The sequence below is a fragment of the Pinus tabuliformis genome, chromosome 7 (assembly GCF_031772625.1).
Source record: "Pinus tabuliformis cultivar Carrire ecotype Pingquan chromosome 7, CPIR1, whole genome shotgun sequence".
Classification (NCBI taxonomy): domain Eukaryota; kingdom Viridiplantae; phylum Streptophyta; class Pinopsida; order Pinales; family Pinaceae; genus Pinus; species Pinus tabuliformis.
In genome coordinates, this window is record NC_142293.1 from 888,826,011 (window position 1) to 888,898,099 (window position 72,089).

At 40.5% G+C, this 72,089-nt stretch overlaps 2 pseudogenes; both read right to left on the reverse strand.

Annotated features, from left to right (window-relative positions):
• Nucleotides 1–24,853: 24,853 nt before the first annotated feature.
• On the reverse strand, nt 24,854–25,270 carry LOC149250457 (protein DJ-1 homolog D pseudogene; annotated as a pseudogene).
• Nucleotides 25,271–30,374: 5,104 nt separating this feature from the next.
• Nucleotides 30,375–51,124, reverse strand: LOC149250458 (casein kinase 1-like protein HD16 pseudogene; annotated as a pseudogene).
• Nucleotides 51,125–72,089: the final 20,965 nt, after the last annotated feature.

A 72,089-nucleotide genomic window follows, 5' to 3' on the forward strand; every position in this document is an offset into this window, starting at 1 on the left:
TACATGTCTGAAAACGTGCTAGCCTATTAGCAAGCTTCTGAATTAAGCGGAATTTCCAAGACACATCATTACACCATACATCACTAATCCCGTATGAGGGGCGTTGGATCCACTACTTACTCCTCAAAGAAAATATTACATACTCTCAAGGCTATGTGGGAGGAGCTGAGGTGAAAAGTCCTTTGCTTGTACAAATGAGGTGGTATTTATAGCCAAGGGTGAAACTGACTCATTGTTTTAATTTTGTGACTTTTTGTACAACAAGTGTGTCTCTTGGACTTCCATGTTACATTACATTAATTGATAGTATGGCCCACAATAGAGATGTGGATGACATGACTCATGATATGACTCGACATGATAGTGCTGGTACATTCATGCTGCTACTCGTGTGCATGTCAAGCTGCAGTACTGCTGGGTGATGGATATCCTCATGGTGTGTCACAGATTCACTTCCGCATGGAAAAGTGTGTGGAGTCTTCGATGGTCATTGGTTCGATTGATGTTGCATTCACACATTTCTGCTTGCTTGTATGTTAGTAAGCTTGACAGGTTCATCTGTTCGCGAAAGGTGCATGTTCATATGTTCGTGAACACATCTTGCATGTTTTCTTGTCCATCCATCCATGAACATATCTTTGCATGATCATCCATTCGTGAGCATATCTCTTTGCATGCATCGTTTGTTCATCCATTGGTGAACCTGTCCTTCTGCATGTGCTACCTTTGTTCATCCCATCCATCGTTGCAAGATGTTTGTTTGTGTACTTATGTTAGTAGTCACTCATGATGAGATGACATTAAATCCATAAACCTCCTAGTCTACCATGATGCATGATCATTTTGGATGCGGGTGACGGAGAGAGGTGACAAGGTTGCGAGGAGGGATGGAGGCTCTAGGAACTGTTGATGAAAACTGCGCAGGAGTCACTAGGTGATGAAGATGGGCAATCCGGATTGGCAGTGACTATCCGCGGGGTTTGGCTCAGCTGGAGGACAAAACTGTGCAGTTTTTTAGAGGAACAGTCCGAGCTGTGGAAACGTTGGGCAGGAAAAATCTGTGCAATTTCCAAAACAAGTGGGCAGTGGGAGCTTGGCAGCAAAAACTGTGCAATTCTTGAGGGGAAATGGTAGTCAATTGTTGGGTCACTAGCAGCAAAAACTACACAATTCCTGAGGGGAACTAACAGTCAACTATTGGGAGCTTGGCAGCAAAAACTGCGCAATTCCTGGAGGGAACTGGCAGTCAGTTGTTGGAGCTTGGCAGCAAAAACTACGCAATTCCTAGAGGGTACTCTCAGTCGACTACCAGGAGCTATTGGTGGGAAAAACTACGTTGATGCTGGGAGGCTAGCCTGCTGGTCACCTCTGCATAGTTTTTGAGCTGAGCGGACTACTGGGCAGCAGAGGACTTGCTCATGAAAACTGCGTAATTTTCTGGGTGAGAAGCCAGCCGATTGTTGGTAGGGATGGCTGGAAAAATTGCACAATTATCTGAGGGAGACAGGGACGAGAACTGGGTGTCTGTCTGGCCTATCTGCGCAATTTTTTCAATCAATGGAGTAGGCAATGTCTACAGCCTCTGCGCAATTTTTGAGGGGAGTCAGTCTCGGGGTGGCTGTCAGGTCAAACTCTCTAGTTGACCAGCATGAAGGTTGATTGATTTTCTTGTGGACATCACAACTTGAAATGGCTTTCTTGATGCTTCTGCACTATTTTGTGTGACAGTCGATCGAGTCGATGATGAGGTGATTTTCCGGCTGTCAAAGGGGAATCTGGTCATCAGAACTTCAACAAAGTGACTAAGTGTGTGAATGAGTGAAAGATGCATACGTGATCTTGCAAACACACACTTACATGACTTGATGACGAGACGACTCAAACCATCCAGACACACATGCTCAACATGACTGACCGACAGTGTAAGCAACAAACACAACACTTGTGATTGATCGTTGGTCGACCATGATGACGCTTGCACGACATTGAATGTGACTCCATATGTGAGTGCAACAGGTGTTTTCATAGTGAACACAACAAGTATACACGAAGTGAAGACTTTGAGTATAACCAGAACATGGTCTCAAGCATGAATTTGACATCAACATGAAAAAACTTGGGTGAAATGATCAAGCAAGGTGGGTGCAAAGACTCACACAAACTCACAGATTGAGCCCGAGTGTGTGAAGTAATCAAGTGAAACTCTCAAGGGTGGCTCTGTAATTGGGTGCAAGTAAAAATTTTAGAGGGTGGTTGTAGCTGCTGCAACACATCCAAATTTCAAAGCCTAATTTTACTTTCCATACTATTGTCGCAAGTATTAAGAGTCATCAAATGTGGTTTCCTTAAGTATTCTTGTCCCATTTTGAAGAAAATCAAAGTGTCGTCTTTTAGCATAGGCAAGCGTCGCACATCACACATATGTGGTTTTGGTTTGTTTCAAGGGATAATATTTTTGTTAATGAGTTATGATTATCATGTCGACATGTATCACACTCATTTCCAAAGTTTCAAGCACTGTCACACAAGTGTCGTCATTGTCATCGCAAAGTGTATCTTTACTATCACACTTGGGGTTAACCGTCAGAATGTCATCGCATTAAGGAAAGTACATTGTTATGTGTTCTAGGTGATCTATGTTGTGTCGTTAAGTGTTCTAAGTGTGTGATCATACTCAAGCCTTACACCTCTTCACTTTGCCCTCACTGATCCCACACTTAGTCAAATCTAGAAAATTTCCTGACCGAGAAACCTAACACCACTTAGCCTTCAAGGAATGTGAAATGTGTAGTATCAACACTCAAGCCTCACCCTTGCCTCTTGGATTTTTGTAATGCATAGTCCCTACCTCCAAGAACTGCGCATTACATAACCATATTGCTTAGTCCAAACCCTTGAGCTCTAGAACTATGCAATCCATACCTTCAGCCAGTCTCCTCTACACACTACATAGTCTCAAGCATCAAGCCTCAACTTTGAGCTCTTGAAATGTGAAACTACATAATCCCTTGGCCTCAGTCTCTTTAAAATTGTGCAGTGAGAAACCTAAAATGTCAAACCCTTAGCCTAATCTCTTGAGTCCCTTAACTGTGTAATTGAAAATCCATGCCCAACCTAAATTGTGCATTGTGTAATCTCAAGGCTCAGTCTTGGCCCTTGACCTCCTTAGCTACGTAACTGCACAATCCCTTAATCTGTCTTCCAACCTTCCACCCGGTTCCATCTCAGTCAGTGGTTACCATGACGCATGTTCGACTAGGTTTTTATCAGACTTATGTTGTCTTGTCATGAGTGGATTTCAATTTCAGGTATTCTATCATGTTAAGAAAAGATGATGATGAAGGAGATGCAGAGGAAGACCCTACTAGATGACACCTTTGAAGATGCAAAAAAATTGATCAATTAAGAGGGACAAAGGGACATCATATTGTGACATCAGCTAAAGATCAAGTTCACATTAAAGACTCATGATCTTCAAGCCACGTGGAGGATGAAGAAGAAGCTTATGTTCCATCTTTCAAGAAGACACAAATGAAGCAATAAAAAAGAGTGGATTGACATTTCCATGTCATCATGAAGTTCATGTCATCATTTTCATGTCATGAGTCATCACGTGTCACATCATTTTGTGGATTATGTAAACTCAATATTCGAGAAATGTAATGTAAATTAGAAGTCTAAGAGTCATCTATCTAATGTGAAAAGTCATGTAGGAAGTCAAAAGGTCATGAAGAAGTCAAACAATCATGAGGGTAGTCCAAGAGTCATAAGGGAGGTGAATGATTACCCCATTTGTTATATATACACCCTCACTGCTCATGTAAAGTAATTTTGACCTTGGAACCTTAGAATTTTCTCCTAAAGATGATGTGATGAATGGTGGATGATATCCATAAAGTGCCATAAATGAGGTCATTTTTGTTGTGGTATGGAAGGAAGTGTTATACCACCATACTTCCATAGGTAACCACTTGATCCATTGTGTTTGTTTATCAGATACAAAGCAACAAATATATCCTTCCAAACATATGTTCACAATCTCAGTTTTCCTACCAGATTGAGGATGATAAGATGAGCTATGAGCTAATTGAGTACCAAAACAAGAAAATAATTTTGTCCAAAAAATTCAAGTGAAAATGGGATCTCTTTCACTTGCAATAATCTTTGGGCTTCCATGTAGCTTTTTAAATATTTCCATAAATTTAGTATCAATTGCAGTGGCTTTGAATGGATGAAATAGTGCATAAAAGTGTGCATACTTGGTAATTCTATCGATTATGACCATGATGATACTATTTCCTTCAGACTTGTGTAAAACTATGATAAAATCCATTGAGACATCCTCCCAACACTGGCCTGGAATGGCTAAAGTTTGTAACAAACCTAGGGTCTTAATTTTCTCAACTTTATTTTGTTGGAAAACCAAAAATTTTGCCACAAATTTCTGAATATCAGATTTAAGGCCATCCAGAAAAAAAAATTCCTTCTTGACCCCGTGGTAAGTTTTTAAAAATCCCGAGTGCCATCCTAAAGGAGAGGTGCGCAATTCCAAAAGAATATTTTATTTTATTTTGGAATTCTTACATAGATATAAGTGAACTTTGTGCCATAATGAATCATTTTTCCATATAAATGTATTAGATGTACTAGTATCTTGCTGTAACTTTTGAATGAGTGTCCACACCTCTTCGTCATTTTTCCATTCATCCCTTGCTTTAGTTATCCAATTAGGTTGGATAATAGAAATGGCACAGAAAAATGCTTCCACATCCTCATCCATTCTCGAGGGTGCATCTACAACAACATTTTGCTTTCATTTTTTGTTGATGATTTTAAAGTCATAACCCAACATATTTGTGACCCATTTTTGTTGCTCTTCTGAAGATAATATTTGTTCCAAAAATTATTTGAGACTATCATGATCTGTTTTTACCTTGAAGTGTCTTCCCATTAGGTAAGGGCACCATTGCTTCAAGGCATGTAGTATTTCCAACATTTCCTTCTCATAAATGGGTTTTTGTAAATAATTTCCCCTGATTGGACTACTTTCAAAAACAATGAGTCTTCCTTCTTGCATTAAAACAACACCAATTCCATTTCCTGAGGCATCACATTCAACAATAAAGGTTTTTGTGAAGTCTAGTGTAGCTAATGATAGAGCTTGGCACATTACCTATTTAATATGTTCAAAGTCCTTAGTTGCTTCTAGATTCCAAAAAAAATCATCTTTCTTTAGTAATGTTGTTATAGATGTTGCTATTTTCCGCTAATTCTTAACAAAATTGTGATAATACCTTGTCAACTCGAGAAATCCTCAAAGATGATTTAGGGTTGTGGGGATTTTCCATTCCTTAATGGATTTGATTTTGTTAGGGTCTACCTTAACACCCTCATGAGATACAATATGACCCAAATATTCCATCTCGTGGGACCCAAAGAAACATTTGGGGGATTTTGCATATAATTATTTCTCCTCCAATAGTTTGAGCACCCTGTCAACATGTTGAACATGATCCTTCCAAGACTTGTTGTAGATTAGTATATCATAAAAGAAAACTAACACAAATTTTCTAAAAAAGGGTTTGAAAATAGAATTCATCAAACCTTGAAATGTGAAAGGTGCATTAGTAAGGCCAAAAGGAATGACTAGAAATTCATAATGACTTTCATGAGTTCTAAATGTTGTCTTCAGAATGTCTTCAATTTTCATTCCAATTTGATGATATCTTGAGCAAAGATCCAACTTGGTGAAGTATATTTATCCATGTAATTCATCCAACAATTAATCAATGACAATGGGAAATTTATCTTAGTGAACTTTTTGATCTCCCTATAATCCAGACACACGCCATGATCCATCCATCTTGTGTACAAATACTATTGGAGCAAAGAAAGAACTTTGGCTAGGTTGAATTATATCAGTCTATAGCATTTCTGCAGCCATATGTTCAATTTAAATCTTTTGGGCATATAGATATCTATAATGTCTGATGTTTGGAGGAAAAATTCCTAGAATCAAGTGAATAACATTATCATGATCATGAATAGGTGGGAGACCATTGGGAGTCTCAAAAACCTTGGAATGATTGTCAAGGACTCTTTGGAAATCTGGATAAATGGGAGACTTAAATGTTTGAACATCTAGTGAGCATAATTGTGCAATGACACCTTGTTGTTGCTTCTTCAAAAGCTTTGTCGGTCCATTAGACATGATCATCTTCTAGGTTTCCAAAAAATACCCCTCAATTAAATTTCCCTTCCTTCACAGAAAAATTTCAAAAAGAGTTCTTGAAAAATAAAAGCTATCATCCCCAAAGATTGTAACCATTACACTCCTAATACAACATCAGTACCACCCATTGGAATGCCAATCATTGGAATATTCAATACATATTCCCCCATGGTTATATTGATATTATTTCACTTCCCTGAGAAATTTATAGTTCCTCCATCTACAACCATCACTTGACTCTATGGTGTTGCGTATAGAAATAAATTCAAATCCTTGGCTATCTTACAATGAATAAAATTATGGGTACTCTCTGAATAAATCAATATTATTATCATTTTCTTCTTGATATATCCTTTTATCTTGAGATCTTAAGGAGTGGTAATTCCCATCGATGCATTACAATATATTGTCAAATTCATGTCTTCTTCTTTAGTTGTTGGTGTTGGTTCCTAGTGTATATCTTCTTATTTTGATGTTTCATGTTCCTTTTCTTCCTCTTCTTACAAATCTATGTAACATAATTTATTCTCGACACACTTATGACCTTTAGTGTATTTTCTATCAAAATTGTAACAAAGCCATTTTGCTCTTTTTTACTCCTGTTTTTGTGGTGTCAACCTTGTAGGTTGAATGAGGCTAGGAGTGACAACACTTCCATATTTATAGTTGTGAGTGGTAGGCCTCCTTATTGCAATAATTTTTCTTTCAAATTCTATTTCCACCCTAAATTCCTTCTCCAATCAATTAGGTTCCTAAAGTCGAACCTCATGTTGGATGTTATCCTTTAAAGTACCTATGAAGATATCAATCACATGCTCCTTTGAAATATCAATTACCTTGATATTAAATATTTGGAAGTTCTCAATATTCTCTGCCATTGGACCCTTTTGTTTGAGACTTATCAATTGGATAATGAGGGTGTTTCTCTGTGTATCGTCATAATGTGCTATCAATTCCTCTTGTCAAAATTGACCAAGTGACAAGAAATTTAAAAGAAAAATCCATCGATACCATACAAATTGATTAGGTTCTAAATATAAAGATGAAATGCATACCTTTTATTTGTTTTTCACATCGCGTAGACCAAAGAATTTCTCCATCTGTAGTATCCATGTTACCGAATCCTTGCTATCAAACTTCCTCATATAAATCTTAGGAATGTGGTTGGTTTTTAACCCAAAGTTTGAGTCTCTAAAATCATGATTCCCATTCTTTTTTTTTCATTGTAATTTTTATGGACCACCTTGTCACCATTAGGAAGCCTGTATTGTAGAAACTTTTCCAAACCTTCCTTTAAACCTTCCATGTCTGCTTTTAAATCATTCATGTCGCCTTTTATTTCCACTTTTAAACCATCCATGTTGCCTTTTTTTCTTTCTATTAAACCATTCATGTCGCCTTTTAAACCATCCATGTCCTCTTTAAAACATCCATTCCCCTTTTAGTTCATCTTTGGTTGATCTTTGTGAGAGTGAAATTTGTTGCACTTGGTCCTGTAATTTATATATATCATGTTGCAATTCTTCCTCTTCATGCATCATAGTATTTATTTCTAAGGGCTTGATGGGTGTAGAATTATGTTGTTTGGGAAGCATTATAGAACCAATTAATGATATATGTACCAAACTATGCCCTTTGAATAAATTCAAATTATTTTTCAGACAAAATTTATGCAAATTTAATTTAGAGCTTGATTTTGAGCTTGTTGATAGGTTGATCTTGAAACTCTTGTATCTTTTTGATTTTGGACTCCCAAGGTCTGAAATTTCATCCTATGGTATCCCTGTGTGTCCTCTTTCCAACACAACTAGATAAACAAAGGTTGGATTCTTCAAGGTACATTTATGCCAAATCACCCAAGATGACATGCTTATGGATTGGTTCAATAGAGAGAACTTGTATAGAATTCCAAGTGTCACTATGTCAACATTTGGCCCTGAAAATGGTACTCAAGAAATCGTGAAATTTCCTCCACTTTTTACGGAATTTAATTTGGATGCCCCAAATGAAAGTTATGGCGATTTTCCCCAAGACACTTGTTTGAGATAGAATTCTAGAGCATATATTACCATAAATTCCTTGAATCATATATATGAGAATATAGTGAACAAATATCTAATTTTTTTACAAGATTTTCATCAAAATTTCATTTCCATATGGTAGAAATTTCAGCTTTGGAAGCTGTAGTGGTTCCAGCTAGGGTACTAGACTAGACTCTATATTTAATATCGACCAAGGTGCGTAAGCTTAGAGGCGTGGTCTAAAATATATAGACATAAAGAATCTCTGGCCAAGTGATTAGGATGTAGGATACAAGGCTTCTTTACGGAAGACCGGAATATGTAGCCTATCATTCACACACCTAGATTACCCTACTGGTATGCTTGATTACAGTGCTTGTTATGAGATGCATCTATCGCATCAAGCCATGAACCTAAGGACTGTGTATGACTGTAACAACGATTTTAACCTCCTTACAGAGATATCACTCGAAAACCCTTGTTTGGTAAACACACACAGCATGCAGAGATATTTACACTATCAAACTATATAGAGAAAGCATAAATGAACTGTGAAGCAAAACAGAGTTTATGATATAATGTCTTTATGAGTCACACAGGGATCGAGTCCCTTACAAGACTCCCTTCCAGATCCTAGTGCTGACCATTCAACATAACCATAAACCATTCATAAGTGCACACAATATACATGCAATGAAAATCAAAGGCTATTGAAATCAAAAACTATGTAACTGCTATGCAAACCATGAACTGTATAAATCGAAAGCTATGTAATCGTACTGTGATGCAAACCATATGCGATATAAATCAAAAGCTATGTAAATACTGTGATGCAAACCATATGCGATATAAATCAAAAGCTATGTAAATACTGTGCAAACATGTGATAACTAAAATGTAACAAAACAAGTGAACAGTATACCAATCGAAGAACGCAGGGCCCATCCGCGCCTAAGGGTATACTGGTTATAACTGATCAGCTATCAAATCAACGCAAGAAGGATACACACGGTCGTGACTGTGAATAGGTATGTGTATTAACTTAAAACTCTGTTCTGAGAAATACGATTCAACAATTCAACCACTAAACTCTAAACATAACCCTGACTGTATTTACATATGCGTACGCACAGCCATGTCATCAATACAATGAATGTACATTCGGTTGTTGCCGCTTTTATCACATAAGCCTTTTTAAAATGTTTCCATGCCAAGTGTTTCAAAAAGAACAAAAAGACTAAAATGAAAATGGAACGATGTTGTTTCTGCTTTTGTCTGTCAGAGTGCCCTGCTTTGACTTAAGTTGACCGCATACATAGGAGGCTCGATTTGGCTGGGAGATAGGTGTTTGTCCATGCTTGGACATTCTGCTTTTCGCCCATGCCTTTCGTTCTAGCTCATTTGCTGCGCCACATGTCAAACGATAAGCTCATTACAGGATGTAGGTACTTCCTGTAACCAAGTCATCAAAAACTTCCAATTCTTGAACATAAAACCCCTAAATTAATTTCTATGCAATTTAATAACTATAAAACGATTAATAATCAATATTCAAGGATTTTGAGGGATATATGATGAAAATGTATGGATAAATGACATGTTTTTGGGAAGGAAAAAGGGTCTTGGGATGATATCAACATCTCTCCCCGACTTAAGGACTTAGCATGTCCTCATGCTATCCCGGAAGTACTCCCTTTGAATTCTGTCCCTGCATGGATCTCTGCTGCCTTGAGCAAGGTATCTACATTCTTCTGCACCTGGTGATCTTTTTGTCCCTTGAGCTCCTGATTTAACTTTTTATATTTTTCTTTAAGAGCCTTCTTTTGATTGTACCACTTAGTGGCCCAGTTGGAAATCTCAGTTTGCTCAGTCTCCAACTCACTGATTCTTTCCTTTAGCTTTTCATTTGTTTTCTGTGTTTCTTTGCTTTGCGCCCTGAGCATTTCATTTTCCCTTTTAATAACTTTTTCCAACATGTTAGCTTCCATGAGCTCTTCCTTCAATTCTTCAATTTGTTTTTCTAACTTCTTCTGTCTTTTGGTGGGAGGTGGTGAACATTTCTCCTGTTTGTTATGGCTCTCTACCTCCATGTCAACTTCTGGTGCTGGTAGTGAATGGTCACCACTCTCAACATCCACTTGTGCAGGTGCATGAGATTCAAACTGGTCTTCTTGCAGCTGAGTTTTTGGTGTCCTCCTTGTTCTTCATGAGTAGGTGGTAAAAATTTTGTCTTTCTCAGCCCTCCTGGCATCCTCTTTTTGCATGTTCTTGGTCCTTATGCTGCCCACAGGTAGAGGTGCTCTACTGGCTTTGGACACTGGAATTTCCTCATCAATGTCCTTCATAAACCCTGAATCTTCTTGCACTTCCTCTTTTTCCTCCTCATCTCTGATTTGATTGACAGCTAAGAATTCTTTCCATGGCTTCCCTCGCTTCTGCAACTCATGTTCAATGAGGATTTTAATTAGGCCAAAATGGTACAGGCTTTTGTCTTCATTCCCTTTTTGCTTCTGGATAGTTTTGGCCATCTTTGTTAAACTTTGCAGCAGAAAATATGGCACACTGATTACACATTGTTTCTTTAAATGGAGGAGTAGCTTGATGTGGTATAGATAAACAATACTATACCTACCTTCACAGGTTATGAACTTTTGAATAATGTAAACCATTTCATCCCAAGGATGAACTAACCAACTTCTTGGAACACCCTTCTTCCAGTTTACTGAGGAAACTCTAGATCTGGACATGAACTGTGTCCATGATTTCTCCTTAAATTGTTTAGTTTTAAAGTACTTCTCTCCCTCGGGACTGAGTCCAATTGCCTGAGCTATGGTATCCTCTGAGATTCTGAAGGAGAAGGTGCCTATTAGGGCCTTTTCTCCATTAAAGGTGAAGGCAAATTGTTTGGTGATTTCCTCATTACTCCCATGGAATTTTTCCAGAAAAGGTAACCACTGTGCTTCTCTAAGAATCTCAATGCAATCCTTATGGTATTGAGAGCTGTCAAATGTACTGGGTTCGACCTTATTAGTCATGGTGATGGCAGAGGGTGTGCCTCGAACCCTTCTCTGTCTACACTCTTTAAAATTTAAACACAGAAATGCCAAGTTGGTTACCTGGTATATATCGCTTCCTTCAGTCTTCAATATGGTGTTTGGCCGGTCGATATGACTGTGATGGGAGTTAGAAGTAGAATGGTGATGCTGTCCCTTTTCGGCGCTCACTAGTTTCACTGTGTAAACCGACCCCAAACGGTGATATTCTCCTCAGCGCTCCTTGCTTCAGATTTTCACTTTGTAACTCCACAAAATGATAATAATCTCCTCGCGCTCCTTGCTTTTGATTCTCACCAACTCCACCCAAATGATAATAATCTCCTCGCGCTCCTTGGTTTTTGATTCTCACTTTGGAAGTTATGGGAATCGAGGGTGGAAAGGGTGATGAAATGACCCTGTACTCACTTCACCATATAATCATTCATTTAAAAACAGAGTGCTGTACGCTTGCATGCAATGTTATCACAAGAATGCTGAGAGCGTACCCATAGTGCTGGGCTATAATGCTGGGTGGCGAAGTTATGATTCGGCTGTGTGTGTGGAGTCAAATATATATAGGTTGCTTTTTATGATTTGACTGTATGGAGTGTATATATATATATATATATATATATATAGGCCGCTTCCACATCTATCTCATCCTTTCTATTTAAAAATACACAGCTCACCACGTGCCCTCTTCAATTAGCATTCGGTCACATAGAGAATGTTGGTATGCCTGTAGGGTATATGACAAGGTAGATGTGTTGGTAATGGATATGGATAGGTTAATGTAGGGGAATGATGAGAATTGGTGGGATAAGGGTAATGGATTGATGTATATGGGTGTCCTTGAAATCAATTACAACAACTTATAGTCACCAAAGTTACATTAAAAACCAATCTAGGAAATTAAATGCTTAAGAACAGAAATACATTACTCCTTTGTTGATCATTTGACATGCTGAGTTGCTAATTCTTTTTGACTGTTCTTTTTGGCAGGTCCTCTGAGGGAGGTTGAATGCACAGGTCACAGGTCTTTTGAGAAATTTTTTTGAAGATATAACAGGTCCCTTTGAAAGATTTGAATGTACAGGTCCCTTAAGAAAACTGAATGTAACAGGTCCTTTGAGAAAACTGAAGGTGTTCATGCAGCTCTTTGTATTGTTACAGGTTCACTGAGCTTGCCATTTGCTGAAGTGTTGGTGCCCAAATCCTTGTAGAAGCTTGGTGGAAGTCTGTTGAAGTAGCCTTTGGTGTCAAAAAACTTTGTTTTAACAGGTCCCAACTGAATGTTTTAAACAGGTCCCATTACTGCTGATTGGAATGTCTTAACAGGTACCAATTGCTTTAACAGGTCCCTTCTGAAAATCTTAAACAGGTCCCATGACTGCTGGTGTTGGACTACTGGTGTTGGTAGCATAGATGTCTGAACAGAACAGGTCCCCCTGCAAAATATATATAACCAGGTCCCTCTGAAATAAAATCATGACAGAACAGCTTATTTGTTAAAGTCTGGAATTACTGCTGGTAACAAGCTGCTGTTGGAATCTTACAATGAAATATAGAATAAGAAATCTGAAATATTTACAAGGGAGAGATAAAAGTAATAGAACAGGCATGCTGATGCCTCTCTCCCCGACTTAAAGGTTGACTTGTCCTCAAGTCATGATGCAACTGAGAAATGAAACAATGAACAAGAGAAACAGAATTCATACCCGCCAATAAATTGGTTTTCAGGTAGGAATTCGGGGTTAGATTGCGCCAGATACTGGTTTTCACATCTAACCCATTATTATTTTTTAGTTTTTGTTTTATTTATTTATTTATTTTTTATTTGTTTTTTTTTTTTTTTTTTTTTTTTTTTTTTTTTTTTTTTTTATTTTGAAATTGAAAGGAAATGAAACTAAGGCAGTGATACTGCAGCTGATGGCTGCAGTATCTCAACCTCTTCTTGCTGAGATAGTGTATGGAGAAAATCTTGCTTGCTGATGGGCTTGTTGTACAACTTCAGGCGATGACCGTTGATTGTGAAGGAATGACCTTCGCCATCAATAGTTTGGAGTTTTACTGAACCATTGTCATAAGCCTGAACAATTTCATAGGGGCCCATCCAATGGGTGGTGAACTTAGCTTTATGATCCTTGAATTTTGAATCAAAAAACAGAGCCCAGTCACCTTCCTTGAAGTGCTTCTTCTTAATGTGTGAATCATGCCATTGCTTCCTGTGCTGTTGCATGAGGATGGTGGTTTGTTCTGCTTGCTGCCTCATCTCATCCAGCTGGTTCAACTGCTGGATTCTCTCTTTTTGTGCTTGATCCAAATCAATTAGTAAATCTACAGCTAATTTAAAAGTGTGAATTTGGAATTCAATAGGAAGCATGACATCCTTACCATACACCAATTGGTATGGTGTAAATCCGGTGGTATCTTTCCAAGTAATCCGGTAAGCCCAGAGTGCCTCTTTGAGCTTTTCCTCCCAGTTTTTCCGGTTCATTGCAACAGTTTTGGTAATGATCCCCTCCAAGGTCTTGTTGGTTGATTCCACCTGCCCATTGGCCTGTGGATGGTAGGGGGTACTTTTCCTATGCTTTATTTGGTACTTGTCTGTGATGTCCTTCATGAGCTTGGAGGTGAACTGAGTACCTTGATCAGTGACAATTTCTCTTAGCACTCCATACCTCACAAAGATCTCCTCAAAAAGGAAATTGACTACTGTGTGTTCGGTTGCTCTTACCAGTGCTTTTGCTTCTGCCCACTTGGTGACGTAATCAGTACATACTAGGATGTACTGCTTACCATTAGAGGCTGGGTTGATAGGTCCTATGAAGTCCAGAGCCCACTTATCAAAGGGTTCCAAGTGAACTTGGGGCTGAAGGGGCATTTGATCGGTAGTTGTTGGTCTGCCGATTCTTTGGCAGCTGTCACAACTCTTTACATACTTCTTGGCATCCTTGAAAATGGATGGCCAATAGTATCCAAGAGTAAGAACTTTGAAGGCTGTCCGCTTCGCTGCAAAATGCCCACCACAAGGTTCATCATGGCAAGATTTTAAAATGTCAATTACCTCATCATTGCGTACACATCTCCTAATGATCATGTCAAAACCAGTGTAAAAGAGATCGCCATTAAGCCATGAATATCTAGCACTTTGTTTGATTAGTCTTTTCCTCTCCTTTGCAGTGAAATGTGGAGGTGTTCTACCTGGATTTTGCAGTCTAGACAGGAAATCTGCCACCTGGTTTTCTTTGCCTGGTCTATCTAACACTGTGATGTTAAATTCCTCTCTCTGATTCTGTGGAATAGGCAAATCGGCAATAATCTGGATCTTGGCTAGGTCAACCTGGATGCCTTGAAAAGAGATATAATGGCCCAACACTATCCCTTCATTTAACATCATGAAGCACTTTTCGTTGCTGAGGGACAGGTTAGCTTCAATACACCTTTTTAAAACTCTTTCTAGATTTTCTAATGCATGTTCGAAAGAATTGCCATATACTGAAAAATCATCTATATACACTTCAACACAATCATGAATCAAATCAACAAAAATAGCTAACACAGCTCGCTGAAATGTAGCTGGAGCGTTACAAATTCCAAATGGCAAAACATTGTAGGCATAGGTACCCCAAGGATAGGTGAAGGTGGTTTTGTCCTGGTCTTCAGAGGCAATCCGGATTTGGTTGTAGCCACTGAAACCATCAAGAAACGAAAATGATGATTTGCCGGTTAGGGTGTCTAACACTTGATCAATGAATGGCAGTGGGAAGTAGTCTTTGAGCGTTGCTTTATTCAGCTGTCTGTAATCAACACAGATACGCCACTTGCCATTTTTCTTGGGCACAATAACCAATGGGGATACCCACTGACTGTCAGAAATAGGATATATAAAGTTGACTCTCAAAAGTTTTTGCAATTCCTCTCTGACAATGTCTTGGAGCATGGGGTTCATTCTTCGTTGTGGTTGCCTCACCGGTTTAATGGTGCTATCTGTGTAGATGTGGTGAGTGCATGTGTCGGGGTGAATCCCATGCATGTCAGTGTAATCCCAAGCGAAGGCTTTTTGGTACTTCGTCAAGAGTCTAATCAATTTCTCTTGTTGAGATGAGTCTAGGTGGTTGCCTATGTTCAAAGTTTTCCCTGGACTGATCTCTATGACTTGACTCTGTGTATTGGTGATGGATTGAACTGGAAAGATGTCATGAAACGTAGATTGCAAGGAGTGGATAGTGCATGTTTCTTGAAAGTTTTGAGCCAAAAGTACATCTGCAGCATTATATTGTTCATTTCTCAAATTTTCAGATACATCAGGTTGAGAAAGAAATAGTTCTACCAAATCATTATTGTCTTCATGGAAATCATAGATCTGGTCAATGCTAAAAACAGATTGTACTTCCTCTTTGTCATTAAATTTATCATCAAGCCACAAGTTATGTGTTACTGCAGGTGATTGTGCCGATGGATAGAGGGTGAGTTGTTTCCTTTCGGTTCCTCTAGAGATAATCATGTTACCTGATCGGCATCCAATAAATGCATCAGCAGTCGCTAACCATGGTCTACCTAGAATGATAGGATGTCCTCCTAGATTGGATTTAGGTTGAAGGACTAGGAAATCCACTGGATACTCCCAAGAGTCCAGTGAGATAATGATATCTTCCAAAATCCCCTCAGGAATGACTTTGGACCTATCAGCTAGTTCAAGAACAATCGTGGTATGTTGTAAATTCATAAGCTGGAGTGTTCTCATGGTTTCAAGGGTCATGACATTGATTGCGGCTCCTAGATCTATCAAAGTGTTTGGAATCCGTATGTTGTTAATGATGGTGGTCACTTTTGGAATGCCCGGATCAACATACTTCTCCATGGAGATGGTATTGGTCATAAGGCCTGCTAAATTTCCTAAAACATGAATGGTCTGAGGATCAATCCTCTTCCTAGCAGGTTTCTTGAGACACATGTCTTTGATGGCTTTGGTGTAGATAGGAATGTCCTTTATAGCTTGCAGCAAAGGGATTTTTATGTAGACATTTTTAAGTTCGTCCAAGACATCAAATTGTGGTGAAGGCAGTGGTGGTTTTACTTGAACCAAACGGTCCGGAAAAGGTGGTTGCAGTGATTGCATCTGTTTGTCCTTGGTTTCACTGCTTGGTTTTGTTTGAGTTGTCATTTCATTTTCTTTTTCTAAGTTTTCTTCTTGCTGATTTGTTATTGGAGAATCCTTTTGGAGCACCCTACCAGACCTCAGATTAATGTTTTTCAAAGGCAGTGTGGAGTAGGAGGTTCCTTCCTCTACATTATAAGCTGGCCTCTCTTCTCTATTGTTCGGATTTGGGATAGTTTGAGCAGGTATTTGTGTGGGTCTGGGAGGTTGTGGGTTAGTTGGAAATTGAAGTTGTGGTACATTTATTTGTGGAGGAGCAGGCAAGGTCTGTTGAGAGGGTTGGGGCTGATAAACAACTTGCTGAGGGTGCTGCTGATATGGCTGTGCGTGTGATGGATATGGCTGTTGGTACTGCTGATATGACTGTGGGTAAGGTGGGTATGATTGAGGATATGGATGGTAGGATTGGGAATACTGTTGAGACGGTCTCCATTGATTTTGTTGTTGGTTTCCATGCTGCCATGGCATAGGTATATTCCATGAGTTTTGTGCATACATCTGTTCATTCATAGGAAATTGCATATTTTGATTAGGAAACATACCTTGGGGTGCTTGCCTTGGCTGCCATGGTCACTTTGCACCCATGTAGTACACGTTCTCCATCTCTGTGCTGGCTGCCATGTTACAGTTCTGCAAAATTTTAACTTTAGGACAGTTAAACATGTCATGATGCTCAGTACAGAAAGCACATACTTGGTTATTCTCTAGGGGGCAGTCTTTTAATGCATGTTTCTTGCGACACTTGGGGCAGAAAATAGCCATGATATTGTCCTCTTCCTCTTGTTTATTTTTGGCTTTTAAGGTATCAATTTGGTTTCCTAGAGTGCTCAACAAATCTGTTTTGAACTCTTCTAAAAGATTACCAATTTCAGCCCGGGTGACACTAGCAGAGGCAGTTTTTGTGACCCTAGATGACAAGGTTCTCTTTCCCATTTTGGCTTTACTTCTTGGATATTTTTCACACAGTTCAGCTATTTCTTCAAAGGGTAAGGCAGAGATGTCACCTTTTCCCATTAAGTTGAGATCATCCATGTATTCTTCCCGGATACCTTTCAAGAATATTGTGCGGACTAGATCAGGAGGCATTGTTCGGTGTTTAGATTTTTGCAAGTTATAGACAAACCGTTCTAGATATTCTTCTAAGGTTTCATCCTCCTGCTGACTCATTCTAAAGATGTCATCTTTAGAGTCCTTGGATCTGCAATAAGGCTGATATTTCCTCAGAAATATTCTCCTCATGCCATCCCAATCTACTATGGCATGCTCACCTAGCCCCATAAACCATTTCAAGGCTGCTACCTTTAATGTGGCTGGAAACAATCTGAGTCTATGAGCATCATCCGTATAGCCATAAGTTCGACATACAATGTCAAACTCGAATAAGAACGAGTCCGGATCCTCTGAAGCCATACCATAGAAATTGGGTAGCACGGATGGGGGTATATTTTTCATTTTAATCTCCTCATCCTCCTGTGGTTCTTGTATAGGGAATTTAAAAGTTGATTCCTCCTCCTCTTGATGGGGAACTGATCCAGGTCCCTCCTCAGCCATTCTAATTGGTCTCTTGGTGTCTCTTGGTGGAAAAGAGAGAAAGGAAGATTGCTTGGTAATGGTACTACTTTTCCCTTGTGTAGAAGATTTAGGAAAGTGTTGCTGCTATGATTTATATGCAAATAGAGTTTCCCTCTCAGCAAGAGTAATGTGCTGTCCTGAATAGAATCTTTCTGCCAATGTTTGAATGTCCTCCTCAGATGGTGTTGTATTCCCTGGAGAGTCTGCTCCTGATGATGATGGGTTAGTTTTGAGATGGTGGGGGGTTCTTACAAATCTCCCTTGATTGTCCCTAAGTCTAGGCATAAATGAACATGATTTCTAACTGTGTTTTTGTTTGTTTTTGTGTATTTGAGATTTTTTTTCTTTTCTTGTTTGAATCCTTTACGTATGCCTCCCCGGCAACGGCGCCAAAATGTAGTGGTTCCAGCTAGGGTACTAGACTAGACTCTATATTTAATATCGACCGAGGTGCGTAAGCTTAGAGGCGTGGTCTAAAATATATAGACATAAAGAATCTCTGGCCAAGTGATTAGGATGTAGGATACAAGGCTTCTTTACGGAAGACCGGAATATGTAGCCTATCATTCACACACCTAGATTACCCTACTGGTATGCTTGATTACAGTGCTTGTTATGAGATGCATCTATCGCATCAAGCCATGAACCTAAGGACTGTGTATGACTGTAACAACGATTTTAACCTCCTTACAGAGATATCACTCAGAAAACCCTTGTTTGGTAAACACACACAGCATGCAGAGATATTTACACTATCAAACTATATAGAGAAAGCATAAATGAACTGTGAAGCAAAACAGAGTTTATGATATAATGTCTTTATGAGTCACACAGGGATCGAGTCCCTTACAAGACTCCCTTCCAGATCCTAGTGCTGACCATTCAACATAACCATAAACCATTCATAAGCGCACACAATATACATGCAATGAAAATCAAAGGCTATTGAAATCAAAAACTATGTAACTGCTATGCAAACCATGAACTGTATAAATCGAAAGCTATGTAATCGTACTGTGATGCAAACCATATGCGATATAATTCAAAAGCTATGTAAATACTGTGATGCAAACCATATGCGATATAAATCAAAAGCTATGTAAATACTGTGCGAACATGTGATAACTGAAATGTAACAAAACAAGTGAACAGTATACCAATCGAAGAACGCAGGGCCCGTCCGCGCCTAAGGGTATACTGGTTATAACTGATCAGCTATCAAATCAACGCAAGAAGGATACACACGGTCGTGACTGTGAATAGGTCTGTGTATTAACTTAAAACTCTGTTCTGAGAAATACGATTCAACAATTCAACCACTAAACTCTAAACATAACCCTAATTGTATTTACATATGCGTACGCACAGCCATGTCATCAATACAATGAATGTGCATTCGGCTGTTGCCGCTTTGATCACATAAGCCTTTTTAAAATGTTTCCATGCCAAGTGTTTCAAAAAGAACAAAAAGACTAAAATGAAAATGGAACGATGCTGTTTTTGCTTTTGTCTGTCAGAGTGCCCTGCTTTGACTTAAGTTGACCGCATACATAGGAGGCTCGATTTGGATGGGAGATAGGTGTTTGTCCATGCTTGGACATTCTGCTTTTCGCCCATGCCTTTCGTTCTAGCTCATTTGCTGCGCCACATGTCAAATGATAAGCTCATTACAGGATGTAGGTACTTCCTGTAACCAAGTCATCAAAAACTTCCAATTCTTGAACATAAAACCCCTAAATTAATTTCTATGCAATTTAATAACTATAAAACGATTAATAATCAATATTCAAGGATTTTGAGGGATATATGATGAAAATGTATGGATAAATGACATGTTTTTGGGAAGGAAAAAGGGTCTTGGGATGATACCAACAGAAGCCTAGTAGAAAAAAAATTATAGTGAAAATTCCAAGAGGACATGTTTGAAGTGGAAAAACCCTAGGATACAAAGCTCTGATACCAAATATTATGTAACCAGATCACAAAATAGAAGAAGAGATAGATCAACGGCTTGAAAATATGCCTCTTCAAGGGGGAAACCTCATTTTACATCACATAATAGAACAATTCTTGGATGATACAAATGAAAATACCTACTTGGTATATATAGGAGTCTAAAGAGGTACAATATAATCAGGGCCTACATAATAATAATAATTTAATGGAACAAAAATAACAATAGTGGGCTTCTATGGAGCACAATGATAAAAATATGGGGGATACAGTAGCATTATAGGGACCTGACATACTTTCTCCTTTAGAATCGTGCAACTTCTTGTATTGTAGACCATGGATGTGCCCATTATTAGGATCATATCCAAACCCTAGTCTTGGGCCCATGCTTTTATTAACACCTTGCATAGTGACATTCACAACCAACCAATAGTTTTATAGGGTTGTGTTCTTAGATTTTCTACTTTCTCTCGCTAGCCTTTAGATGTAATTTCAAACTCTCGCCTTAATTTGACTTGCCTGCTTTAGAACCAAATCCCACTCTGATCGATCTACACATTCCAATGTGTCATAGAGTAGATTCTTATAAATAATAAATTTGATTACTTACAAAGTACCTTTTATCTCACGTCTAAAATTTCTACGAGTAGAATTAGAGTATCAACAATAGTAATCCTATCAAAGAAGTCATGAAATCATAACCCGCTTTAATACCACTAATTCAGATCTTAAGGGCTAAGATCCACGATCGATGAATGAAAAGAGAGAAGAGAAGAGGGAGCATACAAATCTACCCTGAAACCACTCTTAGAAAAACATTGAACAAAAAATACACTACATTAACAACATATGAAAAGAAACTCATTTTTTTATTAAATGGAGAAATCGTTTCTACTACATTGTGGTGGATGAATTTGTCCTTTTACAAGGTGAGGCCCATTATTTATAATATTTTCAGTTCCTTATTGAGTTAAAATACCATGGGTGATGTCAGTCGATCCAGATCAATTGTTGTCAATTGAATAAAATAATAATTTTCTCAAACTTTGTTATATTGCACTTCTAAGTCTCTTGTAAATAAACCCCAACTATAATAATAAGGATGGGGCTTCCTTTTAATTATCCATTGATGCCATTAGTAGGGTTGTTGATTTTTTAAGTGCAATAGATACAAGCACTAATTTATAAAAAAAATGATAATTACTTCTAATGATGTAGATATTCTTTTAGCACTTTTAGTTTATCATTAAGCAATTACACTTCATATTTTCAACCATAAATGCATAAGGACAATAGATATCATAATTCACAAATACAACACAAGATTTACCCTAGGAAAACCCAAAAACATTAGAGAAATTATTTAGTTCAACAAGAGATACAACTAATTATACTAGTCAATATAATGGTCAAATAGACCAACAATACAATGGTCTAACCTAGTAAAAGTACCCTTTAGTTAAGCCCAAAAACTTTGACCTTGTCTAATCTACCTAAGACGGATTTGGACTCCTAGAATCTTCCTAGAAACTCACCCTTGCTATCCAAAATAAAATACCCATAATTTCAACCTGTTGCCTAGAATATGCCCAGAAAGTCATATGTGAAGTCAAAGAGAGAGATATATTCTTTAGATACTTCTTCATTCTTCATCCTTCTTCATCCTCCTTCTTTGCCTGGATGCCCAAAATATATCTTGTCTTGTGTGAGATCAAATGGTGTCTTGTGGAGGAGGTCAAGTTCCTTATATATGGTATTTCTCCTATCTAAATGGGTGTCTCTTCACTGGGGGTTACTTGACTTGAAGGAGGGTTGACTTGACGAGTTTGAAGCCAAAATATCAAATTTCAGAATTTTGTCTTTTGATACCGACATGAATAACATGTATTATATTAATTATTTTGAGGGATAAATAAAAATGACACGAATAACATGTCTTACAATATCACTATATATTTCAAGGGATAAAATATTAATTATGAGGATTGGCCATAACTATGAAATTCAACACTCCCTCTTAGCTAGGGAGGTATTCATAATGACTATCCAAATGTTCTCTTGTTGACACATTTCTCTAAGAAAAGGTTATAGAAATTCATCAACATCAGTAATTACCATAATCTTGGTCAATGACTTTGACACATGGTAAATAAACAACATCAACACGTTACCATAATTATGGTCAGTACCTCTAACCTATGGTGTATCTTCAACACAATCCTAGTTGGTACTCCTAACACATGGTACATCATTAACATCAACAAGTCACCATGATTTTGGTTTAGCAAATTTTATCCATGGTATACTGACTAGCCTTGGTTCACCATTATTGTGGTCAATCTTGACTCGTGGTGAAACCCTAGGGACACACTCAAACCATTTGAGCATTCTGGTCCCAAATCCAAATGCCTCACTCTAGGCCATGATGTTAAATGAGCTCACTCAACCTATTTAGAGAGTAATATGATCATGATGTTGAAAGGAACCTACTCAACTGAGTGATCTTGGGCCTCTAATATTGTTCTTCCTAATTATGGTCAACATACTTGACACACGACGAATAAATGTACTATGTTGGACAATTCTCCCTAATTTGTTGATATTTGACATAAGGAGAATGTATTTCCTCTGCTGTACCATTCTCCCTAATCTGGTCATATTTGAGACAGAGAGAATGTCTTTCCTCTGCTGGACCATTCTTCCTAATCTGGTCTTATTTGACAAAGGAGAATGTTTATCCCTAATTATATCTCATAAACACTCCCTCTCATTAAGGGAAGCATTCTCAACAAGTCCAAGCGTGTCCCCGAAGTATAAAAACTTCACTATGGATAGAGGCTTTGTAAGGATATCAACTATCTACTCATAAGTAGAGATGTAATGGAGATTCAATGTTCCATTTTTCACCATGTCACCAATGAAGTGGTACTTAATATCAATGTTCTTCGATTGGTCATGAAAAACTAGATTTTCTGTAAGCTACACATAACCTTGATATCACAATATATCATGATTGGTCCCAGCACTTGATCAAATAGTCACGTGAGTAACTTCTGATGCCACACTACTTCACCAATCACTAAACTGGCTACAATATACTCTGCCTCAGCAAAGCTAAGTGCAATAGATTTATGTCTCCTTCTCATCTATGAAATCATAGCGGAGCCCAAACTAAAGCAACCTATGGATGTGCTCTTTATGTCTTTTGCACTCCTTTCCCAATATGAATATGGAAATTTCTATACTTTCATACCACCGTTTGAGACATATCTCAAACCATAATCAATTATTCCATGTAAATACCTCAATACATGTTTTTCTGCAATCCAATGATCATGTCTCAGTTCCACATGGCATTGGCTCAGAGTGTTCACTACAAATAAAATGTTTGGCATGGTATTAACCAAATACATAAAAAAACTAATCATCTTATGATACATCGATGGATCTACCACATCTGACTTAGAGTATCTCAAATTTTTCAGATTATTTACCATGGGAGTTGCCATAGATTTACACTCTGTTAGCGCTTGAAATTTCACCTCAGGCTGAGAAAGGTAAACCTCAAGGAAACATCAAACCACTTTGCCTCGTAGCTAGCCCTATGGGGCAGGAGAGGGCTCTCTTCGGTCTATCTCGGTCAAAATATTCAATGGGCGAGATAACCAATAGGGTAACACTGATTTTAGGCTAGTAAACTGATAAAAAGGGGTTTTTAATAAAATAACGGGGTTTTTCTGGGCTGCATGGGCAAATTAACAGCTTGAGCAGAGAAATGTAATCAAGAATACAGATTATCCCCTGAGGCAAGGTAGGCAAGAAATTTAACATCAAATTGAGATTAAATGGAATGGCAAGACTGGTGAGGAGCTGACAAGGGCATAGAAGATGAATCCTTGTCAAACAGAAGAAAACATTAAATATTGAAAAAACTTAAAGGCAGAGCATACAAATGATGAATTCTACCTTAACACTTCATATGTTCAATTAGAAATGATCATGAGGTGAAATGAAAACATAACAGGTTACATATGAAACAGAAGAAAAACTTATGCTAAATTGTCATACCACAGGAATCTCAGGGGTCAGAGCTGCATTTTTTGATTAAAATCTCTGTCAAAGACTGTACAATAAAAGCTCTCTGTTCTCCACTAGCTCTCAGCACTCAGAATTCTCTCCCCTACTCTCTAACCACTAATTCTTACAAATGATTTTTAATACCACAAACAACTCAGAAGAAAACCGATCCATGAAAAGATGAAACTGTTTCAACTGGCACTATGAAAATTAGTAAAAAGCCACTCATCGGTTCCTGAAGATCAGCGCATACATATCCAGCCATTCATAATTGTCACTATTCATCCGCATAATCGCCTTTGATTGCCTAACCGCTTCAGTGTGAAGACCCAAAATAGACTAACTAATTCGATTTCTGTGCTGGGATAATTATCTGTATTTAAATTTGGATTTTGACTTTTATTCTCCCTCAAAATGTCATGACAAGTGTTTCTGCTGAAGGCACGTTCCCATTTTTAAAATGCAAAGATTTGCATCCAGTCGACATCCCGGGAGAAGAAGATAACTCCTTAAAATGAGGCAATTGGGTACATTAGAAAAGCTTATAGTCTTCAGAAGCTTCTAATGATTTCCAACTTGAGCATGAGAATTTCTGCAGTTCATGCCATACACACAAAGTGGATATCTGATATATGTTATCACAAAATATTTGGAGAAATCTCCCCTCCCAACTTAAGTAAAATGGTTTATACATCAACTATACACTGCAACTGCAACTTATTATATCTAGTGGTCCTCTACAGCATAGTAGTTTTATACACACGAAGTAGAAATTGAGTTTACAGACAATGCGCACAACTCCTCAAAACGACACTTTAATTCCCAATGATGCCATGATCTGAGAGATAAATTGTGGGTGTGCAGGCCAAGTTGCTGCTGTCACTAAATTCCCATCTCTGAAACACGTAGTTATAGGTTCTGGCTCTAACCATTCACCGCCAGAAAGCAATACATTAAGCTTTACAGCTGGATACGCAGTACATGTTTTCTCTTTCAATATACCTGCACCAGCAAGAATCAATTGCCCATGACAGATAGAAGCAATGGGCTTGTTTGAATCAGAAAACTGCTTGACCAATTTAAGAACAGATTCATTTAGAGCTAGGTACTCGGGTGCCCTCCCTCCAGGAACTATCAACCCATCATACATGCTTGCATCAATGTCATCGAAAGATGCTGTCAAAACAAAATAGTGGCCTCGTAGTTCTGAATAAGTCATGTTTGTTTTCTTCAAATTGTTATATTATCAAAACATAAATGAATTTGAAGCAGATTGTCGAGTGAAGCTAGAAATGCGGGCTTGTTGGGCTCTTGCTCTTCACAAAGTTCTTAATGCAAGTACACGGTGCTGAATGGTAAAAGTTTGGACATCTCTCAAGCCACGAAGGCTCAACCTCTTTCTCAAACCTGAAGGAGATGGCATCACAAATATTTTTAAATTCTACCTTATTTAACTTGAAATCATGACTATCATCAAGCTCATAAAATACGCAGTCGTAGTCTTCTTTTGAGATCTTTGGTAGGGTCCGATATTCATTCAACTCTTCAAAGAGTTGAGCACATTGATCTTTGTCTAGAAAGCCACAACCATGTACATCCAGTAGATCAAAAGCTAATTGTAGTGTATCTTCTCGCAAAGTGTCCATCTCAGCCATTTGTTTTGCAAGCTGAGATTAAAACAAGTAGTGTCTGAATGCAGTCCCGTAATTCTATCTCTGCCATTGAAACCCGATCGAGCAATATCTTTATCATTATTCTCATCAAAAGACATCTGATGCACAGAACGCAGTGCACGTAGCATGCTGGCAAGAGCGCCCTCCATCTCTGCTTCATCCCTCATTGCCTGTGTAACTGATTGACCTTGGATATTATATTATCGACAACTTGAGCTAAAGAAATGGTATCTTTCCATCACCATCAGATTTGATCTGTAAAACCTGCATTTCCAGACATGACAACACCCCATCTACCCCCTGCAGAAGCCATAGAAGTAACATAGGATCCCTTTCTCCACTTTTTGTTTATCCATTTAAATGGAAAAGAATCGCTGACCTTGTAAGACTGCTGTGTGTACTGTGTGCCTTTAGACATTACTACCCGGGAACTCCCACTATTGGCACCCGCAATTACACTTATGTAATAGTTTTTCTCCCATTGTTCCATGATCCATACCTTGTGAAAAAATCACTAAGAAAGTTCATAAACTTGTGCAGTGAATCCATTTCCCGCATCCATAATAAGAGCCCACAAATTTGAGCAAGAAGCTAAAAAAAGGCCATCTTCATTTCCTTTCTCAACATGTTGTGTAAGTCTTGTATCAGCCACATTATAGTGGTATCTCTATTTTCATTGGCCGACGAGCATTATAAACACTGATCCATTGTGTAGCAGGCATACCAAGCCAAACCTTCAGATCAAGAGCTGCTTCAGGAATTCCCTACATAATGTAAATCCATGTGCCAAGAAGTCTACAACAGAGGCTAAGCAACAAGGCCGCAAGCATATGCTTGTCAAGAGATTAAAGTATGCCTTTCATTCCAGCGATTCCTTGGCTAAGTAACCAGATCTGAGCAACCAAATGTATGGAGAGCTGTATAACCAAATGACAACTGAAGACAGCTTCTAGACCAGATCAAACAAATGGACATGATTTCTGATGATGTTTTGTTTTCTTTTGTTTGTGCTTTTGCAGAGATAGGAGCTGAGGAAACTACTGCCATTTGAAGAGCGGGAGAATAAATTACATATTCTAAAACAACACATTTAATGATTTCTTCTTCAAAACAGGGTTTTGAAGAAGAATCAATCTCACACTGACATAAGACGGAGTCTAACATCGGCTCCACTTGGGATGGCAGCTGCCGCTTTGTGGAGGTGCCAAGAACCGCAGAACTTTGGGAGAGCAGACAGTGCCTCCATCCATTGGGCAATGGAGTCCATTATTTCAACATATCAACACAACTGAAGACTCAACTTATTAACTGGAAATTGACTGAATTGACTGAAAGACTAATTTGGCAAACTTCAAACTAAACTGTAATGAAACTAGAACAGGATGCTGCCCTTATGGCTGCTTATTTATTTACAAAATCTACTCTAATCTGCTGTACAAACAATAAATCAGGTAATACTAAAATTCCAGATTAACTATTCAAGTAAACCTGAGAATGATGCCGCTTGAGAATGATTCCGCCAAGACATAGATGTGATTGTTGGCAGTCCTTCATGCACGTAATGAGCCTGGTCACGTACAAGACAGCCTGATCTATCAATCAAACTAAAAAATGTGTCCATGTATGTTGCCATTGGATCGCGGAAACCGGACTCTGTTGGCTGCCCCAACTCTGCAATGCATACTTCCAGCTACACACTGTCAATGTAAACATCTGTAGGCAAGTCTGTTATTTCTTGTTTCGATGGAGGAAGGATTTCCAAAAACTTTTTAGGGTCTTGGAAATCATATGACTGGATTTGCTCATCTAATTCTTGAATCTCCTTTTCAATTCTTTCAACAATTAACTCACAAAATTTAGCTTTGAAGAACTTTGAAGATTTCAACCAATGAAGCAAGGTACTGAAAAAAGCTTCATCAAATTCAGAATCTACTAACTCATTTCTTATTCCTTCTACAGCTTCACACAGGGCAGGGTTTGCCACATACTCTACCATTGCATGAATGGATCAGCAAGCGTTGGAATGTCTGGATCGAATTGGAGTCGCCAGGTGAATGGTTCAGCCTGCATATGTATCTGACTGCTGTCCACCATCAACATCAGATCTGCACCTCGATTGCATGTACTGGGACAAGACAATCAACAAGTCGAATGTTCTCCCCAGTGGAGTCGCCAATATGTTAGCGCTTGAAATTTCACCTCAGGCTGAGAAAGGTAAACCTCAAGGCAACATCAAACCACTTTGCCTCGTAGCTAGCCCTACGGGGTAGGAGAGGGCTCTCTCCGGTCTATCTCGGTCAAAATCTTCAATGGGCGAGATAACCAATAGGGTAACACTGATTTTAGGCTAGTAAATTGATAAAAAGGGGTTTTTAATAAAATAACGGGTTTTTTTTGGGCTGCATGGGCAAAGTAACAGCTTGAGCAGAGAAATGTAATCAAGAATACAGATTATCCCCTGAGGCAAGGTAGGCAAGAAATTTAACATCAAATTGAGATTAAATGGAATGGCAAGACTGGTGAGGAGCTGACAAGGGCATAAAAGATGAATCCTTGTCAAACAGAAGAAAACATTAAATATTGAACAAACTTAAAGGCAGAGCATACAAATGATGAATTCTACCTTAACACTTCATTTGTTCAATTAGAAATGATCATGAGGTGAAATGAAAACATAACAGGTTACATATGAAACAGAAGAAAAACTTATGCTAAATTGTCATACCACAGGAATCTCAGGGGTCAGAGCTGCATTTTTTGATTAAAATCTCTGTCAAAGACTGTACAATAAAAGCTCTCTGTTCTCCACCAGCTCTCAGCACTCAGAATTCTCTACCCTACTCTCTAACCACTAATTCTTACAAATGATTTTTAATACCACAAACAGCTCAGAAGAAAACCGATCCATGAAAAGATGAAACTGTTTCAACTGGCACTATGAAAAATAGTAAAAAGCCACTCATCGGTTCCTGAAGATCAGCGCATACATATCCAGCCATTCATAATTGTCACTATTCATCCGCATAATCGCCTTTGATTGCCTAACCGCTTCAGTGTGAAGACCCAAAATAGACTAACTAATTCGATTTCTGTGCTGGGATAATTATCTGTATTTAAATTTGGCTTTTGACTTTTATTCTCCCTCAAAATGTCATGACAAGTGTTTCTGCTGAAGGCACGTTCCCATTTTTAAAATGCAAAGATTTGCATCCAGTCGACATCCCGGGAGAAGAAGATAACTCCTTAAAATGAGGCAATTGGGTACATTAGAAAAGCTTATAGTCTTCAGAAGCTTCTAATGATTTCCAACTTGAGCATGAGAATTTCTGCAGTTCATGCCATACACACAAAGTGGATATATGATATATGTTATCACAAAATATTTGGAGAAATCTCCCCTCCCAACTTAAGTAAAATGGTTTATACATCAACTATACACTGCAACTGCAACTTATTATATCTAGTGGTCCTCTACAGCATAGTAGTTTTATACACACGAAGTAGAAATTGAGTTTATAGACAATGCGCACAACTCCTCAAAACGACACTTTAATTCCCAACGATGCCATGATCTGAGAGATAAATTGTGGGTGTGCAGGCCAAGTTGCTGTTGTCACTAAATTCCCATCTCTAAAACACGTAGTTGTAGGTTCTGGCTCTAACCATTCACCGCCAGAAAGCAATACATTAAGCTTTACAGCTGGATACGCAGCACATGTTTTCTCTTTCAATATACCTGCACCAGCAAGAATCAATTGCCCACGACAGATAGAAGCAATAGGCTTGTTTGAATCAGAAAATTGCTTGACCAATTTAAGAACAGATTCATTTAGAGCTAGGTACTCGGGTGCCCTCCCTCCAGGAACTATCAACCCATCATACATGCTTGCATCAATGTCATCGAAAGATGCTGTCAAAACAAAATAGTGGCCTCGTAGTTCTGAATAAGTCATGTTTGTTTTCTTCAAATTGTTATATTATCAAAACATAAATGAATTTGAAGCAGATTGTCGAGTGAAGCTAGAAATGCGGGCTTGTTGGGCTCTTTCTCTTCACAAAGTTCTTAATGCAAGTACATGGTGCTGAATGGTAAAAGTTTGGACATCTCTCAAGCCACGAAGGCTCAACCTCTTTCTCAAACCTGAAGGAGATGGCATCACAAAGATTTGTAAATTCTACCTTATTTATCTTGAAATCATGACTATCATCAAGCTCATAAAATACGCAGTCGTATTCTTCTTTTGAGATCTTTGGTAGGTTCCGATATTCATTCAACTCTTCAAAGAGTTGAGCACATTGATCTTTGTCTAGAAAGCCACAACCATGTACATCCAGTAGATCAAAAGCTAATTGCAGTGTATCTTCTCGCAAAGTGTCCATCTCAGCCATTTGTTTTGCAAGCTGAGATTAAAACAAGTAGTGTCTGAATGCAGTCCCGTAATTCTATCTCTGCCATTGAAACCCGATCGAGCAATATCTTTATCATTATTCTCATCAAAAAACATCTGATGCACAGAACGCAGTGCACGTATCATGCTGGCAAGAGAGCCCTCCATCTCTGCTTCATCCCTCATTGCCTGTGTAACTGATTGACCTTGGATATTATATTATCGACAACTTGAGCTAAAAAATGGTATCTTTCCATCACCATCAGATTTGATCTATAAAACCTGCATTTCCAGACATGAAAACACCCCATCTACCCCCTGCAGAAGCCATAGAAGTAACATAGGATCCCTTTCTCCACTTTTTGTTTATCCATTTAAATGGAAAAGAATCGCTGACCTTGTAAGACTGTTGCGTGTACTGTGTGCCTTTAGACATTACTACCCGGGAACTCCCACTGTTGGCACCCGCAATTACACTTATGTAATAGTTTTTCTCCCATTGTTCCATGATCCATTCCTTGTGAAAAAAGCACTGAGAAAGCTCATAAACTTGTGCAGTGAATCCATTTCCCGCATCCATAATAAGAGCCCACAAATTTGAGCAAGAAGCTAAAAAAAAGCCATCTTCATTTCCTTTCTCAACATGCTGTGTAAGTCTTGTATCAGCCACATTATAGTGGTATCTCTGTTTTCATTGGCCGACGAGCATTATAAAAACTGATCCATTGTGTAGCAGGCATACCAAGCCGAACCTTCAGATCAAGAGCTGCTTCAGGAATTCCCTACATAATGTAAATCCATGTGCCAAGAAGTCTGCAGTAGAGGCTAAGCAACAAAGCCGCAGGCATATGCTTGTCAAGAGATTAAAGTATGCCTTTCATTCCAGCGATTCCTTGGCTAAGTAACCAGATCTGAGCAACCAAATGTATGGAGAGCTGTATAACCAAATGACAACTGAAGACAGCTTCTAGACCAGATCAAACAAATGGACATGATTGCTGCTGATGTTTTGTTTTCTTTTGTTTGTGCTTTTGCAGAGATAGGAGCTGAGGAAACTGCTGCCATTTGAAGAGCGGGAGAATAAATTACATATTCTAAAACAACACATTTAATGATTTCTTCTTCAAAACAGGGTTTTGAAGAAGAATCAATCTCACACTGACATAAGACGGAGTCTAACACACTCCAACATTACGAAATTCTGTAGGATCTTGGTATATGTTTTCCTTGACCAAGGAGGATTTCACTAGGCTTATACCATAATTATAGCCCTAAATAGTAGTGAATAACCCCAAGATACTTCATATTGAATTCAAAGGAAAAATCCCTCTTACACTAAATAATGAGATGCTCTACACCTATCAGAAATAAGTCATCAACATATAACAATAATTCACAGGTTCATTTTTCTCAACCTCGATATAAGGGTTTGGATTAATGTCACTTTTAGAGAAATTGAGTCTTGTCAGGTAGCCATCAATCTGATAATGCCAGGCTCTAGGTGCCTTCTTGAGCCATACAAGGCTTTCTTCAATATATAAAGGTGAGATTCTTTCCAATGAACCTCAAATCCTTGAGGTTGTTCTATGTACACTTCTTCCTCAATCATACCATTGAGGAAAGTAGTCTTTACATCCATTTGATGTAAATTCCAACCCATATAAGAAGCAAAAGAAATAATATATCTAATAGTAGTGTACTTTGCAACTGGAGAAAAATTCCCATCATAATCCTCTTCCTCTTTCTGGGAGAATCTTCTAGCCACAAATATTTCCTTGTATTTGTCAATACTGCCATCAACTATGATGAGCTGTGAAATGGACCTTTTTTGCTACAAAATAATTCCTCTCATTTTGATTAATTTTCCCTCTTTTCCTTTTTAAAACACTTTTGATCCTATATTTCACGCGGGATGCTAAGGTATAATACATGTCTCATTAGTTTTCTATTTTAGGTTATAGAATAGAACTAGTAATTAGTTAAGAGAGTAATTTTAACATAGTTATATATTTTTTAAATAAATAAGAGGCACTAACCTAGATTGTTCAAGGCCACACATGGATAATTGATCGGACACTTATTATTTAGGAACAACTGGCATATTCATGTTGGATAATGCAATACAGAAACTATTAATTCAAATTCTCCTTAACCTTAATAATTGCTTGTGAAATTTATTTATATTCTTATGTTTATTTATTATATCTTCTCATCAAACAATTATCAAGAACAAAAACAACAAAGACAATGGACACAGGATATAGGCTCCAAGCCAGGGAAAAACCCCTCCAAAGAGAAAACCCAGAAAGAAACTCATCTCTTCTTATAGAATCTACTTCAAATGAGAAAAACCAAGACAAAAACCCTAGAACAAGTCCTCCTCCAAGCACCAAGTTAGCCTTCCAATACCCCCTTCTAATTAGGTTAGAGATAAACCAAATCTACGAGGATAAATTCTGGTTCAACCAGCTTCCAGCTTCAAATTTTGCCCCCAACTTTGACCCGCAACTTTGGTCCTGTAGGAGTTGTAGAAACCCTAATTCTAGCACCTACCAATTCCTCAAGAAGTCTTCCTTCAAGCAATCCAAGGTCTCTAAGGTCATACTAGAAAATTTAGCCATCATGTAACTTGGATCTTTAATTTAGACCTACAATTTTCAGCTTTTGTTGAAGTTTCAAAAACCCTAATCTTCGTACATGTGAGAGAAAAGAGCCCAAAAAAATACTTTCTTTCTTCTTCTTTACTTCTCCTTTCTTCCTTGTCCTTCACTATAACTTCTTCCTTGTTCCAAGCTATATATCGAACTTCTTCTTGAAAGAGATCAAATTGGTGCTAAATTAGGTTGATGCTACTTCTATCTATACACATATGAGGGGTTCAAATACCCTCCTTTAGGCAAACTTGTCACTGCCAGGGCTGACTTGTGCTTGGAGGTTTCTAGGACTTTCTAGACTCAAAATTAATATCTTTTACATGCTACAAATTTCCCACTAGGATCTTATTCAAAACATAATGACTCTCTTGACTCGAGAAAAATATTCTTTGATATGACAAACCCTAGAAACATGAAGAACATGCGATGACCATCAAACTGGAGCATGAAACCCATGCTCAAAAATAATATTTTTCTTTCTTCTTTTCCTTGTAACCAAAAATATACATAATGATTTGAGTACATTGACAATTATGAAAACTGAAACTAGTTACATTTTCCAACACTCCCTCTTAATTAGGGATGTATTCATAATTTTACACATGGTACAAGGTTATTCTCAAATGGGAGAGTTCTCATAAGAAGAGTCAGACTGGTAAGACATTGTTAAGAATCAACATCATAAACAACATTGTCAACATAGTAAGGCCTTAAATTGACAATCTCTTTATTATATAAGAGCATAATGCTTGGAGGCTTTATGTGAGATACCACACTACCTCTACAAGGCACATACCCCATCCCGATGTTCACTAGGTATGTCCTTTCAAGACTATTCTTAGCTTGGATTCCCAAACCTCAAAGAATATCGTCCTCTTCGACCAATCTTGTCTTGGATACCTGTCCAATCCTCAAAGAATGTCATTCCATTTCCTATCCCTGATTTTTCTATCCCCAAGGAAATCACAGGTGCTTATCCAATCCCCCATCCACAATTATCTCTCCATGGCCTTCACTTATATGTATGATTTTTAGTCCTGGTCAAGTTATTAACAAATGAAGAAGAGAATACAAATGTGATGTTCATCATCACTCCATCTCAACCAGAGAGTAGATCCCCCTTCCCTCTTGATTAGGGAATAAATCCTTGCTCATGTTTTTGGAGACTCCTTTACTCCCTCTCAAATATAAACGAGATACCTAACTTCCTTTGAATTGGGAAGTCATAACCACAAGATCTTTAGCTTGTATTCTTAAATGTATCATCTATCAGTGCTTCATGGAGATATCTGTAAGCATCCCTTTTCCCCATTTGTATCTCACCATATTGGGCTTCTTCCTTCTTGGATATTATGGATCCATTTTCTTCCTTTAATATTGTGACAGGGTTCAAGCCATCAACTTTGCACATCAATTTCCTCCAATCATCACAAACTTCAAGCTAGTAATATCTCCCTCATGAAAGTGATCTTTGTTGATGTAGGAATATGAACATTAGGTTATGTTCTTACACTGCTACCTTTCAATCTCAAGGTGATGATGTGAACACCTTGACTACATGACATTCCAAGGATTGCCAAAACCATTTACTTAATTCATATGATCTTTGAATAGAGCTCATCACCACCCATTGAACTTACCTCAATGGTTAGCATGTATCCTTGCAGTATCCTTCCAAGTGGAGAAACAATTATGTTAACCAGATAACCAATATCAAAATATAAATATCAAACTTAACTTGTCATGATGTCCCCTTTTATCAAAATACTTGCATACTTGATTCCTTTAATATCAACATCCTTTCATATAATCATATGGACATTATATAAGAATCCCTCCATGCATTCCTTTTAATCAAAGTGCCCATGGATCAAACTTTATTACCAAGCTACAATATCTTCCTTGGAGTTGTCATAGCTAACTTTCTTTCTTTCTTACAAAGACTATGCTCGATTTTGATCAACACTGTTAGAGTTATACCATTCTACTTTGTGAGAGAGTCTTGATCTCCATCCATTTCAAAGTATGTCAAATTTCTTCTTTCGAGCATCATGCAGCCATATGGAAGATACATTCATAACTAACCATTATCACAAAAAAGTGATCATCTAGACATAATTTACTAGATGGATCGAAGTACACCATGTAGAGCCAATTTTACCATAGTAAAATTTCTTTCACTATGAGAAATTACTTAATAAACCACATTTGTTAAGTCATTTATAATTAAACCCATGAAGAATAATTAAATAAATCACTGTTTATTTGATTATCTCCTAAGGATAATTAATTAATTTTTTTTTAATTAATATTCCTTGTCACACTTGACCTAGTTATGAGAAATAAATAGATAAATAATTAATTATCTTATTTTTCTGTAGGAATAATTAATTAATCACTAATTAGTTATTATTCCTTGTCAAGTTTGACTAAATCCCTTACGAATAATTAAATAAATCATTATTTGTTTATTATTCCTTAACTATATTTCTTGAGATGATAAATAAATCATTTATTTACTTATTATTTCTAAATAAAAGTTTAAATACCTTTTCCCTCCAAACCAAATATAATAAAATATTCCAAATGGTTAATTCTAGAATGGGGTTAATAATATTTTATTATTGCTCATTATTCGAGAATAACCTAATATTTTGTTATAAATAGAAGGGTTTTCCATTCATTCTTCACTTTTGATTATTTTCATTGTTTCACTCACTATTGCAGCTCTAATTATTATCATTGTCGCACACCATCTTCTTTTTCATTTGAGTTCTCATTGAGCTCAAACATTTTGTTTGCTGGGTTTTACACATTATAGAGGAGAGAGACTCTACAAAAGTTGAAGACATTGAGGATAGCCAAGAACCCATCCCATAGAGGGGGACTGGTAACATTATTTGTTCCCTTCACAGGTGTTGTTTAATAAAATATATTCTTTATATATTTGGTTTCCATTGGATTATTGGAGTTATTTGTGCTTATTTTACTATTCCATTTTGTTGTTTAAATATGTCTTCTACATAGATCAGGGCTTTAGCAGGTTTCATTTCTATCATTTGCTGCAGATCTACATTGTTTAACAACCATTTTTATCGTTAGGGTTGTTTGTCATCCACAACCTAAAGTATTTTCTTTTCATACACATTCAAGAAGAATGCTACATAACAAATTGGCGACTGCATTGCATTTTTTATTCTGATCCGAAAACTTGGGTGACCTTCAGTTTTCAGCTTAGGGTTTTTCTTTTCTAGCCTCTTAATGTTGTTTACTAGCATTCAAACCCTAGATCAATCAAATTTCTAACTTCTTCAAGTTTTTTGTTCATTTCCACAAGTCACAGGAACCAGCTGCAATAGAGACGGAAAATTTTTTTGAGACTTGCCAATCGAGTATCAAGGAGAAGAAATCACACTTTTCTTCCCCGATAGTGCAATATGGAGGTCCAGAGTGCACTTTCTAGCCTAAAAAGTGCGATCTCCCCCTAAACAGTTTAGTACTTGCGATTTTTAGGGTTTCTGGGATTTTTTTCTAATCCCTTTCTAGGTTTTGACGAGAGTTGTCTATTGGGTTGGTTGACCACTGTATTACCCTGCTTAGGACTTGATCTACTTAGTTTTGCTTGTCAAAGTGGAATTTATCCCCTTTAGGGCTTCTAGTACGCTTCCACCATTATAGGACGAGTTTAGTTGAGTAAGAAGTTTGAGTTTTTGCAAAGATTTCAACCATATTTTCCAGATCTTTACCTTCATATTTCAGATCTTCACAAATAGGTTGTTTCCATCCTCAAGTTTCATCTTAAACCTTGTTTGGTCATTTGCCTTAGGGTCCCATTGTTTTCCCTAGGTTTCACACCCATCTCCCTATCTTTCTGCAACGATTTTCCTCACTAGTTTTTTGTTGTTGCTGCATCACTTTCCAGCAGCATAGTGTCATTTGATCCCAGTCACACCAATGCTTAGATCTCTTGGCTGTTTTTGTGTGTTTTCAGTTGGTTTCTCCACCAACCAACACAATTTTTGCAAACCCAGTTTGGGTGGGGCTTAGAGAGTTGATTTGTTGTTCATTTTCTATTTTTAATTTTAGTTTATTTCAAGAATCTTTTTCTTTTTTCAAACACGATTTGGGCTTAATTAATAAACACACAAGCACACCTTAAGCGAGGGTTCTTGGTTTACACCACCAAGCCAATACTTAACTTAATTAATTTATCTCCCCACACAGAGACAAAAACATATTGTTGATCTACCTTCACCATTTCTATGTCACTTGTGTCTTACAACCATTACTCCACCAAGGCATTTGTCGCCGAGACTCTTAGGCCTTCATCCCTAATTTATACTTGGGCATATTACTCCTCCCCGCAGGGTTCGATTTCATAGTTCCCCAAGTGCCCATACTGAATCATCTTCTGGTTAATCTGATTCCAAGCCTCCTTCATCACATACCATGCAGGAAACCAACTTGGTTTTGGCTTCGGTTACATTCCTGTAGTCACATCTAGCAAAACTGCTACAAGAACCATTTCGGCAACTCCAATGCTACCTTTCATGGCTGGGTTAAGCCTCCCGGATTTCAGCCAGTTGATTAATGACCCTATACACCACGATGCTGGTTGGCTAGAAATGTCGACTAAGCTTCCCTCCGACATTCCCAAGTTTGAGGGTAATTCTGGAGAGGACCCCACCAATCATGTCTGCTCCTTCCATATGTGGTGTTCATCCAATTCCATCATCGATGGCTCCATTCATCTTCAGTTGTTCCAACGCACGCTCACTAGAGATGCTGCAAAGTGGTATGTCGACCATCCTGCCACCTCTCATTCCACTTTCACGATGCTTTCTAAAGAGTTCCTTTCATATTTTTAGTTACCTCTCCAATACGACATTGGTAGAAAGCTCTTGACCACATTCCGTCATTCCTCTACCACCCGTCTTTCCAATCATGTCCAGGAATGGTGTAAAAGGAGGAGCATGTTCTTTGCTCCGCCCTTCGAAAACCATGTCTACCTTGATTGGTTTCTTAGGACTCTTTTAGCACTATTTCCAAATATGTTGTGTCTCTCTTTCCTTAGACAGAGGAAGAGGCTCTCCAAACCGCTCTGAGATATGAGTTGATTTATGCTCAATCTCATTATGTCTATATCGTTATCCTATACCTCCCCCGTCTTGGTGGTGCCAATGCACTGGTGGCATCTCACGCCGCCGACAATATCATTGGAGCTATTTCACATCCTCCACCATATACTCAATAGAGTTATGGCTATCTACATGGGGCACCAGTTCCTCTAACACTTATGCCCCTCCTACCAACAATGTGTATTCAAGACAAATCACATCCTATGCATTTACCCAACCAAATCAGAAGATGTTAGGGCTAGCTAGTGCTCAACTTGTCTACCAGACCATTACCCCTTCACCATATTATACCTATGCACCGTCGAGCGCTCTAGCCCCTCATGCATCAGTGCCGCAACCTCCCATGCATCCTCAGCCCAAGCAGCCACTGCCCCTCAGGGTCAATTGTTTTCACAACAAAGTGCAACCACTCCCCAAAATTCAAAGAGAAAGAATAAGTGGAAAGGTAACAAGGGTAACTAGTGTAACCAAGGTAATCAACCTAATGAACCCCACGGGAACCAGCTTGACACCAATAACCAACAACAGGGTGACCAACCCAAGAAGAATAAGGTTATTCATACAAACAAGCCTTGTGCATGTTGTGGTGTACATGGCCATTATACTCATGAGTGTCCCCTCTTACCCCAGATGCACGAAATGTGGGAAGCCGAAGCAACTTCTAGAGGTCAACCACCCATGCAACAACTACCTCATAATCCTGTGCCATCTCAACCAACCAGGCTCACAAATCCTTTCCCTCAGAAAGGATTTGTTGCTGCTCAACCTTAGCAAAGTCAAGAAGCCCACCTTCCCAAACCTTTTGGTCCTGGTGACTACCAGATCCTCATGATGAATTCTAATGAGGTCAATACCTCTCATATCAACTTGCAAACTTGGTCGCGTCAATATGACAAGATATCGACTTCATCCGCCACTAAGTCCAAAACTGAAGCAACTATCGAGCCTCTTACAACACAAAATTGTTTTCTACAGATCCCTCAACCTAAAGTTGAGTCAATTCCTAAGATCCCTAAGGGACCATTACGTCCTAACATGACTTCTAACCAAGCTTCCCATACATATAGTATAGTAGATGACTTGGCACAATCACCTCCTGCCATGTCGACACTAGAGGTGCTCCAATCGTGCCCATCTCAAAAGAAAGCTCTACTAACTACTTTGGGTGCAGTAGATCCTTCATTACAATCATTTCTATTGATACGTCAGAACATCCTCCATTACCTCCATCTGTTCCTTTTTAGGTACCAGCTAGAGTCCGTAGTGACATCATCTCCCAATGCATTATTGACAAAGGTGCCTCCACCTATGTGATGTATGATACTATTTGGAAGCAACTCAAGTCACCTAAACTGTCCCTATCCACCATCACTTTGTGTGCTTGGGACGGTCACTCCTCCCAGCTTCTTGGCATGTATCGTAATTGTCCAGTGACTCTTGCAGGCAAGAATGTTCATGTAGACATTGAGGTTGTTGATACCCCTATAGATTACAACATTCTCTTGGGTCGTAGTACACTTATGCCATGTCATCCTTGGCATCTACAGTTTTCCGCAAGATGCGTTCCCCCATGAAGGGAAGATCGTCACTATCGATCAGTTGACATACTAAGAGTCGTCATCCTTAACCTCCCCTGAGTCCATTATCTTGTCGATGTCGGAAAAGTAGTATTCTACCCCTCTCACTGGTGTTTCACCCAGAGTCTACAAAGATTCCTCATTGTTGGGTGCTTTCTCTGGTCCTCCCCCTCCTATCTCTAAGCCTATCTCTTTGAGTGTTTGCATGTTACAAGCATCATGGGCTGCTCAAAAGCAGTCTGGTACATTTGATCAACAACCAGCTCCTCAACACCCCGTTGTTACCATCTCAACTGAGCCATCTAGATCCACCCCCCTAGGACCTCCTCCATTTGTGGGTGCCTCCCCTTTGTTCCCACTAGTAACTATTCCTCCAGGTCTCAACCATACAGGAGTTATTCCGCTCGAACATTACCCTGCAGGACAAATACCTTTCTTATTTCCTCTTCTTGGAATCTTTTCTATCCTTGTCATGGCTTCGTTGAGTCTCCCTAATATGAATTTTGGGATCCCAATGTGGTACATTGATCCCCCAGTGAACACTTTGCTTGGTTAGCTCAGACCATATCATGCTTTGACCCCAGTTCAACCGGTCCCTACGACCCTTGTCACTACTCCAGTTCCACCACAACCTCAAAAGGAACCCACTCTTGTTGCAAAAGAATATGGATAGGGGGGTAAAGTGAAGAAAAAGGAACCTAAGTACAAGGATCCCCAAGCACCTTCTACTCCCAAAGCTCCAAAGCCGACACCTCCATGCATTGTGTGTGAAGTTGTTGGGCATGCGACTAATAATTTTCCTGAAATCCCTTGTCTCAAACATTTGGTTCAGGAAACATTCCTTGAGTCAAGTATCCTTGAGGTCCAAGTTACCTTACCAGGACCATCTAATAAACTCAAAATGTTGCTCACAAATCACCCTTGTGCTTTATGTGATCATTATGGTCATTATTCCCATTGTTGCCCTCGTCTCGACGAATTTCGTGATTGGCTTCAAGAACTTTGCGAATACGAGGCCACTCGTAGTGGATCATCTACTCCTCTACCCATGGATTCTAGTACCATTAGTGTACCAGAACATGGGGGCTCTAGTCCCACCATCGTGATCCCTCCCCCCAATATCGAGATGACGGACTCCATGGTCCATATCCTTTACCTTTCGTCATCCTTGAGTTCCTCACGGGAAAATTTTTTTGAGGTTTTTGCATGCACCTCTATCAAACCTCCTTCGTCGAAAACCCAAGTCTCAACATCGATAGATTTTCCATCTACTAGCTCATCATCTACCTTTCCAGATGATGTGTATGTGAACCTTCTTTCTCATGATGATGCACCAGGTACCACTGCCGCATCATGTAGTCAGTCTTCCTCCTGCCCACCCATATTCCATTTTGATGAGGACATGATGGAAGATATGTCTACCCTAATTACCCTTGCACATAGGCAAGGGGGCATATCTTCTCGAGGATTTTGAAGGCCACCTCCTTCCTGATTCTCCCAATGCACTCTACCTCAAGAAATTTCACTCATAGCATATCCCATTGATTTGTGTGTCTTTATTTCTATCATGAAGTTAGGTAGGTTGCATCATCACATCTATTGTGTTTTGCACCTTTCATATGGTGCCATCATCCACATCGTGTATTGGTTATGCCAACGGAGCGAGTCGCTTCTCTAGGAATCTAGCCTCGGAAACCCAAGCCATTTTTACCCCCTTGCATACGTTAGTCCATTCGAATGATGTGTGCATTGGTGATCCAGGTGGATATTGGTGGCCAATCACCTATTCCACCTAGACCCCCCACCTTAATTGTAGAACAATTTACTATTTTTGGTAGTTTTTCGAGTCTTGAACTTCTGGAGATGTTTTGAGGCCCTAAACGATGTTTCTTTGGCAAAATTTCTTTGGTGATTTCTATGAAAATCGCATCAGAAACCATATTCCTCTGAGAGATATTTCCGGGTATCATATGCATCAAACAAAGATAATATGACCAAGTTAAGACCCCAAGAAGTTGGATGCCCAACTAACCCCAATGGGGCCCATAAAATCTTAGTGTTACATCTCCTCCAGTTAGGGTTTTGGTTGTTTAGGGTTTTCCATTATTGTTCAATAATAAAAATGCCCTTGAGGCTCATTGTAACTTAGTTCAGAGGCATGTAGCTGCCACATCTCTTCTCAGAGATAAGCTACCATTGTCTAAGCTATCTTATTTCCATTATGTTTGTAAGCATAGTTCAATATTTTTATATAAATGGAATGAAGTGTTTTTTTTATGCATATCTGTGTTTATGATTATATCTGTAAGTTGTTGCATTCATGTTTAAGTTCAGATCAGTGGTATGAGAGTGGTCTATTCTTTCTCTATTTTTCTTTGCATGTCCCCAACGATGTCAAGGTATAAGGAGTTAGGGCTTGATCTGGTTCAACCATTGCAGGATCAGCCTCGCAAAACCCAACGACCTCCCATGGAAAAAGAAAAGAAAGATGAGGGGTCAGGAGGTCCTTTCAAAATGTTGCTCGTGGAAGCCCTCGAGCGAGAGAGGGACGCAATGATGGATAACTTTGCCCGGATCCTTCGACGACTACCCACAGGTGATGCATCTTCATCTAGCAGCCACTCTGGAGGTGCCACTCCTTTTAAGGTACAAGTTAACTTCGATATTCCTATATTCGAAGCACTGATAGATGCAGACACCGTAGATAAATGGTTAAATCTATTGGAAGGATATTTTTCAATTCATGACTTTTCCAATTGGGAAAAGATTATGTTTGCACTTCTCAAAGCTACCCCACATGTCAAGTAATGGTGGGAAACCTACTGTGAACAAAAGGATGAGAGTGAACCCTCATTTTTTTTAAACTTGGAATTCTTTCTGAGACGCCATCGAGGAACGATATTACCTTATCTGGAGCTATGAAGATAAATACATAAAATGGACCACGCTACGGCAAGGAAGGGACCAAGATGTGCCAGAGTTCACAAATACTTTCCATACCCTTCGCACAAAACTTGGGTATCAAGGATACTAAGCGGCATTTGGTGCTCATGTACCACAATAGTCTACACAAGTACATCCAGGACGAGATGGAGTTCCTGGAAATTTCCTCGCTCGGCACGACATATCGGTATGCTGTAAAGATTGAGAAGAAGTTTAAACAATTTTGGATTTGCGAATCCAAAGCAAGGAAAAGGTTCCCCCAAACCAAAGAACAAGGGACCAAGCTAAGGCAGGGCTACCCAGGACAACCTGGCGAAGCTGCAAGCAAAGAACAACACCACGAAGACGAAGAAGGACATGGGAAAATGGTGTGAGTTCCATAAGATCTCCACTCATAATACAAGTGAGTGTTGGGCCAAGCAGTCACTGTTGGATGAGTTGAAGGATTCTGAATCAGACGCAAGTTCCAACTCTAAATCAGAACCTGATAAGGGGTTGACAAAGGGAAGTATATCATTGATGCAAAGCCTAGTGCCATCATGACCACCACAAAGATCCATAAACTTGAGCCTGAAGATATAGAGGAGGGGGAATGCCTCTTCCAATCACATATATGGGTGAAGGGTTCTCTACTACAGTTCATTTCCGACAGCAGGAGCCAAAAGAACCTCATTTCAGAAGAAGTCATGAAGTGGTTGGCCCTAAAGACTACAACACATCAAAATCCGTACACCATCGGGTTGCTTCACCATGGACGAGATCTTCACATCAGCAAGAAGTGCCACTTTCCCTACAACATCAAGCCCTTCACAGATGACGTACTCTGTGATGTTGCTCCTCTTGAATTTTTTGATGTATTGTTAGGAAAACCATACTTGTGGAAGCGACATGTTTTATATGAGTCTAGACCTCGCTCTGTGATTATTACTTTGGCTAATAAGTTGTACAGGATACCGAAGGTAACCCCGCCTACCACCATCTCTTTAATCACTACAAAGAAATGCAATAAGATCATTTCCTAGACCAGGAAATTTGTTTTCCTTATGATTCGCCCCCAAGGAAAGAAGAAGGTTGTGGCCATAGCTTCTAGGCAGGGCTCCTCTACACAACAACAACAGATGGACAAAGTTGTGGAGGAATACAAGGACATTTTCACCTCACCCACAGGGGTACCTCTGCAATGTCAGGTCAAGCACTCCATCAATCTGACCTCGGGCACGCCGCTGCCCAATGGACTGATCTATCGGCACTCTGTTTTGGAGAATGGTGAGATCAAGATGTAGATTTTGGAACTACACTAGAAAGAGCACATCAGGCCAAGCTCATCAACCTGTGGGAGCCTAATTTTATTGGTACAGAAGAAGGATGGGACCTGGAGGCTTTTTATTGACTATTGGGCACTGAACAAGATCACTGTCCAGAATAGGTACCCAATGCCATAGATTGATGTCCTTCTAGACCAACTAAAGGGGGCCAAATATTTCAACAAGATTGACTTGAAGTCAGGTTCTCACCAGGTGCCTATTGAACCCTCCGATTTATGGAAAACTACCTTCAAATCCAAGGAGGGCCTTTTTGAATGGTTGGTCATGTCATTCGGATTGACGAACGCCCCTGCAACCTTCATGAGACTAATGGACAACATATTTCTTCCCTTCACCAATGCATTCGTGGTGGTGTATTTAGATGACATTTTGATCTTCAGCTAGAGTTGGGAAGAGCACCTCCACCATATTCGACGTGTCCTTAAAACCTTTCAACAACACAAGCTACGTGCTAACTTGGAGAAATGCACCTTGGCCTGACCCAGGTACAATATCTAGGGTACATCATTGATGAGTAGGGTGTACATGTGGACCCATCCAAGATTCAAGTCATTTGGGATTGGCCAACCCCAACCACTCTAATAGAGCTTCGCAGCTTTTTGGGTCTTGCCAATTTCTACCGTAGGTTCATGTTGGGGTTCTCTCATATCACTTGGCCTTTAAGTCAAGTCACCAAGGGCGGAGCAAAAGAAAATTTATTTTGGTCGGAAAACTAATAGCAAGCATTCTCCGAGTTGAAGAATCGCCTCTGTCCTGCATCAATGCTCACATTACCAGACCTGCAACAACCATTTGAGATTGATACATATGCCTCTAACTATGCTATTTGTGGAGTTCTTACTCAACATGGGCATCCAGTGTCTTACCACAGTGAGACACTTTCAGACACAGCCCAAAAGTACCCCACTTACAACAAAGAAATGTATTCCATTGTCTAGGCCTACTGTCAATGGAAGCATTACATTCTGAGGAAGGAAACAATCATCCACACAGACCACTGGCCTCTACAGTTCATATAGACACAAGGGAAGCTGCAGAACGATTTCCATCAAAAATGGTCCACCTATCTGCAACAGTTCCATTTGAACATTAAGTATAAGAAGGGCAACACCAATAATGTCGCTAATTGCCTCAGCCAACCACCGGTCATGGCGCTAATCACTGTGCTCAACTTTGTGGGCACGAGACATCTGGGTGGCTGCATCTTTACAAGAGTGATCCAAAATTCAACAACATATACCAGACACTCCTGGAAGGGAAGAAAGTTCCAAATTTTTACCTTCAAGATGCATTATTATGCCACTTAGGACAAATATGTGTTCCTTCAAGTGAGCGTTCCAAGATGATTTTAGAGGCACACTACAGTCAGGTCGCTGGACATTTCAAATTAGAGAAAATAATGGTGGTATTGCAGAAGTAGTTTTATTAGCTGAAACTTCGTTAGGATGTTGGGAAGTATATTATATCCTGCACCACCTGCGTCATTGAAAAACCAACCATCAAGAAGCAAGGCTTGTATACTCCTCTACCAACTCCTAGTCGGCCTTGCAAATCTATCTCCTTGGATTATATGTCAGGCCTTCCTTCTACTAAGCACGAAAATGATTGCGTTTTCATGGTCATTGACAGATTCTCTAAGATGGCCATCATGGTAGCCTACACGAATAGTATCACAACAAAGGCCACTACTAAGCTCTTCTTTGAGTGGGTGTGGGTACACTTTAGGATCCCACAGTCCGTTATCATAGATCGGGATAGTAGATTCCTAAGTGCATTTCGGTCAAGTCCTTGGTCGATGTTGGATACAAAACTCACTAAGTCCATGACTTTCCATCCCCAAACTGATGGCCAAACAGAGGTTGTCAACAGGATGATCATACACATTTTACGCATGTACAACTCAAAGCATCCACGCACATCGGATGAAAGTCTCCCCTATGTCCAACACATCTACAACATATCTATCCACAACTCAATAGGCCACAACCCCTTTAAGGTAGGGCTAGGATTTCATCCATTATGCCCCATTGATGTGGCCATACCATTTGCAACCACTCAGGTAGATTCGGCTCACGCGAAGTCCGAAGCTGAAAGGGCTAACAGCTTCATTGAGCACATTCAACACATACTCCAATAATTCCATGATATATTGGACATATCCAATGCTAAGTACAAGAAACGTCATGATAAACATCGAGTGTCGCACAAGTTCCAGGTGGGCGACAAAGTTTGGCTTCATTTGTAGAAATAGCACCTTGCTAGACCTCACTGCAAGCTTCGCCCGCTTCGATATGGGCCATACACCATCACCAAGGCCGTCAATGACAATGCCTTTGAGCTCCACATCCCACCGTTCCTTGGTCTGCACCCAATGTTCAATGTAGATTGCCTTTGGCCATACTTCTCACCATTGTTGGACACATCTGACATTGCAGAACAACTCACACCAATAGAGCTCAACCAGGACTACATGGAACAGGCCACAACTAATCATATCATGGAAAAACATATCAAGAACACTCGGAAACAAATGATACAACTATATTGAGTTGTTGTTGGCTACATGGGGCCTGACCCAGGTTCAGCAGTGAGTTTAGCCAAGCAAATCCCGATACTATTGGCCCTTTCGGTCTCACCTGAGGTAGTATGGGAGGGTTCTAGAACCAAGTTTCCACACCCTAGGAATGTCTTGATGAAGTCTGGGAAGTTCACAAACCTATCCTACGCACTTGCGCTGCTCCGTGCAGTTGTCTGTCCTTCGCGACTTGTGTAACTGCTTCCGTGTAGCTCTGTGAAGGGCACGAAGAGGTGTTGTCTAGATCTTTTATCCTTACTATGCTTTTATTATAGATCTTAACTTCATTAATCATTCAACATTTATTGCTAGTGCGCGCAATCATAAAATGTAAAGAGATGCATAAATATCATAGAAGCAATAAACACATAGTATTCTAGAATCACTTATCTTTTATTAATCCTCTGTTCAAGTAAATCCAACTCTGCCCTGCACACTCAGCTGTAGGGGTCCGCACACATAGTTGTGGACTCTACCAGGCCTCTGCAAACTCAGCTGCAGAGCCTCTTACTACTATTACGACCCAAGACTCAGACTTACAGACTCAGAGCGAATTCCTCATTCAAAAACCCATATTACTTCTCAAAGCTAAGACTAAGACTACTTTTTACCCTTAGAGCCTCGCTCTATTTATACAATTCCATGGTCCGTGAACCATGGGTAGGTCGACACATTCTATATTAAATTACATTATTTTATGGTGGACAACCCTAGACTCTCACGCTCCGCACCGACATTTTACGGGGTATTTACATTACATTGACCAAAACTCGGGCTTTAATCCCCAAAGGCATGCTATGGGGGGATCCGCTGCCCAACAGGCCCCCAACACAATCATCGTGACTCATCTCGAGTCACTTGGATGGTGCGGTGATCTTCACACAGAGTCCATCCAACAACTTCTACACTTCGCTTATGTTTGCAGCACATTATTTCGTTGTCCGTTGTATCAGTTTTGTGAATCCCCGATGCATCATTGTCAGGGGCACCTTCTTGCCTTAACGCATATGTATCCTGCATCTGGACCAGCTTTCCCTTGATCGTGGTGGTAACCATGAATGCTTCCTCGTGCCAAGGCTGGATGTGCATTTTAAGCACTGCTTCTTTTTGGCACGCGGCGTCCACCTATTCCTTTAGGGCCTGGGCCTCCTTCATCTTGGCAAGTCACTGAGTAAGGGCAACCATTTCTACGGTCCCCCTGATATTGTCATATGCCTGCTGTAACTGCCATGCTTCTGTCTCCAGACGTTGTATGGTTGGATCTTCCTGCAGTGAGGTGAGCGTGAAGAGGGATTGATCCAACAATCTCGTGCAGTCCTGTACAGCGTGCTCTATTGCTTCCAACCCTGATTGAATGGCGTGGTGGTGCTGCTCTCTGACTTCCAGGGTGTAGAGAGCTGTGCTTTCAGTCGCAACTCAACGATCTGCAGGTTCAGCTCCAACTGAACCTTCGCGGACTCTTCCTAGGCCTTGCGGGCTCTAGCTGCTAGCTGGTGAATCTTTTCTACTATTGGGAGTACCGCTGGCATGGCCAACTCTGATATGTTGCTACAGGCCTCCTCCACGACCTTTTCCAATCCCTGGGTTTGTATGACCAGGTTGTCGCGCTGCAGGTTGAGCTGTTCTAAATGTAATTTCTGCTCACTCAAGACCTAGAGGGTGTGGCCCTCCCTAGTGCGAAGCTCATCATTTACCCCACCCTGTAGTTGGTATAGGGTTTCTCTGGGAAGGGAGGCCAAATTCAACCCCCAGCCCTTGATTTTACTTGTCGTGGCCCCGTCACCCTCAGTGGCTGCTAAGACTGCGCCTTTTGGTAATACAAAAGTGTTTGTGGTGTGGGCGTGCAACATCGGCTCAGCTTCAAATGTACCTGCCACAACGTGTGGTTCCAACATTCCTAGGGGTTGCACTTGTAATGCTTACAACTACACTCTGAGTGCCCCCAACACAGTTGTTTGCTCCGTCATTAATTCTTCAAAAACATCCTTAGTGACATCACGAATTATTTCACCAATGTCAAGAAGGTCTCCCTCGGAGGTCTTTGTGGCCTTTGTATTTTTCCACGAGGCTAGCTTCTCATGGACGTGCAGCCTCTTGAGTTGGGTTGATTTTGGTACCAGGTCCATGCATTCCTCTACCTCAGCCTCTTCCTGTATGTCCTTCTTGGTGGACATTTCCTGGCCTTCCTCTGTCTCTTTCGTGGTCGAGGTTGCGGTCTTTGCCATCTACGCAGCCACTGCTACCTCAGCCGCCTTCTGTTGCGTAGCCGCTTCTTTTTCCTGGCGCCTTCTCTCCACCAACTATGCAATGCACAACTTGGTATCCTTCTTTTGTTGTTGTGCTGCAATCTTTTCCATTTCTGCCAAGTCCGGGGCACACCACTCCGGGGGCCATGACTCCATTACCGCAAAGATTGCATCATCCATTGCCATGAATAGGAGCTTCGCCCATGTTCGCGCGGGATCTTTACGCACTCGGATATATAGGTTATGCATATCCGCCTTGAACTCTGCCACGCTCTGTAAGCTGTTATGGACTGTGGGGGACAAGCGCAGCCTACGATTGATCCATGTTCATATTCGCACCTCTACAAACACCCAAAACATCTTTATCTCGTGAATCCTTGTCACGCCTTTTGTTGCCCAAAGCAAGGTGTACCTAGCGGCTTCGGTAGGTCACCTTCAAGCGTGGGAAACTGGCTGTCATCTGGTAGCTCCCATGCAACCAACAAGATGGATAAGAGCAACCATGCATAGTCGAAGGTATTACCCTTCTCCTAGTCCTCTCTATAGTTTGTCAGAAACTTGTCATAGAGGAACTGCGCCGAGTTGAACTGGACCCCCTCTGTGCATTGCTCTGCCAACTCAATTATAGACGCTGACACTTTGCCTGTGCGGAATTTCCTCATCAGCTTGCCAGCCAGCAGTTGGCTGGCTATGCACACCCCTTGGTCCTTGATTCTTACAATTACGTACCCTCTCTTCCTATTCTCCAGCTTATATTTAGCCTTCATAGCTTCTGCGAGGGCTAAGTCGCTACTCTTTCCTGCTATGGTTGCAGGGTCGTTTCCTTTGATGGGCAGCTGAGAAATCCGGTGAATCAAATTGGCCATGATGCGAATTGGATCCTCCAGCTAGAGATACCCATCATGTACTAGGCACAGTAGCTGCCTGATGACAAAAATAGTGACGGCCGCGTGGTGGCAGTGGGGTATCCATTGTAGATGGAGTAGCCCAGCCTTCTCTACACTGCGTAGCCATTTCTACTTCAGTAATTTCTCCGCGGCCAACTATGGGAACTTCTTGCTGTCTGTGAGGTCCCAGTCTTCGAACTTCATATTAGGTACCCGTCCCATCAGTGTACCTTCAAACCTTATATCATCTGGAAGGAGCGGGGTCTAGAGTGCACTCTTCGTGGCCTCCAGGTTCTTAGGTATCTTGGCTTTCCCCTTCCATAGGGGGATGTAGGGGGGTAACTTTATCACCGAAGGCACTTGGGAGACATTCTCCACCTCATCATCCTGTTATTCAATTTAGGTTATCAGGGCTTGCAAATCCTCCTCCTCCTCCTTCGTTTCAAGGGTGATGACTTTGCCCTTCTCTGTCATTGACAATTTACTAAACTGTGGGTTCTGTGGTGATACCTAGATTGGCCCCATTGTCTGCTTTTCTTTTTGTGGTCACGGCATGCATGGTGACTTTGGAACCTCTACTATAGTTGCTGCCTCTCGAGGCTCCTCCTGGTTCATATGGGGCACTGGGGTAACTTCCGCGAATCGCACTTCGGTTCTCGCAGCCATCATCGTGTCTACACTGGATCCATTCGGTCGCGTACTCAAGGGTGGCAAGAGTGTTTGGTGCTCAATGCTCTGTACTGGCTCAAATCTTAAACAACCAAGTGTTGCCTCAAGGCTAGCACAAAGGATTTTATAATATCGTTTGAAGTTGAATTTAACTATTCCCTCCACTTTTGAGTCATTAATACCTTCTTAGCAGCAGATTGTCCCGAATCTAGCTCTGAACTCCTATCTTAATTTCCTGCTGCCTACTCCTTTCTGCCTTAAATTAGACCTCTTGTCATGAATAGTGACATCAACGATCACCTTCCAACCTACCCCCGCAGTAGCGCAGCCCCTTATGCATGACCGCGATCCCTGTGACATACTGACCCTGCGCGTAACCTCGTTCCCACGTAGCTCTCCTACAAACTTGTTTATAGTCTCGTGATGTCTTTCAACTGCTTGAAGCGTTGAGACTGTACTTTCTACGGATAGTTAGGTGGACACACCACCTGCACGAAGCTTCCCTACACTTGCCAGCCTAGTCCGCGGGTGCCCCTCAATTACCCTCACGTCATTCAGCATTTTGCGTTCTTCCTTATACAGTGCACTCCCCTGGTTACTTTGTTTAATAAGGTGCGGTTACAGCCATGGTAGCAGAACCAGAACTTTTCGGTGACACTCTTCTACTGTGGTGGTATGGCTACCCATATCTTGTCCTGTCCTTCCATTGACGCGACATGTTTGCATGATTTCAGTTCCATTTTTCCGATATCCACGTCCATTAATATGCTTTTTTGCTTCAGTTGTACCTGATCTTCTTCAAGTTCGCGAAGCTCAATGTTCCCTCGCCGGATGGCTTCTTGAGTCTGCATATGTTTGTCCTCACATGGCTGCATACCTTCTTTTCTATGGTCCTTGCGTGTTGTGCCAGTTATTGCGTGAAGATTCTTTCCCAAAGCTACAACCTTGACTATGCTCGTCATTTCTGGAATCATTCCCGTGCTCAAGTTCTTGTGCATGGCCCCATAGGCCCATCAGACCACTGGGACACGCGGGTCCCAATCAGTTCATTCTGCCTGGTAAACTCTGTTCATGATTCTACATAGCTTTGTGAATGCCCCAATGTGGACTATCTATGGCATGCATCGCTTTTCCTACTGCTGCATCGGGTTCTTATTTTCAATCCTTAGTCTAGGATGTGCTTATATAGTACACGTTTGCACCCATCGACATAGGTGGGCATGCAAGTTGCTTCATCCTAGCTACCTGGCTCTCGTTCAACGTTGGGGACTTCCAAACTATAAGCACATCCATATTCTACATTTGCACTAGTTTCCAATAGTCTTCTAATGTGTACTCCACCATTGTGCAAGTGTTGCGAGCAGCACCCATTCTAGTGCATCATACCGCTGCTGTTCCGGTATTTCCCTTTCAAATTGGTCCAGGAATTCATCCACTGCTGTTACTCCATCATATGTCAGCAGTTCCCTTGCCTCTGTTTTCATGCAACGCAGGGATCTAGCCATCATGTTGCAATTCAACGTTGTCACTTTGTGCAACCGGTTCTGCCAGCGTTCTACTTCTTCATCTGAATTTGAAGTACAGGAACTGTCGCGTTCCCACGAGATTCTCCCATTTGCAGTTGGGTTCACCTGATCCTGGTCTTGTGTTGTTATCTAGTAAATGCAATCTAGCTCAACGTCGCTGTCATCGTCATGCACAGGTTTAGTGTAGTGCGCTCCCTCGGTTGGATCTAGCGGAACTACTACGCGTAGGGATTTTTTTCCAAATATCATATTCTTCTTTTTCAGGTTGATGATGCCATTCATATCAGTGGCCCAGTCTATTCCTAGCAACACGAGATAAGGATTGTTGTCATCGACAATCTTTATTACTTCAAAGTTTGTCTATGTGCTTGCGCCTTCGATATCAACTATTACTCCTTGCAACCTTCCCATGGGCACGATCTTCTGTTGGTTTTCCATTCATAATTGAATAAGGGACCACTGCAACATAGGCCTGCCCATGCGTTCCCAGGTTTTCTTAGGTAACACATTTGTGTTAGATCCCAGGTCCAAGATTACCTTGTCCATTTCGTATTCACCAATCTGCACCGTCAATCTCATCTCCCTTCCAGTGCACAATGTATGCTTTCCCAGTTTTTGGACTACGTGCCGTTCACCCAATCTTGTGTACCTAGTGCTCAACTTCTGTAGTCCCTTGACTACCTTATTGTTGCATAGCAGCTTCATCCATGTCTCTAAAAAGGTAGTAAGCATAGAAGGATCCATTCCTAGCTTTGGTTGATCCTTACTACTTGAAGTAGAGGCCTCCGTGAAGCTCTTCTTAGCTTCCATAAACATCTCCTTTGTGTGTTCTAAGTCAAATTCAAGTTCCTTTGCAGGAGCCTTGCGAACCCATGTATCTTCCTCAAGCTGCTTCCCCTTATCTTCTCCTGTGGTCGTGCCACTTCTGAGCATCATGTTCATGTTGGGGTCTTCGTCACACGGTTCAGACTTCATCATTTGGATATTCTGAGTCGGAGTAGGCTGTAGTACCCCTTTCATGCACATTTATGCCATCAACGTAGGACAATCCACTGGTTCATGATTAAATTGAGCACAATATGAACAAGATATTCTCATTGGGTTGGTACAATCATGGGAGTAGTGTCCTGGTCCTCCGCAATTGTAGCAAATCAACTGTCTGCAGCCCCTTCTTGGCCCCATTCCTCCTCATCCCTGACCTCGACCTTGAAATCCAGTGTGCGCCATCCCCATGGTTGGGTCAAGGTCTTACGTTTCTATCTACATTCTATAGGCTGGGGTCTGCTCCATCATCAACTCATAGATGTGACAAGTACGCTCGTCATAGCCCACCGACCTACAAAAATTACAAAACAACTGTTGCGGAGCCTGTGTATACTTTTGCAACAGATGACAATTGTCCATTATGTGTTTCCCTCCTAACTGACAGATCATGCACCATAGTGTGGGTGCCGCACTTGGACCTGCCTGTGCCTCTGGTCTCAATAGCATTGATCCCCTCCTACCAAGTATTTTACGAATACTGGACAGTGATCCTTGTCATAGCCCTAACCTTTGCACTTTATACACCATACATCATTGCATGCCTCTAGCCGCAGTGCCCTATCTTACTTTAAGCTCTGCATTTCTAGGCAAAGATTCTATAGCTGCGTGTGGATTTGTTGAACTCCTAGCCTTGAATCATGTATCAGTGTTTCATGCAACCTCATCGCCACTTCCAATGCTTCAGCTTGGGTTGAAAGCTTCTATTGTGACAGCATCGTCCTCAGGTGCAGTGTCAAAGATGCCACAAACCACGCACGGTGTTGTACATCCATTAGCGTCATATTATCCTCGCGGATCGTACTTTTCATCCACTGATCCAGATCTCAGGGGGTCTCGCCTAGAAGCATTGTGATCTCCTTAAATCCGATGATTGACTGCGTCTCTGATTTCAGCCGACTAAATCTCTGTTCAGCGTATTCTGGATCTCCACTATTCCTGCATTTGTGTGATCATTGGAATCCTTGATATACCATGTGAACGCGCAATCCTGCAGTGTGCTCACCAATTTCACCTTCTTAATGTTGTCGTCCGTGACCGCTTGTGCTTCCCACACTGCTCTTACCATCAACCATAACTGATTCGGATCCTCATTTCCTACTCCTCTAAATACAGGTAGCTTGATCCTGCTCGCCATGCTGAACTGTGGGGGTGGTGGAGGTGGAGTGGGTGGAGATGGAGGTGAAGGAGGTGAAGTGGGTGGTGGCATAAGTGGAGGTGGAAACTGCGGAATGCGTTGCCTTATCAAACATACCACACTTCTTGGAGAGATCCGAGTGATCTCTTCCTCGCTCTCCTGCAAAGGTGAAATCAAGGGACTGTTTCCTAATTCCCTGCTACCTTTGTAGATCCTTCCACTCTGCGTCGTTCCAAATATTAATGTATCCGGATCACCCATTTTTCACATAATAGCATCTTAATCTAGGTATTCAGGGATTTAATGTACCTACCTCGTAGTCCCTTGAGAAAATGTCACTCTGCTTCACTGTAGCTCACAGTCGTATCTATCGCAAACTCAGTGATAAATACCCCTATTATCCGGTCAAGCCAATGGTCCATAGCTCACGCGATCTTATCCTCTGATATCTCTAGTCTGCACACTAATTCTGGAGTCCACACTATTGGTTGATCGAGCTTATACCTTCCATGGCTGTCGGCTAACCTCGCGATCTGTTGTACCTGTTTCCCATAGGCAGTGCTTGGCTACAAAAACTATGCTAGGAAACCAACTCAACCAGAGGTTCAAGCTGGCCCTTGAACCAGAGGGGGCTCCCTTAGTTGTTACGAGGATTTGTTTAACGCTATTCACCTGTCACTGAACAACAAACTTTGAAGCACAATGGCTAGATTTATGGTTTTAATTGGGGGTGGTTGTGATCAATGACAGTCCCTAATCATGATTAAAGGCCTCTCTCATAGGGTCCCTTTTGAAAGTTTCAGCTTCCAGCCTGACAGACTTAGCTTTTTCAAGAATTATGGTAGAAGAATGTAAGGGGATTCCTAATAATTGAGTAGTCAAACTGACTACTTAACAAATAGCTAAATTTGGATGCATGTAGAAGATTTCTACATCCCAACAAAGCATATTCAAAGTATTCAAGAAGGCCAAACTGAAACCAATTCTAAGAGGAGCTATTTCAGACAAGTAGTCCAATAAGATAATCTATTTTAATGACTATCAAAAGGCATAAAGCAAAAACCAATCAAAGAGGAGTTATCTTGGACAAACAGTCCAATAAGCTAATCTCTTTCTAAAGGTTATGATTTTTCATACCTTCCTATAAACACTTTTAACATGTGTAGAAATAAGATATGAAAAACTGGAAAAACATACTCGAAGCACAAAATTCTGTCAAAACTAGAGCCGTAAGGCTTTCATTAGAAAAACTACAAAAGAAGATTTATTACAGAGTGAAGAGTCTTGGCATCAAAATCCAACCCATATTACTTCAATTGATGAAGTATTTATACAATTTCCTCACAAAATATCTTGATAAAAAATATCAAGAGCTATTACAAATATTTGAAAACTGTATTACAAAAATAGAACACAAATAAATGTAAATAAAAATATTTGAAGAGTTCTTGTACTATCCTTGAGGATTTCTTTTGATAAAGAAGAGAAATTTGAATTTGATTGCAGCTCATATTTGATGAGGTGGCCTCCAAGTCACTAACTGTCTTTGAGCTTTTTCCTCCCAAAATCCTACAAAATAAGGTCCAGTAATGCCTTTGTATATCTCAATCCGAGATAGTTTTGTAAAATGTGAGAGAGGTTATTGTATTCTGGAATCTTATGAACCAAAGCCTCTTCCAGTTTCCAAATATTCATCTTTTTTTAGTCACATTGTCCTCTTCAAAAAGGTGACTAAAACAGGAACTTTATGGAAAACATTCCTTCAAAGATGCATTTGCATCTCCCAATCCATAATAGTTGTTACAAAACTGAGAGAGGTTTTTGTACATGAGGATGTTATAAACAAAAACCTCTTCCATTTTTTGAAAATTCGTTCTCAGAGGTTTGTAAACCATGTTTGGATTTACTTTATTACATCATTTTAATCATGTTTAAATGCATGATTAACTAAATCAACTAGCTAATAAAACTTAAATTTACATTTTGAGGGCACATTTACTCTTGCAAACCCATTTATTATTTATATCAGTAAATTTAAATGATCAAAACTAATCATGTTACAACACGATCCACTCATACAGTTTAGAAGGGAAGGACATGAAGAAGATCTTGTGGATTTACGTATATACGTAGCGATCCAGCCACCTCTCCTCAGATATCTACGGAGTTCTGTTTTCCTGTGTCACGCACTCGTGAATCTTCTGATCCAATCACTATTTAGTTTCCTTCTTCGTGGGATTCTAGTGCTCTGACATCAGACATCCCTTAGGCAGATCCCAGTCCTGACAATGGAACCATTTGTTGGCTACGTGGGGCCTAACCCAGGTTCAACAGTGAGTTTAGCCAAGCAAATCCCAGTACTACCGGTCCTTTCGGCAATATTCCATGGTGCACGGACTGAGGTCTCACCCGAGGTAGTATGGGAGGGTGCTGGAACCAGGTTTCCACACCCTATGGATGTCTTGATGAAGTCTGGGAAGTTCGTGAACCGATCCTACACGCTTGCGCTACTTTGTGCAGTCGTCTGTCCTTCGTGACTTATGTAACTGCTTCCGCGTAGCTCTGTAAATGGCACGAAGAGGTGCTATCTAGATCTTTTATCCTTAATGTGCTTTTATTATAGATCCTAACTTCATTAATCATTCAACATTTATCGCTAGTGCGCGCAACCATAAAATGTAAAGAGATGCATAAATATCATAGAAGCAATAAGCACATAGTATTCCAGAATCACTTATATTTTATTAATCCTCTATTCAAGTATAATCCCAATTCCACCCTGCGCACTCAGTTGCAGGGGTCCACGCACATAGCTGTAGACTCTACCAGACCTCTGCGCACTCAACTACAGAGCCTCTTACTACTACTACGACCCAAGACTCAGACTTACAGACTCAGAGCGAATTCCTCATTCAAAAACCCATATTACTTCTCAAATCTAAGACTAAGACTACTTTTTACCCTTAGAGCCTTGCTCTATTTATACAATCCCATGGTCCGCAGACCATGGGTAGGCCGGCACATTCTATATTAAATTACATTATTTTATGGTGGACAACCCTAGACTCTCGCTCTCTGCGCCCGCATTTTGTGGGGTCTTTACATTACATTGACCAAAACTCAGGCTTTAAGCCCCAAAAGCATGCTATGGGGGGATCCGCTACCAAACAGTTATCAAAGCAGGCTAACTCTGTCACTAGGTAAAGTGGTTCACCAAGGACTAGGTTCAACAGAAATTTCCTCACCTCATGGAGGCTCTCCACGCAATGGGGACCATTGCTTCCTAAGGGGGGAGGAATGATACAGGTGAATATTGGTGGCCACCTACCTATTCCACCTAGAACCCCTAGTTAGTTTCATCTTTTTCCTTAATTGTAGCACAATTTACTATTTTGGTAGTTTTTGGGTCCTGAACTTCTGTAGCTGTTTTGAGGCCCTAAACGACGTTTTTTGGCGAAATTCCTCTAGTGATTGCAAAGGAAATCATGTCAACAGTTGTAGTTGGAGAGATATTTCCAACGAGGTATCATATGTGTCAAATGGAGATAATATGGCCAAGTTATGACCCCGGGAAGTTGGCTGCCCAACTAACCCCAACGGGGCCCATAAACTCTTGGTGTTACATCTCCTCGGGTTAGGTTTTTATTGTTTAGGGTTTTCCCTTATTGTTCAATAATAAAAAGGCCCTTGAACCTCATTGTAACTCAATTCAGAGGCATGTAGCTACCACATCTCTTCTCAGAGATAAGCTACCATCGCCCGAGCTATCTTATTTTCATTCTGTTTGTAGGCATAGTATAGTATTTTTCTATTAATGAAATTAAGTGTTTTTCTGCTGCATCTTTGTGTTTATGATCATATCTGTAAGTTGTTGCATTCATGTTTAAGTTCAGATCAATTGGATCTGCCACCAATAACCAGGACGAATATGATGTAGTGATAGGTTTGTTAGTCGATGCCCTTGATCATAGCATCCTCCATCTTCATGTTCGTTTAAATGCCTTGATGCTTGTCATGCAATTGAATGGTGTGTATTATGTGCATAACCAAGTCCTATTTAGAAAATATTTACGAGTTAAGTTGTTGGTATGCGAATTTGAAACCATCTATTTTAGTCATGTTCCTAGAGCCCAAAATAACTATGTAGATACCATTGCAAACAACATTCTAGATTGGCATTTATCACATGTATACCACAGAAGACAACAATAAAAGAAACACATGGTGAACCATCATCGTGATATAAAATATTCATAATCATTTTATGTATCTGTTAGTGTCGGTCTTGAAGCCCTCCATTAGCGATCAAAGCTCTTTGCATTTGCATAGGTAGGTGTCTCATCAGTGTCAAGTTTTGCATCCCGTTAGGCATGCCATAACCTTGATGGAGGAGCTGGTCTATTTATACCCCTCTTGGCTTTGCCGGATCAGGTCATATCAGTCATTAAGCTCTTTCAAGCTTGTCTTGTTTTGTCTTGAGGTCAAAGTCCTAGGTCTAGGGTTTTGGTCATTTATCTCTGCAAGGTCATGTCTCTGAAAGTCCATGAGTGCTCAGCAAGCCAGAGGGAGGAATTGTAAACATGTTTCTTCGATATTTTTATCTTGTACAGTGAATTTTCACCTTGGATTTAAAAACTCTGTTTTTAAAGCCAAGGTCATTTTTTTTTAAATTTTTGTAAAAAGTGATGAAATTTCAAAAGACTGTAGCGGACATCATGAAAACCCTGGTCCCCTTGCCGAGATCCCTCAGATGATCTACCTACAAAAAGAATCAAGAAAAATCACTAAAAGAGTCGATTTCAGGGCAAAAGGAAGCCAAAAAGTCAGTTTTATAAAGTGTCAAAGATAAACTTTAGAAAGTGGGTTTGAGCATTAAATTTTTTCAAATGGAGTTTATAAAAGTTCAATTTCCCTCCTATTAGTCTCATTGTGCATCCAAAGCATGGTTGAGAGAGAGTGAGCAAACATCAAGAGCATTGGGCGAAAATTGGTCAAGGTTTGAGCTCAAGACAGGCGCGCGACCCGTCAGGCCAGGCGCGCGACCCATCAGAGGCCATCCAGCAGTTCAGTTTTTGAACGGGCGCGACCCGTCAAGCGCGCGCGACCCGTTGGGAGGGGCGCGTGACCCGTCAACATGTTCTCTGCAATCTCCTTTCAAATTTGCTCAATCTTCCTCCAAGTCATCGAATTTGTTCAAGGTAGGCTCTCTACATATCATTTTGGTGGTTGGTTATGAATGTAAGCTCTCATGCTTGTGTTTTAACCTCAAATCATGCAAGTGAAAAGACACTATATGGCTGCATTGTTAATGTTTAAATGTGCTAGGGTTTGTGTTCTTTCAAGGTATTTCCCTTGGTAAATTGTTTCCCCCCTTCCCTTTTTACTCATATTTGCATTCATATCTATTTTCCCATACTATTTTATAAATAAAATGCAAACCCTCCCTTCTCCCTAATCACTAAAAATACAAACCCTACCCCTCTCCCAAAGCATCAAAAAAACTCAAACCCTAATCTTGCTACACCATATGCATGTGTAAACACAAGAATTTGTTGGTGAATATGTAAAGAGTTTTGTAAATATGTTCCCTTATCTTTCCCTGTTAATGCATGTATTCATATTCCCATATGTTCACTGTTTATACATGTATTCCTATATGCAGTGATTTTGTAAATGATTCCCTATATCCTTGTTATGTACATGTATGCCTGTATATATGAAAATATTTGTTTGCAATGTATTCCCTAAATTCCCTGTTATTCATATATTCCCAATTCCTTGTGCAAGAGGTCCCTCCCCTAACATTTCCCTCATGTCATTGTCCCCTTGAAACAGCATAGAATTCAGCACTTTTACAAGCAGAAACAGCAGTACATTTTGTCCACTCTGCTCCTCAAACATGTCAGAAACCGAAACATATGAGCAGAGTGATGACCAAGCATCAGTGTCAGAGGTTGAGGTATAGAGGAGGCCACATAGAGGTGGAAAAGGTGGCCATCACAGGAGAGAGGAGCCTACTTCTTTGGCAGGTCTACAAGCTTGTCCTTTGGCAGTTTCTTGCTTTCAGTACATGTCCTGTTATGAGTTTTGTGAGAGGATCTCTCGGATTCAACATCACCGAGAGTTGGCCCGCCTCTTCGTCTTGCACTTGCATGAGGGACATGTTAACCTTGCTAGGGTGGATTTCATTTTGACACCCGAGATCATTGCACAGGCTACAGGGATTCCAAATGTCGGGGAAATTTGTAATAAGCGTAAGGTATTGGATACAGTTCACTTTGAGCCTTTTATCCGGCCACCATTCATGAGACATTTGGCCGGTGTGTTTCCTTTCAGGTTCCTCCGGAGTCAGTATGCCCCCATGTTGAGACTCATTATGCTTTATTTCACCTGTGAGGGCAGATTTTCCCAGGTATACTCATATCACATTCGCCTCTTGATTCACTTGACTCGAGTGCGGATGATGAACATCCCAGTCTTCTTTTATCAGAACATTGAGAGGATGGTCTCCGTCATGCAGAGGAAGAGCCCGGCCCAGCAGTACAGGAGCCTATGTCATTATGGTTTGATTCAGCTCGTAGTCTTGCATCAGTTGGCTCAGCAGGGCATCTCATGGGAGGAGTTCATTTCCCGTGAGTTTTTCACAGCACCACCCCAGCCACATCCTGAGGTCATTCAGGAGGAGGGAGGACCATCTCAGCAGCCTGATATTCCGGTCACTCGACATGTTAGTTCCTCACCTCAGCTCACTTATCAGAGAGGCCAGAGGGCCTTGTTTGCAGCAGCTCGGCGAGTACTATCTCCACAACAGGTGGAAGGGGTCTCGCCTTCATCATCGGCTCAGCGAGTGTTATCTCCACATCAGGTGGAAGGGGCCTCGCTTTCTTCACCAGCACAGGTACCAGAGAGGGGCAAACAGCCCATGATTGATGAGGGTCCATCAGGAGTTCCCGATATTGAGTTTGTTGACCTTGAGGCCAGTTCTCCTAGCCAAGAGGCAAAGGAGATCATTTAGCATCTCAGAGCTGAAAATGATGCCTTGCAGAGGAGATTAGAGGGGGCACAATGGACCATCACCTACCTTGAGCAGCGCAACAAACAGTTGGAATATGAAAAGGCACTTGATGAGTTATGGAGGATTCGTAGTGACCGAGTCTTGAACCGAAGAAGACCCGGTGATCCATTTCCCGCTGACCGAGAGTCCATGCTCATCCAGGAGAACGCACACTTGGAGAGGCTATTGGCTAAGGCCAACCAAGAGAAGAAATTGCTGAGGAACATGAAAAACCATTACTGGGCAAGAATGCATGTGTGCAAGGCCAAGATGAAAATGTTTCAAAGGCAGTTGTCCGAGGCCCTTAAACGGAAAAAGAGGACCAATCCACTCCGTATCTTGGCTGAGGCTTCCCTCAAAGATCAAGGCACTAATTAGCCCAGCCACAGCACAAAAACCAAAAATTTTGAGAATTTTGGGTGAATTTTGACATTTTCAGGAAATTTGCAGGTTTTTCCCATTAACAGGTCTCACCCCGCGCGCGACCCTTCATCATGGCAACTCCTTTTGGCGAAAACTCAGCATTTCTAGATTTTTCATGCAAATTTACATATGCCCATGGATGGACTTGAGATTTTGTGCAGTTTTGGTCCCCCAAAAGGTCAAAAAACTACCAAAAAATGACTTTCTGGCCCTTTTTTGAGTTGCAGAAACCAGTCTTGGGAGAATTAAGTTTTGACAGGGCAAATGACCACCAAATTCAAAAATTCTAGTTGGGTTGGAAAGTAGACTCACATACCTTTCCAACAAGCCCACTTTTGCTCAGTTTGGACACCTGCAAGTGCCTCAAACATCGCTCCAAAGGCGCGCGACCCGTCAGGCAGGGGCGCGCGACCCGTCAGGCAGTTTTTGCCAGATTGCATTGTACAGCCCAGAAAACGCAGTTTTGACCCAGTTTGACTTTTTGGGGTGGAAGATGATTATCTTTGATGTAATTATTGTAACTCTACGACACTTTTACTCCTGTTTAACACTTCTAGAAGATTCATTCATGTAAAGGGTAAATATTTAATGAATGGATTGGTTTCCTAGCTTATAGAGGCAAGTTGTTTTGACTGCCTAGATTGTAGTGCTTAGTTTAGAAGTGGTTGAAACAGCTCCTAGGATAGTGAGCTCGACCCATGGAGGTAGGGAAAGAGGTTAGATCATCTATATTATGTACTTTCTTTCTCATTTTCATGGTTGGACTCTTGAGGGAGAAGCTATCATTGTATTATTTCACTGTATCTCTGCAATTTTTGGCTAAGGAAGACCAGGGTTTTACAGTCCTCTTTGGGATTCTTGTGGACTCATGTGTTGATGGTGTTTTTCTCAATGTTCTCGTAAGTGTGTTTATGTGAATCATTTCCTTTCCTTTACTGCTGCACATTAAACAAATGAAGTGTTAAAGTAAGAATTCATGCTTGCCATGCTCTACTTTTAAATTTGTTTAATTTCTATGTTTTCTACTGTTTAAGGAGAATTCAAAGTATTATTTGCTCTCCTTAGCTCCTCACCGGTCTTTTCCATCCACTCACCTCAATCAAAGGCATCAATACGGTCTCCTACCTCGCCCCTAAGAACCCCCTGCAGAAATTGTGTCAAATCCCCGCACCCAAAATTGCAATTCCTCAATTTGCCACCAAAAACCCAAAAAACCCCAAATCAACCTTTTTAATCAGTTTACTAGCCTAATATCAGTGTTACCTTGTTGGTCATCTCATCCCATTGAAGATCTGCCGAGATTGACCGGAGAGAGCCTTCTCCTGCCTCGTAGGGCTAGCTACGAGGCTAAATGGTTTGATGTAGCCTTGAGGTTTACCTTTCTCAGCCTGAGGTGAAATTTCAAGCGCTAACATACTGGCGACCATATTGGGGAGAACAATTGATCATTTGTTCATTGACGTGTTATTTCATAAGTCTTAGACGGAGCCTGAAGTTACGTCAGGTAGCCTTCGAAAACGCTCTTGTTTTACATCAGTGTTAGTAGATAAATGCTGCTTCAGTCAATCTCCGTGAGCTTGTGAATGTAGCGCTTCATTGACACTTTATCCCAGTATAATTGTGAACTCTGAGCCGTGGATGATAGGTTGAGAGTTTTCATAGGCTGAATGGTTTTTCTTTCCTAGTCTTTTTGAGAAAAACAAGCTGGCTACAGATCCTAGACCCATTTTCAGATCTCATTCATGCCCAACTATTTTTTATTATCTTGAAGATTTAGATTTTGACGAAAGCTTTGAGTTGTCTCTGTTTAAAGCCAAGTCTGAAAGTGCGCTCGATTCTCTAGTCCTTGACCCTGATTTTGCAGCTGTTATTGAATTTGAGATACATAACAAATTGGTTGAAAATTTCATCTTGAGACATCTCCAGACACGTGTTCAAGCTACTACCCTTGCTGATTTTGTTGAGAATATCTCTGATCACATTGGATCCACTATCACGGCTCACGAAGAATCTTATCCTCCTTATGTTTCAGTTTCGCCTATAATCACATATCCCGAATCTACAGTCGGTTCTCCTTCTACACCCCATACCCCTCCTACTTCTCCTACCCCTCCGACTCCCCCAACTCCACAAACTACACCTCCGCTTATTATAGTCCCTGCTATCACAGCTCCTCCTCTTCATACTCATCCTACTCCTCCTCCTAGAGCAATGGCTGCTCGGTTTGCCCCACTTGTTTTGCCTGCAAATCTTCATGATATGCCAGCTGATTATCAAAGTAAAATTCCTATGTTTGATGGCACTCCGCAAAGTATTACCGCTCAGCAACATATCGACAAAATGACCACCTTCTTCGATCTATATGAGTTAGATGAAGAAGATGTTACCATGCGGTTGTTCGTGCAAACATTTGCAGGAGAAGTTAGAAAATGGTTCAGAGGATTGACAGCTAACAACATTTCCACTTTGGAAGCACTTCAGAATCAGTTTTTAGATCGATGGGAAATCAGAAAAGATCCACTTCAGATTAATGCCGAATACAACAACCTCAAGTGTAATCCGGGTGAGTCAGTTCAAGATTACATAATTAGATTCAATACAGTTTACAATGCTATTCCCGATGACTTGAGACCGTCAAGGAAATCAGCTCTCCTTAAATTCCCGGATGGCTTTGATCCGGAGATGGCCTACTCATTGAGAGACAGAGATCCTCCTACCTTGGAGGATATGCAGAAGATTGCTGTTAGCGTTGAGGCAAATTTAAATGATAAAAGGGCGAGAATGAAGGCTGAAAAGCGAGTCACAATCAAGGAGGAGGCATCCACTTCAAATCAGCTTCTTCGTGAGGTTGAGCAGCTTAAGAAAGCAGTTGAGAATGTTTATATTGGCAAGCCGGAACCGCAGATCCGTAATCCTAATTTCAGAGGTCAACAACAGCAGCAATATAGGATCAAGCAGCGTGAAACAAAGGCACAAGAGGCAACAGTTCAGCAGCAAATGAAACCTCCTATCCAGCAGAATTTTGTTAGCCAAGAATCAGAGGATGAAGGTGATAATGTTGGAGAGGAAAATCACTTCTTCACGCCCGATGATATGCCCACTTATATTACAGAAGAAGATGAGTTGGTGAGTAATTCTATCATTCCCCAAGATGAGCATTATATTTTGTCAAATGATGCAATACTTGAAGAAGAATCCGAGGAGTATCAAAGAGGATATTTGCATGCTTTATCAGCTCAGCAAGGCCAGCAAAGGCAATTGAGAAACCGAGTTATTCCCATAAATCCCATTCAGAAAAGGAAAGATACATCAGCAAAGAATGATTCAGTTTCCTCACACACAAAAGGAAAATACATAGTCGGTCCTTCAACAAGTCAATCATCACCAGCAGCTAAGACGGATCAGCCATCAAGTGCACCAAAAGATAAAGCTGAAAAAAGAGATAATCCGGCTAAAGAAGGTGACAAGGTTTCAGTTTTCAGTTTGGAAAATGAGATTGCAAAGTTGAAAGTGCCCATTCCTTTAACGGAAATCATGAAGAATAGCACCTACCGAGGCCAGCTCTTTAAGATGTTGAATTTTGATCCAATGCTAGACACGGTGAATGTACAAGATGATCAGCCGGAATTGATTTTTGGGCCAGCTTTAAATGGTGAGTCTCCTGAAAGTGATGTTCCCCCATTCTATATCAGTTTACGATTGCATGAGTATGTGTTGCACAATGCCATGTTTGACTCGGGAGCTTCACATAATTTGATGCCGAAAGCGATTATGGAGAAGCTGGGACTTGACATCACAAGAAAGTATCATGATTTGTATTCATTTGATTCCAGCCGCGTGAAATGTATTGGCTTGATCAAAGACTTGGTGGTGAGTCTTGATCAAATTCCAGCGAAGAATGTTTTGATGGATGTGGTAGTGGCGGATATCCCTCCGCGGTTCGGCATGTTGCTTTCGAGATCATGGGGAGCCAAGCTCAAAGGTACACTTCAGCTTGATTTTTCATATGCCACAATTCTAGTTTTCGGTCAAATGAGAAAGCTATATCGAGAACAAAAGATGAGATACATGATCACCAGCAAGGAAAAGCCAATCAATCATCCTGTAAATTATGTACAAACAGATTTAGAATCTTTTGTTTTGTTTGCGGATAATTTCAATGAGGTAGATAGTCAGTTAGTTCAAGTAGAAGATATACCAGACATTTCAGAAAATTTCAGAGAAGTTTTGAGAAAGGAAAGTGAAGAAAGGCCTGCTGTCATAAAGCCAATTGTTGATACAAATGGGCAGCAAACAGAAAATGCATCAACATCACATTTGCAGCACTTAGAAGATGATGAGGATGGTCTTTGGACCATGGATTTTGATGGCGCAGTTGGCAGCGATGGTGCTGGTATAGGTGTGTGGATTCGAATTCCATTTTCAGTCCAAAACCAAGTTCCAAGCAAGGTACGGGTATGTTCTTACAAGTTGGCATTTGATTGCTCAAATAATGAGGCGGAATATGAAGCTCTTATTGCTGGTCTGAAAATCCTTCGGAAGTTGAAGGCAAAGAAGATAGCGGTATATGGCGACTCCGAGTTGGTTATCAAGCAAGTGAAAGGTGAATTTCAGGCCAAACATCCTCGTATGCGAGCATATCGGAATGCTGTCCTAGATATTTTAAAGCGGTTTTCAGAACATACTTTGACATGTGTGCCCCGGATTCAAAATGGTGTTGCGGATGCATTGGCAAAGGCAGCAAGTAATCTGAAAATACCCATGAATTCCAGCAATAAGTTTGAGATATATGTGAAGCATCGTCCTACAGTTCCAGATAATCAAAGGTGTTGGCAAGTTTTCCAAGATGACGAAGAAATCAAAGATTTTCTGCAAATTGAGGGTAAATTCGAAGACATTTCAATAGACACGGAAGCTGAAGGAGTAAATCAGATGGATGTATTGCAACTCAAGGACAATTACATTCCTAAAGGATTAATTCCTTTGGAAGAATTGTTCGATCAAGATGATGTGGCCCGCAAGCCAAATTTGAGGCCAACGGACGAAGGAGTTGAAGATGTGAATCTTGGGACAGCCGAAAATCCAAAGATGGTGAAGCTCTCGAAATCATTGCCGCCAAAGGTAAAGAAAGAGTATATCAGATTATTGTCTTCGTTTTCTAATGTTTTTGCATGGGACTATTCAGATTTGAAAACTTATGACACGAGTATCATTCAGCATACCATTCCCATAAAGCCAAATCAAAAGCCTTTTCGACAAAAGTTGAGAAGAATTAATCCTACATTGCTGCCATTAATCGAGAAGGAAGTCAACAGGTTGTATAAGTCTGGAATCATAGTGCCAATCCGATTTTCTGATTGGATTTCTAACTTGGTGCCCGTGAGAAAGAAGACCGGCGAGATTCGCTTGTGCATAGACTTCAGAAATCTGAACAAGGTGTCATTAAAGGACAATTATCCGCTGCCCAAAATGGATCATATATTGCAGCGGGTAGTGGGGGCATCAAGGATGTCATTGCTTGATGGTTATTACGGATATAATCAGATTTTGGTGCATGAAGATGACCGTGACAAGACAACATTTACTACTCCATGGGGTACATTTCATTATGCCAAGATGCCGTTTGGATTGAAGAACGTGGGTGCCACATTTCAGCGGGCAATGGACATGGCCTTTGCAAGTGAGAAGGATGTCTTTTTAGTTGTTTATCTTGATGATCTGACCGTGTTTTCTAAATCAAATGAGGAGCATTTGTTCCATTTGACTAAGGTGTTTCAAAAGTGCAGAAAATATGGTATCTCATTGAATCCAAAGAAGAGTCTTTTTTCCATGAGCGAAGGTAAGTTGCTGGGCCACATAATTTCTAAGGATGGCATTCGTATAGATCCTGCACGAGTGGAAGCAATTCAGCAATTAGAGCAGCCCCGAAGTAAGAAAGAAATTCAGTCTTTCAATGGCAAATTGAATTTTCTGCGTCGCTTCATTCCCAATCTTGCCGAACATCTTAGAGAGATAACCAACATGCTCAAGAAGGACAGCGAGCTCAAATGGACCGAAGAGGCGGTAAAGTCTTTTAATTTGGTAAAGGTAATCTTATCTTCAGCCCCAACTTTGATCAGCCCAGATTATACACAGGATTTTATTTTATTTTCATTTGCTTCTGAGCATACGTTGGCAGCCGTGTTGATGCAAAAGAGAGATGGGGTTGAGAGGCCCATCGCTTTTTTCAGCCGTATCATAAGGGATGGAGCGCTGAATTATAATATTATTGAGAAGCAAGCCTTGGCACTGATCAAGGCCTTGAAAGATTTCCGGGTATACATACTGAATTCTCATGTTTTAGCATATGTTCCCAATGCAGCTGTAAAGGATGTTTTAGTACAAACGGAACCGGAAGGAAGGAGGGGTAAGTGGATTGCTGCACTATTAGAGTATGATGTAGAAATTAAGCCTACCAAGTTGATTAAAGGTCAAGGTCTTGCTAAGTTGATGGCTGAAACAAATCTCCACGTCCTTGACATCAATTTGATTGCTGCCTTGTCCGATGAAGACGAAGAAAACTCAGCTCTACAGGTATCCGATATCTTTGTGTCTTCTCCTTGGTATGCTGATATAGTTTATGTGCTTCAAAATTTGTCTTCACCCCCTGGGATGTCTAGAAACAAAGCTAGAACATTGAAGCTAAAGGCTGCCAAATTTTGCATCATTAAATCTGCACTTTATTGGAAAGATCCTGGTGGCATATTGCTGAATTGTTTAGTCGAAGAAGAAGCTAAGGCAACAGTGGAAGATTTTCACAAAGGTGACTGTGGGGGTCACTTGTTTTGGAAGACTACGGCTAACAAGATCTTGAGAGCTGGTTTATATTGGCCTTCTTTATTTTCTGATGTGTATAAAGCGGTAAAGAGCTGTCATGAATGTCAAATTTTTCAAGGAAAGCAAAAATTACAGTCGTTGCCTCTCAAGCCCATAGAAATCAGTGCACCATTTCAGCAATGGGGCTTCGATTTTATTGGCGAAATCCACCCAGCATCTTCCGGGCAGCATCGATGGATCTTGACCGCCACAGATTACTTCACAAAGTGGATTGAAGCCATTCCTACTCGGCAGGCTACAGATTCGGTAATTATTTCTTTTCTTGAGAATAATATCTTGTCACGTTTCGGTTGTCCACACAAGTTGATTACAGATAATGCAGCAGCGTTTAAGTCGAAGAAAATGGTTGATTTTTGCTACAAGTACAACATTAGCTTGGGGCATTCGACGGCCTACCATCCTCAAGGTAATGGGCTAGCCGAATCTTCGAATAAATCTCTAGTGAACATCATCAAGAAGATGCTGGAAATCAACAAGAAGAGCTGGCATAAAAAGTTGGTAAATGCATTATGGGCTGATCGGGTAAGTCAAAAGAAGTCAATTGGTATGTCGCCATTTGAAATAGTCTATGGGACTGATGCAGTTTTTCCAACTTCGCTTAGTGTTCCGGTCGCAAGGTTGCTTCAAGAAGCGGGTGATGAGGAAGATCCAATGCAAAGGTGGATCAGTCAAATGATTCATTTACAGCAGACACGAGAGGAAGTTCATCAAAATTACTTGAAGTTGCAAGAGCGCATCAAGAAGATCTATGACAGAAAAGCAAAGCCAGATGATTTTCAGATAGACGATGTTGTTTTGAGATGGGATGCCCGAAATGAGGACAAAGGGAAACATGGTAAGTTCGACAACTTGTGGAAAGGTCCCTACAAAATTGTAGCATACCGTGGTCCAAATGCCTTTCTTCTCAAAGAGTTGAACAGTGATGATTGTCCCGGTGGGTCGGTGAATGGCCGGCTGCTCAAAAGGTATCATGCTTGAGCATTTTCTGCTCTAATCACTCTCATTGTAATTACCATTTTACTTTCATTCTGCAACAAGTGTGAAACTGATCTCTCATCTTCAGTTTGGGGCCCGAGGTGAAAGCTATAATTCTAAAAATGGTGATTAGTTGGTGTGGATTTTTTGAAAGTTGTTTTAGTCAGTCAATTTTCTGCATAAAGTGAGTCAAGTTAGTGTCAAAGTTAATTTAAATTTCAGTCAAATGTCAAAGTCAAATAAAGTTGTCCAAATTTGGTCACATGTGTAAAAGTTGACTCCATTGCCCAATGTTAAAAAAGCGCTGGTCTGCTCTCCCAGAGGTCTAAGGTTCTTGGTACCTCCAAGGAGCTACCATCCCCATTGGAGCCAATGTTAGTGTCGGTCTTGAAGCCCTCCATCAGCGATCAAAGCTCTTTGCATTTGCATAGGTAGGTGTCTCATCAGTGTCAAGTTTTGCATCCCGTTAGGCATGCCATAACCCTGATGGAGGAGCTGGTCTATTTATACCCCTCTTGGCTTTGCCGGATCAGGTCATATCAGTCATTAAGCTCTTTCAAGCTTGTCTTGTTTTGTCTTGAGGTCAAAGTCCTAGGTCTAGGGTTTTGGTCATTTATCTCTGCAAGGTCATGTCTCTGAAAGTCCATGAGTGCTTAGCAAGCCAGAGGGAGGAATTGTAAACATTTTTCTTCGATATTTTTATCTTGTACAGTGAATTTTCACCTTGGATTTAAAAACTCTGTTTTTAAAGCCAAGGTCATTTTTTTAAAATTTTTTGTAAAAAGTGATGAAATTTCAAAAGACTACAACGGACATCATGAAAACCCTGGTCCCCTTGCCGAGATCCCTCAGATGATCTACCTGCAAAAAGAATCAAGAAAAAGCACTAAAAGAGTCGATTTCAGGGCAAAAGGAAGCCAAAAAGTTAGTTTTATAAAGTGTCAAAGATAAACTTTAGAAAGTGGGTTTGAGCATTAAATTTTTTCAAATGGAGTTTATAAAAGTTCAATTTCCCTCCTATTAGTCTCATTGTGCATCCAAAGCATGGTTGAGAGAGAGTGAGAAAACATCAAGAGCATTGGGCGAAAATTGGTCAAGGTTCGAGCTCAAGACAGGCACGCGACCCGTCAGGCCAGGCGCGTGACCCGTCAGGTGCGCGCGACCCGTCAGAGGCCATCCAGCAGTTCAGTTTTTGAACGGGCATGACCCGTCAAGCGCGCGCGACCCGTTGGGAAGGGCGCGCGACCCGTCAACATGTTCTCTGCAATCTCCTTTCAAATTTGCTCAATCTTCCTCCAAGTCTTCGAATTTGTTCAAGGTAGGCTCTCTACATATCATTTTGGTGGTTGGTTATGAATGTAAGCCCTCATGCTTGTGTTTTAACCTCAAATCATGCAAGTGAAAAGACACTATATGGCTGCATTGTTAATTTTTAAATGTGCTAGGGTTTGTGTTGTTTCAAGGTATTTCCCTTGGTAAATTGTTTCCCTCCTTCCCTTTTTACTCATATTTGCATTCATATCTATTTTCCCATACTATTTTATAAATAAAATGCAAACCCTCCCTTCTCCCTAATCACTAAAAATACAAACCCTACCCCTCTCCCAAAGCATCAAAAAAACTCAAACCCTAATCTTGCTGCACCATATGCATGTGTAAACACAAGAATTTGTTGGTGAATATGTAAAGAGTTTTGTAAATATGTTTCCCTATCTTTCCCTGTTAATGCATGTATTCATATTCCCATATGTTCACTGTTTATACATGTATTCCTATATGCAGTGATTTTGTAAATGATTCCCTATATCCTTGTTATTTACATGTATGCCTGTATATATGCAAATATTTGTTTGCAATGTATTCCCTAAATTCCCTGTTATTCATATATTCCCAATTCCTTGTGCAAGAGGTCCCTCCCCTAACATTTCCCTCATGTCATTGTCCCCTTGAAACAACATAGAATTCAGCACTTTTACAAGCAGAAACAGCAGTACATTTTGTCCACTCTGCTCCTCAAACATGTCAGAAACCGAAACATATGAGCAGAGTGATGACCAAGCATCAGTTTCAGAGGTTGAGGTACAGAGGAGGCCACATAGAGGTGGAAAAGGTGGCCATCACAGGAGAGAGGAGCCTACTTCTTTGGCAGGTCTACAAGCTTGTCCTTTGGCAGTTTCTTGCTTTCAGTACATGTCCTGTTATGAGTTTTGTGAGAGGATCTCTCGGATTCAACATCACCGAGAGTTAGCCTCCCTCTTTGTCTTGCACTTGCATGAGGGACATGTTAACCTTGCTGGGGTGGATTTCATTTTGACACCCGAGATCATTGCACAGGCTACAGGGATTCCAAATGTCGGGGAAATTTGGAATAAGCGTAAGGTATTGGATACAGTTCACTTTGAGCCTTTTGTCCGGCCACCATTCATGAGACATTTGGCCGGTGTGTTTCCTTTCAGGTTCCTCCGGAGTCAGTATGCCCCCATGTTGAGACTCATTATGCTTTATTTCACCTGTGAGGGCAGATTTTCCTAGGTATACTCATATCACGTTCGCCTCTTGATGCACTTCACTCGAGTGCGGATGATGAACATACCGGTCTTCTTTTATCAGAACATTGAGAGGATGGTCTCCGTCATGCAGAGGAAGAGCCCGGCCCAGCAGTACAGGAGCCTATGTCATTATGGTTTGATTCAGCTCGTAGTCTTGCATCAGTTGGCTCAGCAGGGCATCTCATGGGAGGAGTTCATTTCCCGTGAGTTTTTCACAGCACCACCCCAGCCACATCCTGAGGTCATTCAGGAGGAGGGAGGACCATCTCAGCAGCCTGATATTCCGGTCACTCGACATGTTAGTTCCTCACCTCAGCTCACTTATTAGAGAGGCCAGAGGGCCTTGTTTGCAGCAGCTCGGCGAGTACTATCTCCACAGTA